Source organism: Cupressus sempervirens, chromosome 1 (genome assembly GCF_028749045.1).
Source record: "Cupressus sempervirens isolate cs-2001-9-10 chromosome 1, ASM2874904v1, whole genome shotgun sequence".
In the NCBI taxonomy this organism is placed as follows: Eukaryota; Viridiplantae; Streptophyta; class Pinopsida; order Cupressales; family Cupressaceae; genus Cupressus; species Cupressus sempervirens.
The window spans coordinates 814,892,865-814,964,953 of NC_143118.1; the positions used below are offsets into that span (position 1 = coordinate 814,892,865).

General features: G+C 34.3%; 1 protein-coding gene across 1 annotated transcript; it reads right to left on the reverse strand.

Annotated features, from left to right (window-relative positions):
- Positions 1 to 26,653: 26,653 nt before the first annotated feature.
- Positions 26,654 to 55,583, reverse strand: LOC149580365 (TCP-1/cpn60 chaperonin family protein). The gene is made up of 14 exons (XM_089790484.1): positions 55,444 to 55,583; positions 47,034 to 47,095; positions 45,151 to 45,223; positions 42,876 to 42,943; positions 42,671 to 42,740; positions 37,740 to 37,808; positions 37,477 to 37,548; positions 37,084 to 37,157; positions 35,060 to 35,337; positions 28,041 to 28,425; positions 27,814 to 27,939; positions 27,608 to 27,712; positions 27,385 to 27,459; positions 26,654 to 27,294 (listed from the first exon to the last, which is right to left on the reverse strand). Exons 1-14 carry the CDS (start codon positions 55,466 to 55,468, stop codon positions 27,106 to 27,108), a joined length of 1,671 nt encoding a protein of 556 aa, XP_089646610.1. The 5' UTR covers positions 55,469 to 55,583; the 3' UTR covers positions 26,654 to 27,105.
- Between the last annotated feature and the right edge of the window lie 16,506 nt (positions 55,584 to 72,089).

Sequence of the window (72,089 nt, forward strand, 5' to 3'; positions counted from 1 at the left end):
AATCTAAGTTGATGTTATAATCAATGTAGCCAAAATTAGCATTCTATCAAAATCCAAATAGACTAGTTGTTCTTTCTATATGTTAACAAATTCATCTCTCATCTTCCTATCCTAATGCAAACTCCATTATCTCTAACATCATCTTATTACATTATTAAACCTAGACCCCTTTGTGTAAGAGAGAAAATTATTTCCTTTCACATATAGTATAACTAATTTTAAAGCTAGTTTACTTTGTCCAAATCAAGCCACACCTAGATAAATGGTTTTACTAATGTCTTTGAAAGTGGCGCTAATCATATGAACTTCAAATTGTTACAAAATTTACTTAGTAAAAGGAAATTGCAATAGAGTTTACAATGAGTCCATGCTCACTTGGAATAATGATGGGTGGCACCATGCAAATCCATATGAAAGAAAGTTCAACATTAGTACAAAGGTGAGAATTGTGACATTATATTTTTCCTTATCATTTCATTTATTTCTTTTTCTTTTTTTGAAGGGTATTTGTATCTATTAGAGCTATTTCTGCACAACCTAAGCTCCTAAATGGTACATCAAAATTTTATGTACTTTTAATTTTCGTCATATGAAACTTAAAAGATAATAGATATTATTTTGGATTTTAGGTATTATGAAAAAAATGAGAGGATTTGTTATGTGTGAATAGTCAAAGTGTAGTCATTTCTAGGTGTTATTTGATACATATCCTCTATTGCTCAGTCAATTATTCACTTTGACCACCCAAAAAATTACAATTAATTCAATACTTATGCACAAATGGTCACACAACAATCCTTCATTACCATTCTCATTTGATCAATAGCTAGTTGGTTGAATATGTTAAGTGGATAAGAATTCCATCTAGCCCAAATTTTGGAAAATCCTCGTCAATTCAAATTCTTAGTTGTTAGTGAGTTAGGTAAACCCTAGAGTTGTCTTGCCTTTATAGCATTTCAAAGTATTGGAACAGTCACAATTTACCAATAATACAACCCTTGTTGTGTCATCCACTAGATAGTCAGTGACTTGAGGTAATAATCAAGCCTAATTATTTTAATCATAGGATAATTTCATGTCATATTTCAACTATCTTATTACATCTTGCTGCACATCTTTCAAAGAAAAATTTTTTTAAACTTGGGAAAGTATGACTCTTAAATAGAAAGCATAGTGAAGTAAATTTGTTGAATTTGTATGCTATGAAGTCAAAACACAAAGAATATGAAGTCAAAGTTAACCATTCACAAACTCAAAATTATAACAACAAATATGAGAAGACCTACAAATTGGAAACAAATGAAAATGAAGAATAAGTCAACGTTGCCCTCTAAAATGTCTCCAATCTATAGATGATTTATCTAAGATGGAATGTGTGCTCAATGGTTTCTTCAAGAGTCAAATGTGAATTAAATAATGAATGTATGGATGAAAAAATGATTATTGCAATTGTGCTTTGATAGTTTATAGCTCTGAAAACAACATAATAACTTTACTCAAATGGTAGATGATTTATGAAGGATATAGGGTTCAATTTATAGACCATGCATAAGGAAAATGGACAACCAAGATGTAAAGGAGGAAGAATGTGAGGGAGGGCTAGGATGAAAGGAAAAATGAGCACATGAATTGTGCTTTCACAAATCCATAACATTGAGATAAGTGTCACAAGTAGATTGAGTGTGAGGAGAAAGGATTTGTGAATGGATAGTTAATTGAAGGGGGTGTGACATGGATTTTAGTGTCTTTGGTGGGAGAGGGATATGTGACAAGAGAGTGGACACAGGCTTGAGTTAGGAAGTCTTAATTCATGCCTTGAATTGTGCAAGTGATCTGAGAGAGGTGATTAGACTTAGATAAAGGGGTGATGTGGCTGAGGTAAGAGGGTGGTGTGGTTTATAAAAATGGAAGGTGGTGAAATTAATTAAACATAATGAATTATTTAATTAAAAGGCTAATTATTGGTGAATGAGTTGGGTTAGGCTAACTGTTGGGTTGAGAGTTAGTTCATGTTCTGAGGAATTGAATTATTTGAATTAATTAAATTGATGCAAGTGGATTTGGAATTAAATTGAATAGCTTCTATAATCTATTTAATTTAATAGAGAAATAGGGATTTAACTAATAAATCAAACTATATTTTTCATTTAGTTATTAATTGGAATATTGTTAACTAATTAATTTAATTAATTAACTAGAGGATACTATTGATTAAATATAAAATATTTAATAAAAATACCTTAGAAGATGACTAAATGTGATCATGTATTTGTGTGATCAAATTTAGGTGTCTACATTTTTCCCCTCTTTGACATAGTGTTGGGACAACACTATTTTGAAGAAGTTTTTAAATATAGACGACGTGAAGAGGATTTTTAAAGCAACAATGTTGCCTCAGTCTCGAACAAGAAGGAGAGAGAGAGAGAGAGAGAGAGAGAGAGAGAGAGAGAGAGAGAGAGAGAGAGAGAGAGAGAGAGAGAGAGAGAGAGAGAGAGAGAGAGAGAGAGAGAGAGAGAGAATTGTGTAATGCCCTCTTGAGAAGGAAATGGGGAAAGAAAATGAGGCTCAACGACATCTCAAAAAGTTCAAAAATTGGGGGAGTAGGAGGATGTAGAAAGGTTGGTAAAGGGTTAGGTTTGCAATTAGGATGCAAAATATTAGTGAAAGGATGAAAAAGGGGCATCTTTTTAGTCCCAATTGCAAGCCAGTATACTGAGAGGGGGGTGAATCAGTAGACTCACTAGTTTTTACTTTTCACCACAGAACTTGTTTCCTTCTATCTACAAGTTAGTGTAGACAATAACTTAACTGATTAGGGTCAAGAAAAAATACATCACATGAAAATACTCACACATAACATAGTATTTATCTCGTGGAAACCTGTCTAGTGTAAAAACCACGATATGTGAGTCAATCCTCACAATTTTGCTCTCTTTTGAAGTATGCTTGGTCAAGAGCTTATCTATTTTAAAAGATTACATAGAAACTATAAGGTGTCACAATCCTATTAGGGGATTTTGATGAGATATGTTAGGATCTTGCTTTGTTAGGAGTAGTCTAGCTAGAGGACTTAGAAACATGATTCAATGTGTCACCTTGTGAAGGGATTTGTACAAAGAACCTTTTAATGTCCATCCTTGACGAGATCTACTTTTGCAAAGGTAAGTGAACTGTTGTTTAGTGTGGAGCCTGATCAGTCCCCAAGTGGGAGATTTTTAGATTGTGGTGACTGATCAGGAAAGTACTGTACATACTTCATAAGAAAAAAAAATTTGGGCAGTAGCCGACATATTATGGCCAACATATGGCCGACATGTTATAACCCTAAAGCAGTTTAATACTTGTATAAAAGGGCTTAGGGTTGGATATTTTTCATAATGTTGTGATACGAAATTGGTTCTTGCGGCGGTATTGATCTGTAAGGGATTACGGATTGTAATCAGGTTGTAATCACTGGATTGTAATAAGATCGGACTTGCTGTTTGGTGGACATAGCCCAGGGATTGGGTGAACCACGTTAAATCTTGGTGCCTTGTGTTCATTTCTGTGTGTTCTATTTTTCTGTTATTGGTTATATTTGCATGTAGTTTTTATTTATGTACGTGGTTTATCCTAACAAGTGGTATCAGAGCAAGGTTGTCTTTCAGTTATCCTCTGCAGGAAAGTCTCACGGTTAAGTGGGAGTCTCACAATTGAGTGGGAGCGATGGAAGATGAGGGTAAGTTGAGGGTTGACAGTTTTAATGGGCAGAACTTCCAGTTATGGAAGATGCAAATGGAAGACTATTTATATCAGAAGGATTTATGGAAGCCGTTGGAAGGAAAAGCCAAGAATCAGGGAACTATGTCAGAGGCTGAATGGGATCTTTTGGACAAAAAGGCACTTGGAAGCATTCGGTTATGCTTGGCACCATTGGTGGCATTTAATAATACAAAAGCAAAGGCGACAAAAGATTTGATGAAAACCCTAGCGACACTGTATGAAAAGCCCTCCGCTTCAAATAAAGTATTTCTCATGAAGCGTTTATTTAATATGAAAATGGCAGAAGGAGGATCTGTTGCAGATCATTTAAATGAGTTTAATACTATTACTAGTCAATTATCTTCTGTGGGTATCAATTTTGATGAAGAAATTAGGGCTCTCTTGATTTTGTGTTCTTTGCCTGAAAGTTGGAATGGCTTGGTAATGGCGGTGAGTAATTCTGTTCTTGGATCTAGTACCCTAAAATATGATGATGTGATCGGTGTTATTTTAAGTGAGGAAACTCATAAAAAATCCTCAAGTGGATCTACATCAGGAAATGCTTTAAATGCACAAAGCAGGGGCAGAACGACTGAAAGAGGAAGTAACTCTGGAAATCGTGGGAAATCAAGAGGAAAGTCAAAGGGGAGGAGGTCTCAATCGAGAGGACCAAATGATTGCTGGTACTGTGGGAAACCAAGGCACAAAAAGAAAGATTGTTGAAATCGAAAGAAAAATGAAGGAGATAAATCAGATGGAGACAAGGAGGCAAATGTGGTAAGTAACAAATCCGAAGAGGATGCTTTGCTTCTGTCTTTAGAGAGTGTTGATGATTCATGGATTTTAGATTCTGGTGCTTCATTTCATGCTACACCTCATAGAGGTTATTTCATTGATTATGCCCAAGGGGATTTTGGGCTTGTTTATTTGGGGGATAATGAACCCTGTCAGATTGTTGGAAAGGGAAAAATTAAGATTAAGTTGCAGAATGGGAATCATTGGCTACTACATGAGGTAAGACATGTTCCAAAACTAAGTAGAAATTTAATTTCAGCAGGGCAACTCGGTGATAAGGGTTGTGTAGTTACTTTTAATGATAAAAATTGGAAGGTTTCAAAAGGTTCCCTTGTAGTAGCAAAAGGTGTGAAAGTAGGCACCTTATATCTTTGTACAGGTCATATTGTTCCTTCTACTTTGATTGTTTCAGAGAAAAATGAATATTCAGGAACAATTACTGCAGTTGAGCAGGGAGAACAAATAGCTGTTGTAGATTCTGATACAGCGTTGTGGCACAATAGACTTGGGCACATGAGTGAGAAAGGTATGAAAGTACTTCATTCAAGGAAAGTTTTACCAGGTCTAAAATGTGTGAATATGGATTTTTGTGAAAGTTGTGTGTATGAAAAACAAAAGAGAGTGAGTTTTGTAAAGACAGGGAAGGAAAACAAAAAGGAGAAATTAGAGCTTGTGCATACAGATGTATGGGGACCAGCCCTGGTATCTTCCTTTGGTGGCTCTCATTATTATGTTACATTTATTGATGACGCAACTAGAAAAGTATGGGTTTATTTCCTTAGACAGAAATCTGATGTATTTCAAACTTTTAAGAAATGGAAATGCTTGGTTGAAAATGAGACTGGTAAGAAATTAAAATGTCTCAGATCTGATAATGGTGGTGAGTATTGCAGTCATGAATTTGAATATTATTGCTCCACTAACGGTATTCATAGACAAAAAAACTGTTCCAAGGACTCCACAAGAAAATGGAGTGGTTGAACGCATGAACAGGACTATAATGGAGCGCGCAAGGAGCATGAGGTTACATGTTGGGTTGCCCTTACACATGTGGGAGGAGGCTGTCAATACTGCAGTAGATTTGATTAATAGAGGTCCCTCTACTCCTTTGGGCTGTGGTATTCCAGAGGAAGCATGGACTGGTAAGAAGGTGAGTTATTCTTTTCTCAAGACCTTCGGTTGTGAAGCTTTTGCTCATATAGACTCTGAAAATAGAACCAAGCTAGAAGCTAAATCAAAGAAATGTGTCTTTTTTGGATATGGCATTAATGAATTTGGTTATAAGCTTTGGGATTTTGAAAATCTTAAAATTATTAGAAGTCGGGATGTCATATTCAATGAGAAAGTGTTGTACAAAGATCTGTTGCAGCAACATGAGAAGAAAGAAGATGATTATGTAGTGCTGGATGATACTCCAAAAGCTGATGTTCCAGCCATTCCTCATGATGTGCAACAACTGCAACAACAAATACCACACACACCAGTGAATGTTAGACGGTCAACAAAGCAAATTAGACCTCCACAAAGGTTTTCTCCCTCTTTGTATTCTATTTTACTTACTGATGCTGGTGAACCTGAAAGTTATGATGAAGTTGTGCAGGTGGATACTAAGATTCAGTGGGAGTCTGCAATGAAAGATGAAATGGACTCTTTGCTGAAAAATAAGACATGGGATTTGTGCAAGTTGCCTGCAGGTAAAAATGCTTTACAAAATAAATGGGTTTACAGGTTGAAAGAAGAGGAAGGAGGTAAGAAAATATTTAAGGCCAGGTTAGTTGTAAAAGGATTTGCACAGAAAAAGGGAATTGATTTTGATGAGATATTTTCTCCTGTTGTTAAAATGACTTCTATTCATACTGTTTTAAGTCTTGTGGCTACTGAAGATTTGCATTTAGAGCAGATGGATGTTAAAACAGCCTTTCTTCATGGTGATTTGGATGAAGAAATATATATGGCTCAACCACAGGGTTTTGAGGTCAAAGGTAAGGAGAACTTAGTGTGCAAATTGAAGAAAAGTTTATATGGCTTGAAGCAAGCACCTCGGCAATGGTATCTGAAATTTGACAGTTTTATGCATGAGCATGGATATAATAGGTGTCATTCATATTACTGTGTTTATTTTAAGAGGTTGGATGATGATAGCTACATTATTTTATGTTTATATGTTGATGATATGCTTGTAGCTGGGTCTAACATGGATCATATTAAGGGGCTGAAATGCCAATTAGCACATGCATTTGCTATGAAGGATTTGGGGGCAGCAAAATAAATCCTTGGTATGAAGATTTGCAGAGATAGGAAGAACAGAACATTGACGCTATCTCAAGTTGATTATGTTGAGAAGGTGTTGCAACGTTTCTCTATGGAGAATGCTAAAGCTGTCAACACACCTTTACCTGGTCATTTGAAATTGACTAAGGAGATGTGTCCCAAGACACAGGAAGAGGAGGATAAGATGTCCAAGGTACCCTATGCTTCAGCTGTAGGAAGTTTGATGTATGCTATGGTATGCACTAGGCCAGATATTGCACATGCAGTGGGAGTCGTTAGCAGGTATATGAGTCATCCAGGATTTGAGCATTGGAATGCTGTCAAGTGGATTCTCAGATATTTGAGAGGAACATCCAATAAGTGTTTACACTTTGGGGGCTCTACTATTGATTTACATGGCTATGTTGACTCAGATTTGGCTGGGGATATTGATACCAGGCAGAGTACTACAAGTTATGTCTTTACTGTTGGTGGGGCAGCCGTGAGCTGGGTTTCTAGGTTACAGAAGATTAATGCTCTCTCCACTACGGAGGCAGAGTATGTTGCTACTACAGAGGCAGCCAAAGAGATGATATGGCTTCAGTTATTCTTGGAAGAATTGGGACATCCTCAGAAGGATAATTATTTGTTCACAGATAGTCAGAGTGCCATTCATCTTGCTAAGAATTCAGCTCTGCATTCTAAGACCAAACACATACAGTTGCGGTACCATTTCATTCGGTCAGTTTTGGAGGATGGACAGTTAAAGCTGGAGAAGATACATACCAATGACAATCCAGCAGATATGTTGACAAAGGTTGTAACAAGGGAGAAGTTGAACTCCTCTTTAGCTTCGGTTGGTCTTTTAGACTGAACATGAATAAAAGAACAGTAGAGTCCAGGATAGTTTGATCCAGTGGGAGCCCCATGTGGTAGTGGTACTACTACAGGATCAGTCTCCAAGTGGGAGATTGTTGTTTAGTGTGGAGCCTGATCAGTCCCAAAGTGGGAGATTGTTAGATTGTGGTGACTGATCAGGAAAGTACTGTACATACTTCATAAGAAAAAAAAATTTGGGCAGTAGTCGACATGGTAGCCGACATATTATGGCCAACATGTTATAACCCTAAAGTGGTTTAATACTTGTATAAAAGGGCTTAGGGTTGGGTATTTTTCATAATGTTGTGATACAAAATTGGTTCTTGCGGCGGTATTGAGCTATAAGGAATTACGAATTGTAATCAGGTTGTAATCACTGGATTGTAATAAGATCGGACTTGCTGTTTGGTGGACGTAACCTAGGGATTGGGTGAACCACGTTAAATCTTGGTGCCTTGTGTTCATTTCTGTGTGTTCTATTATTTTCTGTTATTGGTTATATTTGCATGTAGTTTTTATTTCTGTCTGTGGTTTATCCTAACATGAACAACACTACAAATGATCTAGTAGTTTAGCTACTAAACTTAGCTTGGTATAGATCCCAGGTTGACTTTATTGACTAGTCTGCAATTGTGCTTTGCCTTCTTTGGGCTCTACAACTTAGGTATTTGATCACTTGTGTGCTTTCTCCACTTTGTCCAAACAATACTCTTTTGTGCTATTGAGGTTTACTCTCCTCTTCTCGATGCAACAGTTGATCTTTCCTTGATCACTCTTCCTTTCAGTGTGAGATTCCACTTTTAACTTGGCTCTCTTTGTCTCTTAGGCTAAGTTGCTTGGTAATATGACCTTCTTACTTTTAGTTCTATTTTATTTTATGTTTTTTATTCCTACTTTGCTTAGAATATTTTACCCTACAATTCAAAATTTGAATTCTCTCTATATTACCAACTCAATCCCCCATTGCAACAGTGAGCCACCTTTGCTAAGTTGTGGTGTGCCTGTACAAGGGTCACAAGTGTCATGTGTTTTTGGTGACTTGTATTTGTTGGAAAGAATTCAAATTTGAATTCTTTCAACTATTCCTTGATCCTTTCTCCCATCACCATTAAATGTGATATTGAGTGCACTCTTTGCCTTCTTCATGACCATGTAGTCATGGGTATCCAGCTTCATGTCCTTTATGTTGAGTCATCTTATTACTCTTTTTTCTATTGCTACAATGCATCTTCCTTCTTCTTGTGTGGATTTCCTTCTTCATTGTTTCCACTCGGGTTATCATTGTTCCTTCCTTCCCTTCTGAATTAGGGTTGTACATTAGTGTGCCTTTATTGGTTGTACTAATCTACTGGTTAAATCTCATTGCTTGTGTTTCCAGTAATGACAACACTACTGATGACTACTTCTATTAGTCTACTTACCAGTTAGTCTTTGATACTTTTAGGCCAAAACATCTAGGAGGAAAAATGGAGAAAAGGGGCTTAGAAGGGGTCCTGCGTAAGTTACTAGAAGAGATGAAATAGGTTATCTACCTTCATATTTCTTATAGAAATATATTTATCGAGTGCTCTGGATTTGACTAGTGAGATGGTTGTGCAGGGATGACCAGAGAACCAGACATATGTTGTGTGACATGTACAGGTACAGGGGACAAAAGATAGAGTGGTAAGTCTAAAACCTATCTTTTCATTTTGTCTTTCTATATTTTTTAGTGTTCTTGAATTTGTAAATTTATACTTTTGTTGGTTAGGGTCCAGTGGGATCACATGTAGGACTAGTGGGATTGCATTCCTGCAAAATAGCCAAGAGGGAATGGCTTTAAACAGTAAATTTTGTAATATTTTTCAAGAATGATAACTTGCATGATTATTTTGTGGGGTAACATTCTCATCTAAGATATTTTGCAAGAATGTGGTGCTACTTGCGAGAATGCACTCCCATAGGGCAAGGTGGTTAGAAGGTTTCTGGTCAACAAGAGATCAAAATTTGAGTTGAAAAGCTTGTGGGATGGTGGTAGAACATGTTCTCACCAAAAAATGTTCCATTTGGAATGCCAAAAGTATTGGTGTTAGCAGGATTGTTAAACAAGGGTTGCAAAAACATGGGTAGAGTGTTTCTTTTTTATATTTATGGGTTGGGTAATGGTGTCAAACTAGTTAGGTGGGCTTGGTTGGGGTTTTAGACTCTCAAGTTGATAGAATTGGGTTAACTTATTAGGTGATTCGATAGCATAAACAAGGATTGACACTAGTTATACTTGTGGATGTAGTGGTCCATAGACATGCTTGTTTCATGAGAGAGGCATGCGACTCTATTAAGAGTAGTAGAGCACTTTGGACTATTAGAATGGGCATGGATTGATGCTAATGGGTTGGTTTATTTGGAGTGGATGCCCCCATAGGTATACCTATATGGCCATGGTTACAACATTGTATAAGAGATGGCATACAAAGACTGACACGTTTATAAAGAAATTATTGACCAAGAAAAATTAAAATCTAAGTTCAATTTAAATAAATGGATACTAACTTAAAAATAATGTTTTGAATTTTTTCTATTACTAAAAGACCTTTATAGCTACAACTATAATAAATTTGTTCAAACATAACCTCATTATTTTGAGTTTGGAAAATACTAAAAAGAAAGAAATATTTAAAATGTATATAATAGATATTTATTATAATAGATCATTTGTAAGACTATATTGCTAGACATACCCTCTACATTTTCTTAAATATAGTCACCATCTAAACTACTATGAACAATGAAGAGAATAATATGGACTCAATTGATGGATTTTGAGGGCCTCCAATTTCAATGTTGTTGACACTTCTCTACTAGTCACCTAGTAACTAGATTTATTCTCTCCTACAATAGAATGACATTGTCACTTGGTGGACGAATGCTAATAATAAACATTCAATTGTTTGTTCTTATGAGTCTTCCTCTAACAATACATTGAGGAAGGATGACTCCCCTCAAGATGATGTTCTTGTTGCAAATGTGGATGAGGTTCATGCTACAAATATGGCCTCTACAACCCGTGTACCTTCTCTTGCTACTGGTGTAGTCCAACAAGTTGTGTAGACTCTTCTTTGTTTATTGCTCTTTCTCCAATCCAATCTTTGGATGATAATATGAAACCTTCTCATTATTGCACCCCTTATGTTGTCAATCTTTCTAATGTGGTTTTACTATTTCCCCCTTATGGTGAGGATCCTAGCAATACTACAACCTAGACGGTTAACTAATAACATAGATTAAATAATTATTTACCCTCACATTTTCTCCCCACATTATAGGTGATACATCTACCCCACCAAGGTTTCACTTAGTAAACCTAAATCATAGCATTTGCATTCACGGAATACTAAATAATTCCCCTATTTTCAAAAAATATTGCCCCAAACTTCTTTTTTGTCACCCCCTCCAAAACCCATTTAATAGACCCCACACTCATTTTCCTATATAAACTCACACCCCATGCCTTGAAAAAAGCTCACCCCCTATTTAGGCAATACATTGTGTCATTCATTAGCCCATTTTAAACACCCCAATATGAACATGCACCATATTATATTGCCTCTTCAGTGAAGACCTCATGGTCTTCCCACTCTTAAGGTGAGATTATTGGCCTATAATTATAACAACCAACATCTCTATTATTCTGTTGATATCTTTTGACATCATTGGGTTGTGGTTGTGTAAAGGAAAACACACTCGTTGCACTATTGAGTTTGATCAAAAATAATAAAGAGAATAGTTTCTATTATAGAATCATAAAACAATTAGAACAAGCAAGTTTGAGTAGCTTGGCCATGTTATCAATGGTTGACACGAGTTGGAGATGTGATAGCCTGTATTCCTACCAATATGATCTCCATGGAAAATATTGGTATTCCCCTTGCCCCATTTTCAATAGCAAAAGATATGATTAAATGTTTAAGACATTATTTTGGAGAAACCCCTATTGTTTAATTTTAAAAGTTGATATTTATTTTATTTTCTTGATAATTTTTTTGAATAAATTTTTGTATTATTTTTAATAATGATTAATTTAATTAGTTATAAGTATAATGATATTATGATATTGAAAAAGAATATGATGGCAAACTCTTATTTGTGATTGTTGGACTATATTTATGCAAAGTTTCCTCCTATGTCATTTTGTATTTGACACAAAATTTGAGATAAACATGTTCTTTCCTTAGGTTGAAGACTATATATATCTATAACGCATGTCCGTAGATGCACAACATAACTAGTTTTAATTTTTTTGTTCATATTATAACTAGCATTAATTTTATTAGTATTCATAGAGTTTAATCAAAAATATAGATATAAAAAATCTCGCCTATTCTATGTGAACAAGAATAGCATTAACTATGAAACTATTGATTGTGAAAATATCATATCATTAATTAGCATTAAGTTCCTCTTAAATAGTTATGCATATCCTTAGCTAATTGCTACTAGAATTTTTACTTAATAATACATTCAACTCCATTTTTTTCTCATGTGTGCTCATAGTCTTATATTATAAATACTAATGTTATTAGTTATATTCTTAGACCAATACTTCACCCTTCACTCTCACATGTCATTCTACAAGACATATAAGAGTGAGATATAGAGAATCCCTATCATTGTTAAGTTTATTTAAAAAGATGTCATTTTCTTTCCTTCACCTAGCATGCTTGGCCATTGGAGCAAGTCTTGTATCTAGGCATCTTGTGGGGGAGATATGTGTATGGCTTCCTATAAGGAAGGAATTCCCTCACTCTTTGCAGTGGCTCCTTCTGGTCCAACAATTTTATGCACTACAAAGAATTCAATAGCTTTGTGCATAACTAATGATGTCATTGTGACAGCAATTCCTAATGTTGTGATAATTTTTTATATTCCTAATAATGTTGGTATTAATGGGGTTTCTTCTATTGTCACTTCATGTTTCGTAGTTTTCTCTACACCTAGTTGTGGGTGATTTGAGGGTTGATAATTGTACTACGGAAAGGGTTTCACACACGCCCCTTTTAACATCATTTGTTGGTGCATGGATCTACACTCATAGGTGAGCTCTCAACCCATTGTTGTGCCAAGGCCTACCCTATGACACTGTGTGTGTGTGGTCGGAATGTTATATTTTATTATTTTATTTTATTATGTAATGTTGCACGTAGATGGATGTACAACATGTAAAGATTCCCATAGAATATTCTTGATGAGTTGTATTGTAACATTGTGATAATATTTCATGTAATTATTTAATATTGGAGAAAAAAATTAAATGCCCAATATTAAATGTGGGGTCAATGGGTTACGTAGCACATGGTTTATGTAATACCACTTAGTGGTTTTGTGGGACTTGCTACTATATAAGCAGCCATAAGGGTAGTTGTTGTAGAAAGTAAGAGTGAGAAAGGCAAGAGTCGAGTGGGACAAGGCTTGACAGGTTAAACAAGGGAGCATTTGTGAAGGTTGAAAGCATGGCATGTGATGTGTGGATTCATGCTTGTTCACATAGTTTGCTCGGTTGTGGCTATGGCCATGAAGGCTTCCATGGTTGTATGGCACTGATATTTTTGCTGAATAATACATGGTGATGGATGCTTTTGGAGGCTAGGTTTTTTTCCTAAATGAGGGTTTCCCAGGGTATATCTTGTGTCACATTTTGTGGGTATGTTGTCTATTCTCTTACATGTGGATTTTAATTCTGTGTTTATTTCAGATCTATTATGGGTTATGTGGAAACGGTTATTATTTTTTATTGCCAAGTTTCGTTACAAGTGGTATCAGAGTTATGGTTTTATTGTTTGTAACCCTAGATTGAGTCCATGGGAATGTGTGAGAGGATAAAAGAAAGGGCAAGATATATGAATGATTTATTGTAGATCTAAAGGCTTTGGGTTTGCTGTTATGATGGGATGTTAAAAGATTTGGACATGTGAAATTGTTGGACAAAAGGATTTTTCGGATGTTTCATTTAAACGAGGGTTTTAAGGGGAGTTTGCAGAAATGACCTCCTAGGTAAAAACAGACCTCGCCATTGGATCCGGGTCGACATTTCCATAAATTTTGATATATAATATGCCCTAGTTTGGCCATGTTAAGAGGAAATGAAAGATTCTTTTGATTTTAGCCCATGATGGCCGTCAAATTTAATCCCATCAAAAAATTTGTCACAAAAAAAAATGAAAAATCGCAGTGAAAATAGTAAAAAAACTATCCTAGTAAAACGGCCATAACTTTCTCTCAGAATATCAGATTTCAAAGTTCTTATAGGCGTTGGAAAGCTAATTCAGAGCACTACAAAATGGTATAGGTTTGGTTCTATGCTTTTGAGATTTTGTCAGGTTTTAAGAGCCCTAAAGTCAGATGTTATTTGTTTTGAGCACGGATTAGGGCATAACTTGGGCATACGGATTTAAATTTTGGACTTTGAGTAGTCAATGGAAAGCTCTTGGAGAGCTCTACAAATTGGTTCAGATTTGGTGTAGGTTTGGCATGGTTTATTTGGTGATATATTAATCTGAATAGTTTATAGGTATATTTTGACTATGGTAACATTGTGAGTTTATGGCATTGGAGATTTAAGATTTGATGTCATTGTATACTCAATTCATTATTCAGTTTGGTCTCATGATGATATAATTATCAGTGTTTGGTTTGGATATGTGTGATGACTTGTTGGATCTACAAGTTGTGCAGTGTTGTAAGCGGTCTATACTTATAAGTTGCATTTATGGCTTGGTTATGGGTTGTCTTTGCCCATTGATCTTTCATTATTGATGCATATTCATATTGGTGGCTTGGATTTGGGTTGTCTATGCCCTAAGTCACATGATTTGCTGATTTTTTTTTCATATAGAAGGGATGAGATGTTGTTACTAGGTACAGTCATGGTGGAGGATTGTGGTTAACTATTTTATGCTAATAGGTTGGACACATTAAGAGCCAGATGCTGGGTTCATGGATGTGATCATGGTGCCATGGATTTTGGCATGACATGATTGGATACACAGGTACATCCTTGATGTTCATTAGCTTGGATTTTTTATTCAATTATGGTGGTATATCTTCTTGGTTGAGGATCATGGTTATTTGGTTTCTTTTGAGGAGCTCATGATGTGCACTTTGAGTTCTTTGATAGTTTGATGCTTTGGTTGATTCTCATGGTTAGAGGATGGTTTTTTATCATGATGTCATGGATAGCTTAGATACACGGTTTAGTGGGAGCTTGTGACAGTGATGAGGTGATAGTGCAGGATTAGTTCTTGGTTTGGTTTAGATCTTCATGTAGGAGATGGATTTTATGATGCCATAGGTGACTTGGTACCACGGTTGAGTGGGAGTTGTTGGCATTGATATATTTGCAGATGTTGGAGGTTTGTCTTAGATCCTGTTGTTGCAGAAGCATCTTTGACATTTGCATGGTGCACTTGTTATCTTCATGGTGTGTGGAGATGGTTCTTCCTGGTATGTGGAGATGGTTTTCTTCATGGTGTGTGGAGATGGTTGCATCTTGAGGACTCATAGGATTCTTGGCAAAGGTGTGGTTTATGCTTTTATTTGGCATGTTATCTTTGGTGTGAGGATGGTTTCATTATTATGTCATGGTATACTCTTGATACACGTTTAGAGTTGTGACATGTTATGGTATGTTCATATGGAGCATGTTATCTCTTTGGATGAGATGGTTAGATCATGTTGTCATGTTTATGTTCTTGAGGCCATGGTTGGAACTTTGACATTGATCTTGGTTTAGTTTCTTGGTATTGAGTACACTGATCATAAGCTGGATACTTCATGATATTGCTATGTTGCATTTGGATTTGGCATGGATTGATTGGTTACAGGTGCTCATGAATACTTAGAGACGGTGGTGATGCTCATTTCTCTTGGATTAGAGAAGTATTTGTTGGGATAGTTGATGGTTTCAGTAGGAAGTCTGAGGGGCAGTCACCTAATATGGACTTGAGAGGAGATTGTTCTTAGATGAGTCTTGGTTGAAGATTTGGGTATCTTGATGAGCATTCTCATTCCCCATTCTTGGTCTACAAGGTGCTTTGCTACTTGAGAGGTATAGCCCATTGTTTCTCTCAGTTGCATTATATTTATGCTTGTCTTTCATGGATATGGATCTTGAGCTATGGTACATGAGTTAGTTCTGGAGGGTTCATTTGAGAGATGGTTTAGCATTGGATACTCCATGTGCATATGTTGTTATGCTGGTTGAGTTTGGGAGATGGTTTTATATTGGGCATTTTCCTTGGATTAGGAATGGTAATTCCTTGGTTTAGGAATAGTTTATGAGTTTGATCTTCTTGTGAGAGGCTTACATCCATGATTAGTTATATGGTAGGGTTTGGGTGTTGTTGAGGCTTCTTGTTGGGGTTTAATGGAGGAGATCATACTTGCACAGTTTACATCTAAAGGTGTGTGTAGAAGGACATGATACAGGTTATGATTTGTATGGTTTCTCCGATCTTGGTTATCTTCCTAGATGTTCGATTTTGCCTACATTGGATTTGAGATTGGTTAGAGATTGTGATCACAGGTTTATGTTCATGTATGTCATGTGAGAGATGACATGGTTATTCCTTTATCTCTTTCCTCTATTGGTTTATGTATTCCAGATGTCCTTGATACTACATGGATTCACTTCTTTGAGATGTGTTGAGTGGATTGGTTATAGATTTGACATTATCTTTTGCAGTGGGAGCTTCTTGGTATATATGTGGCAGGTATTGCTCTTGAGGCTTGTGATTGCAGATTATAGATTGGATATGTCGGTGATATGAGACTCACTTGTTATACCTTTGAGGTATGGATAATTGAATGGGTTTGGGCACTTGTTGTGGATGTTATTTCAGCTATGGATATTTTGACAACTACGGATACATGTGATTACCTCTGGATCAGGTTTTTTGTGCTTGGCATTTCAGTTGGTACAGGATTTTATGGTCTTCTAATGTGACAGGTTGGGTGGCTTTCTCTTTAGATGGCTTCTATGTAAGTCCAATGGTAGTGGCATAATAGGAGGTGAGATCATTCATGTTTGAGATGCTAGATGCTTTGATTTTGTTGCGAGTACCAGGATGGAGCACTTGCTGTATTTTGATCCATGATGGTGGATGTGCTAGGAGGGATTGTTCCCTTGTTCATTTATGTGGCTACGGATTGAACCTATGCAATGTATACAACAAGTGGGAGACTGTTGAGATAATGGGTGTTGCACATAATGCATAATATTGTTATATTTTATTATTTTATTTTATTATGTAATGTTGCACCTAGATGGATGTACAACATGTAAAGATTCTCATAGAATATTATTGATGAGTTGTATTGTAACATTGTGATAATATTTCATGTAATTATTTAATATTGGAGAAAAGAATTAAATGCCCAATATTAAATGTGGGGTCAGTGGGTTAGGTAGCACATGGTTTTAGCACATGGTTTATGTAATACCACTTAGTGGTTTTGTGGGGCTTGCTACTATATAAGAAGCCACAAGGGTAGTTGTTGTAGAAAGTAAGAGTGAGAAAGGAAAGAGTCGAGCGGGACAAGGCTTGACAGGTTAGCCAAGGGAGCATTTGTGAAGGTTGAAAGCATGACATGGGATGTGTGGATTCATGCTTGTTCACATAGTTTGCTCGATTGTGGCTATGGCCATGAAGGCTTCCATGGTTGTATGGCAATGGTATTTTTGTTGAATAATACATGGTGATGGATGCTTTTGGAGGCTGGGTTTTTTCCCTCAATGATTGTTTCCCAGGGTATATCTTATGTCACAATTTTGTGGGTATGTTGTCTATTCTCTTGCATGTGGATTTTAATTCTGTGTTTATTTCATATCTATTATGAGTTATGTGGAAATGGTTATATTCTTTGTTGCTAAGTTTCCTTACAAGTTGTGGGTGATTTGAGGGTTGATAATTTTACTAGGGAAAGGGTTTCACACACGCCCCTTTTAACATCATTTGTTGTTGGATGGATCTACACTCATAGGTGAGCTCTCAACCCATTGTTGTTCCATGGCCTACCCTATGGTAGTGTGTGTGTGGTTGAAATGTGGTGGATAATGTCGGTTTGTACCACCTTTGTGGATTGGTTTGTAGATTCATTGGTCTTTGGCCCTCTCTTCTAGATGTGCATCATTAGGTAACAATTTCTTGTCAACCCTTAGTCTTTGGTGACATTGAACTTTTCCCTTGTGGTGATGGTTTTTTGTTGCATGATCATGATTTTTTTTTGCAAAATTTTTGGATTTGGGGGAATTGCTCTCTTTCTACCAAGCCCTAGATAATCCCCTTGATGCAGGAGCATCTTGGGGTAGTCAGCAATCTTGTGTGTAGGAGCATTGGGCTTGGATTTGTGGACTTATGGTTTGCACGGTTGGGGATGTGTTCGAGGCATATTGGGGAGCCTTTTCCTAAGTGCGCATAATGTTTGGAATAATTGTGTTGGAGTTAGAGCCTTTTTGGTGGTTATAGGTTACGTGTTTGTATTTCCTAGGAAGACTATACAGATTGTTTTTGCAAGCTTCAATCTAATTGAGTTGGCTTGTGTGCTCTTAGATTTGGATCATTGTATAGCATGTACACCTATTCTTAATGGTGCATACTTTGATGTTTTGATATGAGTAAGTTATGCATTGTAAACTTGGGGCTTGTCCAAAGTTTTTAGTTATTTTCATGTAGTTAATGTATGTTGCCAAGCCGACTTGTGGCTTGAGGGTTTATTTAATGTAACTTGTTAAGCTGACTTGTGGCTTGGTTTAGTATAATAGAGGATCTTGTGATGTCTTAAGTCATTCGTGCATGATGGAGTTTAGCATGGAGTAGCTGAGAGGAGCGAAGTTTAGCAGAGCTAGTAGCTTAGTGTGGGCTTGGAAAACAAGAAGGTTACAAGATGGCTTGTAAGCACAACTTAGATTCTTCTTGGGGTTTCTAGTAGATTGTAGTCTGGGCTAGCTCAAGTTTGAATCTTGCAAGGTCTTGCAGAACTTCTACAATAACTGCTTTATATTTGGCCATAACCCCGAAGGCCTTATAGCTAGGCATGTTGGATGTAAATCGTATAATTATATTATAAGAATTGACATTGTCTTAGGTCTAAATCTTTGTGTTATTATTTATATTTCGTTGTGTGGTTATTTTTTGGGGGCTAGGTCATCTCCTTTGGGGATACACCTTCCTTGCACTACATCACTCCTTCACACCCCCCCCCCCCCCCCCCCCCACAAACTAAATTTTTCAATATGCACTCTAAAGGGGCTCGTCTGTCCAATCTCCCACTCTAGTTTTGAGATATTGATGTCATTGAAAACTCTATTGGTCATTCATTAAAGGTGGATGAGCGTAAAACTTTGGCAAGTCACTTTAATTTGCTTCCATTTGGGTTTACATTGATATCTCTACACCATTGTTGGAGGTTATGGTTCTTATGGTTGGGGATAAGCTTTAGGCTAAATTGTTGGATTATGAGTTCCTCCCTTTCTAGTGATGGTGATGTTTCTCCACTCACCATCTAGCTGAAATTGTTCTATTTTGTGTCATTGATGTGTTCTCACTTGATGGAAGGATGGAAATGATGATCATTTAACCATCTAAGCTTTTGATGCTATCTCTAATTATAGCTCTATGTTCCTATAGGCTAATAATATTGAGGATTTTTTTGCCTAAAATATGGGTTATGCTCATGTTATAAACTCGAGGTGTGCTCCTATTAAAATCTAGATGATGCTCATATTGTAAATAATGTAGATACTACTCCTAGTGTGGCCCCTTCTAGACATTTGGATCATTCTTCTCCTTCTACTCCTACTAGGGACAATTGACAACATATAATTTCTTAAGCACTTTGGCCTTGGTACATTAATGGCTCACACTTGTGGTGTGGATCTTAATGTTAGCACTAGTTGGGTAGTTGTCTGACAATGCACAACAACAGTTGTTTGAACTCCCACTCTTCTCCACATACAATGAGCCAATTGATAGAAGTCCAAATGTTGCTTCAATAGTGGCTTCCCCTTGTGGTGGAAATCCTAATGATATTATTTCCTGGATAGTTATATGACAATGTAGGAAAAATAGTTCTTCAAACCAACACTCTTCTCCACATGCAATGAGTGTGTGGCCCTCCACTCTTGAGAAGGGTTGCTAACCTTTTGTGCTAGGGTATTATTTATTTTACTTTGACAACATATGTTATGTTTGTGTGTTGTTAATAAGTCGATGATGGTCTGTAAAATCCAACACCCTTATTATAGTGATGTTTTTCTTTTTGACGCCTTTGGTCTTTTATTGTGTAAGGGTCATGCCCTTGTTAGGTTGTTATTATAATCAAAAATATTATTAAGTTTATTGGTAAGCCAATCTATTCACATAGAATGAATATTATCTAATGAATCAAATGACATGATTTTTATTTTATTCTATTAGGTTTTTTTTTTAACAACATGTAGTATTGTGCTTATAGATGGATTTTATTTATGTTGTTATAGTAAAATTTTCTATGAATAAAAAGAAAAATTGCAAGGACTCCAAATTTATCCTTAAGAAATCCAACATGAGAAAACTCCAAAAGAGTAAGGTTGTTCCTTTTCTTGCAACTTTATGGAATATATTATCTATTTAGGATATTTAAGAAAGCTAGTATTATATTTTCCACTTGCTTCAACACACTTCTACACAATTTTCAAACAATGACCAAAATAATTCCTTGAGGATGTATGTACACAAACTCAAAAAGATTAAACTAAACAATCAACCCAAACACAAAGCAATGTACTGAGACTGTTTCCTTGTTATGGCATAAATTACAAGTTGTGCAATTCTACGTCGCATGGCTCCTTGACTTTAGAAAAATAAAAGTCTCCACCTAAGCCTTTGTTTTGACTTGCCATCACTTTTGCCTTAAATTCTTACCATGTGAAAATTTTTGACTAAGGACAAATGTGTGTCATGAAGATGTCTATGCAATGTGCATTCATCTTATGAATCTACAATTTAAACATGGTTGTTGGGGCATCACTTTGTTGATTATGACAATGTGATTCCTCCTCTTGTAGGCCGCCAATGTTAGGACTCTTTTGAGTTGGTCATAAGCTTTCTAATGGCTTCATTTGGGTCTTATGGGCCACTTTATGTAATTTCTTAACATTTCTCACTACTCCTTGATCTCCCTCACAACTCCATATTGTTGGTTAATCATTTTCTTTGTATACCATTCACCAACTCGCTATTGTTGAAACTTTGTCACTCTAAAGAACTTGCTCTTGCCATATTTGTAGTGAGCTTTGACTTCTTGGGATTAAAAGGGGTTCATTTCCATCTTGCATGCATTTACTTTAATTGTCTTTGCAATAAAAATATTATTGTTTCTTTTAATAATTATAGATTATCAATAATTGAATATTGAGGTAGAAACACCAAAGAAAGTGTTTGACTTGGGCATGCCTCTAAACAACACCCCGACCATTTATCCTCGTCCACTTTGTTTGCAAGTTTCGAAGAAGAGAACAACATAGTGTGGTAGAGGTCTTTGTGAACAGTAGTTGGAAGAACTTCCTCTTCCTTCAATACCTTTAAAGCTTTTTATTTATAATTTTTATGTTTTACTGCTCCATAGAGACAGAATCAGTGATGGAGTCGAGCCATAACCCTTGCTCGTCTTAGGCCTTATCCCTCTGTGCAAGATTTCTTTGCACTAGGGAAAGATTTTTTATCCTTCTATCTCTCTTCCTATTGTTTCCCCTTCTCTTGCTTCTTGTTTGGTATTTTCTTCTCTTTTTTTCAGATGCTTTTTGGCGCTCCCATTGTTGTTGTCTTCTACTATTGTACCTTTCAGTCCCATAGACCCTTGTTGGTCTCTTGTTGGCCATTAATATCATTATCTTATCTATCTATGTCATTATTTTTAGTTATATATTGTTTGAGTAGCTTGGTCATCCTTGGACCTTTTAGGTACATACTATGTACTATGTTTGTATAGGACATTTGTTACATCCCAATTTTTTGGCTCAATTTAAAATTTGTTTATATTGTCACTGAGGTTTCCTACAAAGTCAATAGACATGTAAAATTAGTTATGATCATGTGAAAGGGTAAGATGGTTAATCGTTATAATTTCATATGAAGTTGGCATGTTAGTTGGTTGTTATGATGGTTTATGAATAATGACTAGTAATGGTAAATTGTTATTATATTGAAGAATATGATATAATTGTGGTGAATTTCCTTACAAAAGCACGTCGAAGTGGGGAAACATTGCCAAAAAAGAATTGGGCATGAGGGGCACCACCATTACTGAGCAAATAGGTACAAGCCTTCAACCACCATGGCTAAGGGTAAACGACTAGGCAAGCAAGAGTGTACGTTGAACAACCATTAGATAACCTATTAAATTACACATCATTTAATAGCAAAAGAAATCACTAAGCATGAATTCAAATTAGAGCAAATTTGTGCCTTTGTTCATGTCTTATCATATCGACATCATGATACCTACATATCTATACATGTATGTGGACATACATAAACTAACTTTATATATATAAGGACGTAGGACGTATACGCATACTTGATCTTTGGTGTATACGTAAGAAATATATGGTTGGGGTTTACACATGTACACGTAAATGCATACATACATATAGAGGTATCTATAGATACCATGATGTCATCTATTAAGATATTATTATTGTTCTTTCTTTCACCATGGTTATGGTTTAATATTATTTCATGTGAGGCCACCTTTCTTATTCCTATGTTATTTTCCATCAGGCCTTCTAAATTGAGATGGCCATTTTAAATATTTGTGTCGATGACTTCTTGTTTGCATTTGTAACTCTCACCACCACCACCACCTTGTAACTAAGATTATGTGCCAATGATTTGTTCTTTATTATTCTCCCTATTGCTTGGGAAGTGTTTCTCTTCCTCTTGTAATTGTTTGAGTTCATATTTGTTTGCAAGGCACAAACCCTAGGCAACATGGATTACCTTCTATTTTTGCATTGTTATTCCTCGGAACTATAGCCTGAGTTTGTGCATCCAGGTCATGTGTTCCTTTCATGTTTGAATCTTGATGTGAACTTTGAAATATGTACATCTAAGTTGAAGCTATTTCCTGGCTAGTGTGGTATAGGTAGTCACTCAATGAGTGAGAATCTAAGTGAATAAGGCCTCTTTTCTTAAAGCTCTGATATCGAATTAGAATGCCAATTCGATGGCAAACGTTGATTCATATATGGTTGATATCCACGGAAGGGTACATCCATTGATTTGAATAATGAATTACAACAAATTGTTGGTGATTTCTATTTAGTATTAATCTCGTAATGATATATGATTTTTCTTAATCAAATCTGTGAAATACACCTTATATAGGGGCATCCACTCATTAGTTTTTGAGATAAGGACAACAAGCATAAGAGGATGCAAGTAAAGTATACTACTACATTGAAAGGGAAGACGATTATTGTCAACCTTCAAGAAACATCCAATAGAGTTGTTTATGGCCTCATTATAGAAATCTTCCTACAATTTGAGAGAAATACAGCACACAATTTGTTTGGACCATATGTTACATAAAAGCATCCTCACTCAACTATTTTATGTGCATTCAAGATATGGTCTTTAATAAATTGAAATATCTTTATAAGTTTAGATGCTATAAATAAACATGGCTTTTTAATATATAATGAAATACAAATGTCAAAATTAACTAATTTTATCAAACTACTAGAAGGTAACACCTATTAAATTATTTCAAATTATATGTTGCACCCCCCTTAGAGCATCAATATATATAGGAGAAACACCACATTGATCAAACACAAACACACATCTAAAATACCAATGAAGCAAATTCCATCAATCTCCTTCCTTACAAAGAAATGGTATTGATTATGTTGAAGGATGTTATAACTACCCAATAATGCATTTGAATCAAGGGGAATCAACTTTGATGATTAGACCACCTTGCATGAATCAAGACATACTAGTCCATCCACATGGAGCAATACCAATTAATTGTAAATCAACACACCCAAATACCCACCACAACAATTATTGTTCTAAATCAAGCAATGTTCCTTTATCCATAGATATATATGCTCTAGATTTTTTGTTAGACAAAATTAACTACTTCGACATACAAAAGTTTCTTCTAGATAAAAACATAACTATTTACAAGAACTCCAATAATTCCAATTTTCAATCTTGTAAGAGTTTCATTAGTAAGTGAAACAAATCACAATTTCCAACTTGTATTGGTTTTGTTAGTAAGAATACAACAAATCACAATTTCCAATATTAAATAGATTTTATTAATATATATACAACATTATCAAAACTTGCAAGCATCTACCTAATAATGTTACTTTTACAATCACTTCCAAAACCTGCCATTGTGCTAAACATTACTTTTTATCTTGATTATCTTCAAATTAAAGAATTGTTACTATATTTATTTAAATTGAAAGGTTTTTGCAATATTTAAGGGTGCCTAAACATAACTTTTTATCTTGATTCATCTTCAAATTGAAGAATTGTTACTATATTTATTTAAATGTTGAGAGGTTTTTGCAATATTTAAAGGTGCCTAGTCCTATGAATTTTTTTAGTTTGTTTCAGTTTTAAAATTTTAGCCTCTAAATTTAAAGTAGACTAATCTAATCAATTTTTAGAATGAATATTTATCTCAAGAATTTAAATTTATGATGTTAGTGTTATCATAATCAAATTAAGAAGGCTAAAAAATAAGAACTCATTTTGTAAAAATAGATTCCAAATAAACCTTTAGCCCTCTAAAAAAAATATCACTGAGCTACCAGCTCTACAAAAGTAGAGCCCAAGCTGGTCTCATGATACCACTAACCCTAAAAGTCTCGAGAAAAACAATAAATTGAAGACATCTTAAATTTGCTTTGATATTTTGCAAGATGTATGTGTATAAAGTAATTTAAAACCAATAATCGATTTTGCTTTGTTTTGTATCTTCATAACTTCAGTATGCATTTCCTTGCAATTCCGACGACAAATACCCCACGTACCATTTATAACCAAAACAAATTGCTCCTTTTGTCTTGCCACATAAAAAGTATGCCCCTCAAATTAGAATACGATTTCTCAATCCCAATATCATGCGCCTTTAATAATCGTAACATCAGAAATGAATGAACCGTGTACCTGATTCGACATCTAAATGCGCCCTACAATCGCAGTCACTTCAAATCTGATGGGATTCCATTCTACGTCATCAAAATTCTACGCCTTTCAACGCATTTTCAAATCAAATAACCACCCATTTCAAACAAGAATATCCCCTAACAGCCACAGCGGGCTGAGATCCCCATCACCCTTTTGCCGTGCTGTGATATCAATTGTTTAAACATTTGTAGACTAAAAATTAACAATATCTGGTAGAAGTCAAAACTTGCCAGTTAATGATATCAGCTTTTTACAATTCTTAGCTCTGCTCAGTCCTGTTGCTGGGTTCTATATTGAATGGGAGTTTCTTGCATCACCGTTTTTAATCACTCCATGATTCATTGTCAGGATTTATTCTCCTCCAGCATTTTTCATCCTAGGATGAATCACAGATTATGATTTGAAATGTTGATACGAAAACGGCCGCGCAAGCTAACCCGAAAACAATATTGAGAAAGTCTTGCAAGGCTATTTTAATTGCCTGGCAGGGCTGTGCTCCCAAATAAAAATTATCACATGTCAAGGTCGTGACTAGCAGCCTTCTTGCATTTTGTGTCAACTTCCTAATATTATCTATCTACTGTGCCTTCAAATAAGAGTAAGATGCACGTAATTGAACTGTACGAGGCTAATTTTTCAGTTAATTTTCCACATACTCTACACCAGGTTCACCACATTATTCCATCACTCGACACCTTTCCAAATATACTGTGACCAATTTAATGCTGTAGTTAGTAACCTGTCTACAGTAGGAACTAATAATGCTAGCTATTCTTTAAGGATGCTCTGGCTGGCTTCCTTTTCTAAGAGTGAAATCTCCAATTCAGGAATTTATACAAGTTGCTTTATTGTACGCTTTAACATCTTTCATGCTTTAGACTTATATTGGCAATACCTTGGTTTAGAAAACAGGAATAATGCTTGCCTTGAAAAATTGACCATGTTCAAGGGAACTGAGTAAATTTGCATAAATTTTACCTTGGCACGTAAGACATGTATTTGAGCAGAACTACCAATCGTTCTAACTATCACAATGACATAATCGGCTATTTAAAAGAATTGCTATTTGTTGCTATGGCAAGTTTATACTGATGCTTATGATATTTGCACAAATATTACCAAGGCGCATAAATCTAACTTACATAAGCTAAAGACAATTGTCCAGAAAAATATTGATTTCTGAACAAAATTCCAATCTTGTATGACAATCACAATGAATCTTTAAAACACTTCAACCCCACATGACAACCAAAATCAATTAATAGTTATGATCATATCAGGAGTGAACGAGATTGATCTATACTTGTTGCTATCCATAATCCCTCTATATATTTGATAAAGATCATAACCTTTCATATCCTTTTCAACATCTAGTTGAATGTTCTTGTGTACATCTTTGAACATCTTTGTGGTGAAAGCATGCAATGCAAAAGCGTTGAGTTGACATCGGCTCTGACAGTTTCAAGTCTTTGGCTACCAAAAAATTAAAGTGAGGTTTCACATTCAGCTCCAAATTTAAATCAAAGTACCTCCAGATTTTTCTTTATCCTTGAAGTTTGATGTCCCCTCCATTTATTAATGCACCAATCTTCCTATAACGCAGTTACAGAACTATAGTGTTTGTAATGAAAAATGTTACAATACCTTTCATATGATCATCCAAACATTTCACAAAAATAGAAAAGCATAAAAAACATCGAACATATGCACAATTAGCACATCCATGTTCTTAACAAGGCACAATCAGGACCCAACTACCACCAATGTGAGAAAAAACTGTCATTCATTTAACTCAATTTTGAAACATGTTCGTCAAGTTATTATACATTTTCCAGTGATTCAGCTAGCACACCAAGTACATCAATAATGTTCATCCAAATGATAATAAAAATCAAATGAACTCAACCATCAAAAAGAAACTTACCCACAACTAGGTAAGACAAAAGAATACATGCTTACAGTCCAACTGCAAGTCAATACAGAGGGAGAAATCCCTCATAAAACAGGCAGAGTTTAATACTAACCCGCAAACAGTAGCCCTCTCATTCTCAACTTTGCTCATTATAAAATGATGTCTTTCAACAATTAAATGTGTTGTCTATTAATGCTATTCATCACAAATGAGTCATTGTTTGGAGTTAAGGTTAACAGCTCATTGTTCCAAGTTAAAGGTTAACAGCTGGTTTTGAACCTTGGATAATTGTAGCCATATACCCAATTACTCCGGAATCATCTGTTCACTGTCAACATTTTCACCATCCTCTACTTGAGGCTTTGATTTTGATGGACCACCTTGAGGTTGTTTCTTCTTTATGCCACTCACAATGTCATCAATCCTCAGAAGCATACAGGCTGCCTCAATGGCTGTTTTAAATGTCTGCGCCTTCACATTATAAGCATCCCATATCTGCAGAAGAAAAAGGTGTATCATGTCATATAATACTCCACCCAAAAAACATAAAAAAGATTGAAGAAAGCAGCTCTTGAACATGCATACCCCACGTTCTTTCATATCTGTGATTTCTCCAGTGTTACCATCAATCCCAATCCACACATTTTCTCCGTTGGCGTGCTACATGTACAAAAACAATTAAAAGGTAAAAGATGCGAACAAGCATCATGAAAAGCTATAGAAAATATGTGAATAGCCTCAAGTAAAAAATAATTAGGTTCAATTAAGATACAAAATTGAGCAGTGGTAATTCAGATAAGAAAAGCACCTTTGCTTGCAATGCTGTCATGGTTCTAACAACGTTCACACCACAATTCTGAGTCAATGTTCTTGGAATTGCCTCAAAAGCTTGTGCCACTGCTTCGTAAGGCCACTGTTACACATACAAATGAAGCTGTTGAGCTAAAAAAAAATTATCACTTCAAACAATAGAGGACCGAATTTCATGAAAATATTTGATGACCGCCAACATACCTTTTCTACACCCTCTACTGATGAGCTCTTTTGCTTCAATGTGGCCGATACAGTAAGCTCAGCTGCACCACCACCTGGAACAAGCTTAGGATTCTTTATCATGTTTCGGGCAACACACATTGCATCCTGTCACAGAAATGTACTGTAGTTAAGTTTATTGTGCCCAATGTCTCAAATGATTTGGTGTGTATAAGAAAATATTCATACAAATGATTAACAACAATTACCTGAAGATTTCGCTCGACCTCATTTAATAAATCTTTGCTTGCACCTCTTAGCAAAACTGTACATGCTTTTGGATCCTTGCAGTCAACAATAAAACTAAAATATTCATCACCAATTTTTTGAACCTCAAACAATCCTGCTCCAGTTCCCACATCACTTTCTTGCAATTCTTCTGGTCTATTTACAACTGTTGCTCCACATGCCTTGGCAATTCTGTTGTTATCTGTCTTCCTCAACCTTCGAATTGCACTCACTCCTGCTTTGCTCAAATAATGAGCTGCAAGATCACTCAGGCCCTTCTCAGTGATAACTAAATCTGGCTTGAAGGTTAATATTTGAGAGCATATCTTTTCAATGTATTCTTCTTCCATCTTCAGCAGGACGCCCCTACAATATTTTCAAACTTAATACCTAAGATATCTTGTATAAATAAAAACAATAAAAATGCATAGAAGTCTTACCAGTATTTGGCAAACCAAACAATAAGTAGGACAGTAAATAATTTAAAATAAATATTCGTATTGCAAAACATAAAAAATGAAAAAACATAAAACATAAAACAATGTGATGAGATTTGAAAGACATGTAGACATGCCATGCTCTCCTCCAAGAAAACTCCAAATCAGTAATCCCAAGGGTTTGGTCTAGTAAACTGCACCTGATAGCCAAAGAAATTCAGGAAACAAAACGTAACCTTACAATCATCAACCACAGTGGAGGAAACAATACTTCAATATTAACATACAACTTTATCAAAATAAAATCACCCCCTAGGGTAACATATCCTGTCTGTAAGCAGTTCTCATGCAGTTTATTTGAAAGGAAATCTCTGCTCCATCTTAAGTCAAATACTGTTGACTATTTCTTTGCAGAGCGCACAAATCCAAAACTCGAGGAATCGGCTCAACAATGCACATACTCTCACAAGATCAGCTAATGTGCAGCACGTTTAGAGGTAAATGGCTCTATAAGCAGCATTTGGTGAACTTAAAATGACACTTGGTTCTACCTTGATACACTGCAATAAGCATCTATACTCTAGACGAGAGGATACCATCAAGTACATGAGATTTCCTTTCTTTCCAAACAGCCTTATGCAGCCTGAAGAGGGAATGTCACTACTGTTGTGCAGTTTTATTCGGATCTTTTAGTACTGTAGCGGACTTCAAAAACATGCCAACTACAGACAACTTGACTATACATTTTAACTCTGACCATCTCTTAAATATAAGCCCTCCTTAATGACCGCTATCAGAGCAGCAGTAACAAAAAATATATATTATTGCACAATGTTTTTAAATATGAACCACAATGCTTTGTCTTGGACTTGAAAAAATCTAGTTAGCTAATTTTGACTCAAGGCACTGAAGAAAATGCAATTGAGACCACAGACTAGCTGAGCTGAACTGAATTTGGGTCTGTGATGCCTCGCGAAGTTTCACTTTTAGTGCGCCTGTCAATAAATGGAAACTAGACAATATTGAAGACATTTTTTCTGAGCATCATGAGAAAAATATCCATAAAATTAGAACTGGAGGAAGCTACCTTAAGATACATATAGTTTGGGAAACTACTGCTGTCTGACAGACTTCACGTAATCATCAGACAGACAATACTTGCTACTCTCTGTTGTCATGACTCACACTTAGCTAAGTTTTGACACTCACAACTTGCTTATTGAGGCTACAGACTTCCCGAACCTAATACAGATTGGGATCTACAATCTCCTTGCAAAGACTGAATTTCAAAACACTGATTCCTAGTCTATCACATTTGCAATTAGATGGAGACATTTAACTGTACAACAATATTGAAAACTTTTTCTTTCACAGCATCATGAGAACAACATTTCACTGAATTAGAACAGGAGGAAGCTAACCCAGAGATGAACACAAGCAAATAACTAGTCCGATTCATGCATTATGGCAGATTCACAAACTCCTTAGTGGAAAGACCTTGTAGAATCCTAGTTGCATCTTAATATCTATATGACAGTTTGGTTACACATAGGCATGTGTGGCAAGGAAAGGTAGGGTCACATTTTGAAGCATTATGTGTATTTTTTGAAGTTGGATCCAGCACTCTCTTCTAACAACTTCGGAACCTTAAGCTATCTCTGGCAACTTTGTAGCTTGCAAAAGCTCTTGATTTGTATTGGCTTCTCCTAACACATTCTTCTTCAAACTCTCGTCTCCTTGTCTTTACAAGCTTCTTGGGTGATATTGTCCTTTTATTCTTATTTTCACTGTCTTCTCAATGTCATCATGATTATTGAAGCCCTTTTGTTGCTGTGCCCCTAACCACCAACGGATCCTCACTTCCATCACTTGGTATAGGAGGACCATCACACAAATATTTTTATTTTTCTCTCATCATTTGTCATTTAGTACTTAGTACTAATTATACTTAAACAAGAGGGGACATAGCAAGGCAAACACTATGCCAAAAGCCCAAACTGATGGTGAATTGTACCCACCGGCCTGAAGAGTGGGGTTTCCGTCCCACCATAGTAATAGAACAACCCAACATGATGCACACATGGCTACCCAATCATGGGTGAGCCCCAAAACTAGGTACATGCCCATCGGAAAGCTGCACCACCACAACATTTAGGCTGGGACGTCAAAACCCATCACACTCCACAAGGCTCAACTTCAAGACCTTTGTTCTAATACCAAGTAAGACAACCACAACACCAAAAACCCAGACTGATCGTGAATGGCACACAACCTCGTTTAGAGGGTGGTTTTTGTCTCAACAAGGTGCTAGCACAGGCCAGCCCCCTTGTCGACATGTGGCTGCCCAATAGTGGGTGGGTCCCGAAACTGGGTATACATCCAGTGAAAATCTGCACTACATTTAGGCTGGGATGTCATAACCCACCACATTCCGCAACACTCAACCTCAAGACTTTGTCTCTGATACCAAGCAAGACAACCATTGTGCCAAAGCCCAGAGTGCCTATTAAGAGGGGGGCTTAGTCCAACCAGAGTGCTAGCACAGGCAAGCCCCCTCATGGACACATGGCTGCCCAATTGTGGGTGAGTCCCGAAATTCGGTGCACGCCCGGCAAAAGTCCCCACCATAGCAACATTTAGGGTGGGACATCACAAAAGACAGATGATGAATCTTAACATTAGTGAGCAGCCATCCATTCATAGAATGGACTCCCAGATAAGGAAGATCGGAGAAGAAAGAATATGTAATAAATCAAGATACAAGATTTACTAGCACAAGTAAAGTAGTCTTAAAGTACCAGGAAATTTACAGGTTTCATGCAGTGACAAGCAAATAAATGGGAGTTTACACCTAAACAAAAACTTTTCCTCCAATTGGATTGTGATGATCAGAGAACCACTAGGCAAGCTAGGTAAAGCACTTAGTGCAGGTTTAGAGCTACTGCAGTTACTACTGAAATTTGTACAGTACCTTTTATTTTCTACAATTAATGGCCTGAACTCTATATTTTATTTGCTCTAAATATATTTATGCTATCAAAATGCCCTTAAATTTGTTTTTTATAATTGTTTTTCTACAATAAAAAAACCTTTCTTTTTTGTAAACTCAATTTTTTCCAAGAAACTCAAAAAATTCTACACTTATGATTTATTAATTTATTCCCCAAACATTAATGCTTATATGATATATCCTATATTACAAACTCAATATAGGCACCTGGACTGATATTTTTCTGCAAGGTTGCACAGGAGCAGGGGTACTTGGGTACTTCGGGCACAGCTATGTGTTGAAGATCAGCTTCCGGAGGCTTATATATCCAATTCACAATGGTCTCAAATAATACAAAGTATTATTCAAGACATTAACTAATTAATAATTATTATTATAATATAACAATAGTGATTATATTTATTGTTATAATATAATTATGATATTAATAAATTTGAATATTATAATTATATTACAATAGAACTGCGATATAATTATATATAAGATAGTAATATAAGATAATCTAATTAATAAAATTGAGCCAAGAAAGTGGCCCTTGGTGAAGAGGCACCACCAATGTATAAAAAGGGAGAACAAATCTTCCACTTGAAGATAATGAAGAACATACATACACATAATCTGCAAATAATCAAAATTTCAACATGGTATCAGCATGGGTCAACAATTTTCAAAAATATCAATTGCTTTGTGTTGGGAGCTCTAGAGGAATATCACTAAGTTAAAATTTCAGCATTGCCAATACACGTGTATTGCAGGTATTGAGTGGCCAACTCTAGATGCCATGCTCTCTGAGAAATAGGCATGCAATGATGTGGCTGCAGACTCCAAGTGATGTGATATTGCTGTAATAAAAACATCAAAAGATTTATGGATATGTGATCATATTAAATTTGCAAGTGATTCATTAAGACATTATAATAACACTTTCATGGAAGGACATTAATTGATAAACACCCAATATATGATATATAGGAGAATGATGATTGGCTATACGAGTATGACCTTATACAGCTGTAAGTAAAGACTGAAGTTGGAAGATAAAATAGAGTATCAAAGGAAAGTTCCAAACACAAATTGGAGTGATCTTAACAATGTGCAAGCTACATATATGAAAGTATCGGGATCAGACCACCTTTTATCACGTTACGAAAATTTCTAGAATAGTAAACTTTCAACGAAGACGGTATCTTTGAGTTTGATGGCACGAATATATTGATACAATGATATAATGCATATACTCATTTGTACAATTCCATAACAGAGCAGGCAGAGCACATTGGACTAACAAGGGTCAATAGTGATAGGAATCTTCTAACAGTGCAAGTGTAGTTGTCAGCATTCAAACTCGAGACCTACAAGTTGCCTTTCGTCAAAGAGGGCATTGTTGTGGATGAGCAAGAGTTTATAGTACAAAGCATCAATGTAAACAAGGAATGCTTCTTATCGGTGTATGTGCATTAACATTATAGACATCTAATGTTCAATATCACATAGTGATATCTGAAGATCATGACATAATGATATATAGCTAGTGATATCTGAAGATCATGTCATAATGATATATAGCGTTCAATATCACTTGAGGTAGTATCCGAAGAACTTAACATAATGGCATCTATCTTAATGTTCAATATCACATAAAGTGGTATCCAAAGAACAAAACAGATACTTAATGTTCACTATCACACAAGGCAGCATATGAAGAACATGCCATGATGATAGATATAAAATGTTCAATATCACAAAATGTGATATCTGAGGAGCATATCATAATGATAGACATCTTATGTTCAATTTCATGAGGTGATATCTGAGAACATATTGTTCAACATCACGACGTGATATCCAAAGAACATACCATCATAATAGATATCTAATGTTCAATATCACATAGTGATGTCCAAAGAACATGTCATTATGATATCTAATTCGGATCTAATAAATATTATTATAGAATTCCGATATAATTATATTATATAATAATATAAGATACTTCTAATTAATTAAATTGAGCCAAGAGTAGTGACCCTTGGTGAAGGGGAACCAAGTTTCAAATAATAATACTAATTAATTTAATTTTATTATTATTATTAGATTATAATAATTATATTTATTGTTGTAATATAATTATTATATTAATTGATTTGAATATTATATCACTTTTTTTAGGATAATTGGGTACATCAATTTTTTAGTATAATTTGATATTTTATAGAAGTCTGAATAAATAAGTCATGACAATAAGAACGGTCATAAAGTTTGCAAATGTAATGTACTGTTTTCATTTTCAGATTTGCAATATGTCTGTAATAATGATATATGTTAAATGTTTAAATGCATAACTGATAAGCCAAACTTTAAACATGAACAAGATCATAAATCATATAACAATGACATATTGCAAATGATAAACTGTTCATGTATTGAATTATGCTTGATAAAAACTAAACTGATATGTAAACAAACAAAAAAAATCAAAAATCTTAATCAAGGTCCTTATAGCTATCATGCTCTCTACTGAGTGCCCAGTACTTGGGTACATGTACTAGTACCCAGTATGCATCCCAAGGCTACCCGTATGAGTACCCATGCATCTATGTTTTTCTGGCATCTTTTTAATTGAACATGTTTGAAATATCTGTGTTTAGTTTATCTTTTAATTCAAGATCTATTTTATTTTTCCGTATGAATATTATGATTTGATATTTAAACTACTTCCGTACACAACCTTGGACCAAAAAAAGGTTAAGTAGATGGATTAGAAAAGACAAATACAGAAATACAAATTTTTATCTTAGATCAGAACTATATTATTTCTTGCATAAATAGGACACATAAATTTCATCTTAAGGGATATTTTATAATAGAAACAAATCAACTAAGCACATTTTATTTGCTATATACACATGTACACATAAAGTGTAACTTTCATTTAAGAGTTATCTTATTTCATCTGCATTATTTAACTTATTTGTTTTATTCTTCTCACAAAACTCAAAAACCAAATGAAAAAAAAAACTATTTTCTGCATATCCTAAGTATATAACAATTTCTTTAGCTTTACTTCCTATTTTTAACTACAGCTAATAGCTATTTGTATCTTTTCCTGATTACTACTGTTCTATTTTTGTTTTGAAAAGAATCACAAATTTTCCTAGAAGCCACAAGTCATAATTTCGTTTTTCCATCAGTAAAACCTGTGTATGGGTATAAAGGTATATATATGTGTATATCTAAATAAAGGTATATATATAAAGGTATATGTGTGTATATACACACACACATGCATTCATACATATATGCTTGCTTTGTTTTATCGTGTGTGATAGTTTAAATGTGATAAAACAGACTATTAATAATTGGCATCTGATCTGTACTCTGCTCTCCAACACACATCTTGTTTGTATTTAGATAATACCTTGGAATTTTTTACTTCATCGAAAACCCTCTAGGCAATAAATGGATGGTGAAAGCGTAATACTAAATTGCTAAGAGATGCAAATTGAAAACTAATCTTCAAATAGAGTTGCAAGTTTAACAACTGTGCACATACCAGTCCTCTTCTTTGATCAACTCTGCATTTGTTTGGTTTTCTCCTTTTTTGTACTCTAGTGGACAATCCAAAAGAATGATTCTTGGGTTTAAAATTTTTCTCCTCATTTTTCCAGGTGCTAGAACATCCTTGTTAAACATAACACCCTTGAGAACCTTGGAATCTTCCAATTGGCCCCCAGGAACCTTCTCAACTTTAACATATTTCTTGATATCAACTTCATGCATACCATTCCCAATATCAACACTCACAGTTGTAGTTGCATCAATGGCTAAATCCTGAAAAGTATACATTCATATTAGAAAGGTTCAATAAATATAAACCCACATATACACATGCACGCACGCGCACGCACACACAGGTCCAATAAAATTTGATTTCACATATCAAACTCAAATGTTACAATTTACTTTAAAAACTTGATAAGACTGATATTGATATTTTATCTTTTGTTGAAAAAACAGGAAAGAAATCCCTCCAAATTATACTCTTACCACCTTTCCTATGTATTATTGTAAAGGTTAGGAAAGGAATGCAAGCGAACAAGTGTCTACCATGAAGTATTGAAGTGCACAAATGATAGTACAATGACAATCCAAAGAAGAAGAAAAGGACTAACAACAATAGCACTTAACAAGATGGCATGTGATGAAATTTAGTGCTCTGTAATCCCAATTGAGTCGAAAGTACATGAAGTATTATTATGTTAAGATCACCTATCCTTGGATCGTTTTGAAAGTCAATATGTATCAATGCTCCCCCAAATGTTTGAGGCAAGGATGGCAGGTGATGGCAGGATATGTCTCTGGTACAAAGTTTATCATTTCCTCCTAAACAGAACTGTAAATGTTGGAAAAAAGATAGTTCATGGAACTTGATAATTTCTACAATTCTCACTACCATTGGGCAAAACTTGTATCACTGACTTTTGAAGGCTGGTTTGACTTAGCTTCCAAGGATACATATGCAGTCTATTATCACAGCAGAGAATTCCATCCATAAGCATGTAAGGACCTGTTTAGATATAAACAACTTGGAAATTCAGAGTACCAAGTAAATTAAAACTTCTTATTGGACCATTTTCACAAGGAGCAACTAGATTCTGCAACATACCAAGGTGAGGAAATCATTTAAGGTAAAAGAATTAAGTGAATGTGAAAATGTGGGCATCTGCTCTTTTCTAAATATATGAAAATGGAAAGGAGTGTGAAAATCGACAAGTTTGGAGGATGGCGGGGCAAGACATTAATTTTGGGGACGGCAAAGGACCAGTTGAGCAGGGTTGCAGGGCCACACAACAGTGGAGCATATAAAATATGTATAGAATAAGTATAAGAAATACAAATGAAAATTTTGGTATACTATGAAAAGTTTATATTACTAAACATAAAAAATATTGGATGATTGCTTGAACACTAGCAATGATGTGCAGACTTGTGGGGGGAAATCCCCAGTAGGCCCAAAGGGCAATGCTCCTCATAGGGATTTGGGGGCACAGCCCTTTGCCCCTTGCCCCTTGTGACAGTCAAAAAAAAAAATTTGACTTCTTTTAAATATTAATTTTTTATTTACCTACACTGGGGGACACTTGGAAGCCCTATTATTGGGAGACTAGTTGGAGATCTTTGGACATCTTGTGGACTTCCCAAAGCCCCCAAACATACCTGAGTCTTGAGTGGCAATGATGTGTCCTCGTGGAACATTGTCAAAAGCTATATACTCATTCTTTCAAGTTAATAAGGTGCTAAAAGTTCAAACATAAGTCTTTACTTTGTAAATCATTAACTGCATATCAATTCACACCACAAAATAATAAGAAAATCTACCAATATAGTGTATTAGCTGTAATCAAGTTCTCATGCATTACTTCCAGATGAGGGTTTTCTTCTCTATTCGAATAAATTGAACAAACAAATTTTAAAAACTTCAAGAATATCAAAAACATATAATGCTACAGTCTTGGAACAGATTATAGCCACAAAACAAGACAATAACCAGAACACAAGAAATGAGATTTTCAATACCGCAATTAGATTTCCAAACTGGCCAGTAAATTTTGTGCCAATACAGCTTCTAACCATTTTCAACAAAGTTGGCCCTAACAATAAGATACACATAAAAATCAGTAGAAAAATGTTAGTACAAGTTTAATTTTTCAATAAGAAAGAACGAGGATTCAAAAAACGCATAAAATAGATGAACCATAATAAATATGTTATGCTGAATAACCTTTAAGCACTAAGAGAGTCAAAATCATTTGATCTAGAAAAGCAAACAATGAGAAATGCATACAGCAGCCTTCCCTCATAGAGATATGAAGGTTTGTTAAACCCCCTCAAAGACAACCACAGATCTTGTGCGGTTTCAGAACATACAGTAAAAAATTTACTTTTTAAAAGTCAAGGCAGATAACTTACGGTCATTCACATCAATAGGAATGGAAATCTTGTCAAGCACAGCAATAGCATCCTCGAGAGCTTTACTGTAAGCTGCAGTTAAAATAGACTAAAAGTTTAAATAAACAACAAAAGGAATCAAGTTATACTAACAATTAGAGAATTGCATAAACAGTACTTCATTTGATCAAAGACAATATACAGAATTAGAGGCTAATTATTTATATGAATTTGCACAGAGATCACTTCATTTGACAAAGCAAAAAAGAGGAGTTGGAGGTTACCTCTGCAAATTACTGTGGGGTGGAATTGCTTCTCAATGAAAGCTTCCGCAACATGCAACATTTCACCAGCTACAAAAAGCATTGAGGACTCCAGATAAATATTCAGAATATTTGATAACTAAGATAGTCAAAATATACACAAACACCAACAGTCTAACCTGCCTGTCATAGAATATCTTCACAGTTTTACCAAAAAGCTTTACAAATTTACTCCCTATAATATTTTCCAGCATCTATAATATTTTGAGTACACTTATTCTACATCAAAATAAAAATGGGAATATTTCATAGAACAAACAATTAGAAAAATATAATTTGCATGTTATATGTATTCACTAAAGCATATATCCAGTATTTTGAGCCTCTGAAAAAGCTATGAAGAAGACAATAAGCAAGGACACTATATCCACAAAATATTCCCCTACAATCCAAACAACAACATTAACAACTCTCATGTCTATAACAAATAATCTCAAGCACAGAAACTACACAGGTAACACTTAAAGGGAACAAAGGTTCGCCCAAAATAAGCTTTCTAATAATCGCCTAGTGGTAAATATGGATAAGTTTTCAACTCCTGGTCTTTGTCTGACGAACCCTGAAGTGATAATCAAAAAGATGGAGATGGTGCAGAAAATGCTCTGGTTTTAGAGTGCCGAACAGTAAACATCTGTGGGAACTGTGGCCAAGAGAAACAGGCACCTGCGGCCCCTGCTACACCTTGTAAACATGACCTTGTATGTTAGAAAATTAGTAATCAAGAGGAATCTATCTAAATGTATCAGATGGGCCTTTATTTTCAAAAGAAAGAATAATCTGGTGGATCTGGAGATTATCAGTGCTAAGGTCTCAAATGCATCAATTATATATTAATTTATTAAAACATCTATAAGTGAAAATCTTGTCCTTTCACTAGGTAAGAAAGTCCTTTACGGGGAAGAAAGGTTCTCCAGGAAAGGTTTGATCCACAGATTCAATATTAATTCTGCTAGCCTTGCTGAATATATACATGGATTTCAACGTATTGGTCTGCAAAGACTAAAGACATGAAAGAGATATATTCTAGCACGCAAGGTTTTCTTCTGCTATTGTGCCAATGTATAGCAGAAAGAACCTTATTTTAAAGTATATGCAATGGTTCTCAGATAAAAATATATTAGTGGTCAAAACATGGTCTCCTGCTTTTGATCCGATGATGAAATCCATTTCAATTATGCCTATATGGATTAGGCTTACTGGTGAAGTTGATAGCAGTGATAAAGATCATCATATCGTTTGACTCCATGATGTGTATTCAGTTATCGTGTTTTTGTTCACTGAAATATATTGTGACTTGGCATCATTCTCATATATCTTGGCATCTTTAGCCGATAGGCTATTTATGTGGGGATTGCCCACTTGAATCACTGGCGAAAGAAAAAATAGTGACAAAAAAAGATGAAAGAGTTGGCGACATCAATTGATGAGAAAATGTGTGTAGCACACCATAAAGCAAATAATGGTTGAAATCTGATCTTTTCTGCTTTAAATTTGTAGTTATATCCCACAGCGAAAGGCTCTGGTCATTCCTACTTTGTACGAAAGATCAGACCAATCTCACCAGCTCTTTATAAAGAAATGTGTACACATGGACTGCTATGGTCCCAAGCAACAACAAACTCTACCTAAGGTGCAAGCCACTTTGATGCTCTGCCCAAGGACATTACAACAGAAGAAGAGAGTGCCTTAGATATGAGTTTGAATCGCCATTTGTTCATTGAAAAAAGTGTACTTTCCTTTCAAAGAAGCAATATTGAATCAATACCACATTTAAAATGAGGTAGAAAAGGGGGTCGCTAGGCCAAATGTTGGATAATGCTTACAAACGGCTGACATGGATGGCTAATAAAGCTTCAGACAGAATGCCCAGAAGAAATGTGGCCGGGTGAACTGCAATGATCACCAACAATGACTTACATTTTATACTTTTGTAGAAGTGCTTTAGATCTATTTTGTATAGGATTTAGTACAATATAACTTACCATATCAAGGTGTATGGTACTGGTTGTAGATTCATCATTAGATATATTATAATAATGCATATATCTAAATAATCTCATCCAGTATATTATTTATTTAACTATATCTTTTTATGATTTTAAGCTTCTGGATTCAATTGTCTTTCTTCTTTGCATCACTATTTAGGTTCATACTCTATGGTCCATCATCACAATTAGGATAAAGAAGTGCAACCAGAAAAAATGAGAAAATGGTAAGATGTGAGTAGTGTGAGGAGATGTAACCTCGAGCATGAATTTCAAGACCAAAGTTGACAAAAGAAGTAATAAGAGAAACAGTTGAAAAAAGAAATAAAAAGGGAAACAACTACACAAGTGAACAAACACAAACAAAAACAAAATAAATTATACCAAGACATAATTTGAAAACAAGGAAATAAACAAACAAACAAAAAAACATTAAAAATTAAAAGATAAAGATATATATTATAACTATATCTTACTATCGGAATAATCATTGCAACTTCTTTTGGTGTGCATTAGTTATTATGAATCACTGTATAGTCCTGACTTAGGCCTTCTGTGTGCATGACTATCCTTGCTGGCAGACTCATTTACGTATGACCATTTGCTTTGAAGACTTCAGTTATTCCTTGGAGGCGTCAATTCACCTTCAGTTCATCTTCCGTGTGTGGCTCTTTACTAACAATCTTTGATATACAGGTGGTTCATTCAATATGATGATTTTTTCGGTGTATGAGTTTGTGTGAAGAAGCTTGGGTTTCTTTCCTTGTGTATTAGCATTTGACGGCGGTTGTTTCTTACTACTATTTTCGCTATACTATGCATGACCAGCATTCAATCATATGTAATAGCTTGTCTATGTGTGTGGAAGTGCATCACATTCTGTAGACAGTTATATTCTGCTGTTATTTCTATTTCAATAAGAGTATTCTGCTGTTATTTCTATTTCAATTAAAATGTGATCGCTGAGCAGTATTACTGTGATTTATCTTGTTGTTATCAATTGGGAACTAGTTGTAACAGTTAATATTGAAAGGTCATTCACTGTCACGCTGTTGACATCAATTATGAGCAAGGATTTTGTAATGGCTTTGAAATTCTGAATAAAGGCATTATCATTGTGGGCTGAATTGTTTCCCTCAGTGAGGATGGTTTTCCCAGGTTAAATCCTCGTCTCCTTTTCTTAAGTTTTCTTGTTAAAGACTGATTATTGTATTGATTATACTCTGGTTTTTTAATGTAACACTTGCATATCCCCTTATCAACTGAGGGGAAATGCAAGCGATTATTGGCCATCAATCCACAAACAGATAGTTCATCTCCTTTTCTTAAGTTTTCTTGTTAAAGACTCTGATTATTACATTGATTATACTCTGGTTTTTAAATGTAACACTTGCATATACCCTTATCAATTGTAGGGGAATGCAAGCAATTTTTGGCCATCAATCCACAAACAGATAGTTTCAAATTTGATCCACTAAGTATTGGGAAGAACCCCCATAGAATTTGATATCCTAAAAGGATTACCTAATGAGGTATGGTTCAAAGTGGAAGATAGAATTTGGAAGCAATATTAGACTATGAAACAATTTCAATTCCACACCAAAGGTGCTTTCAGGTAGGGTATATAGCAACTGAATGTACATCAGAAGAATAAAACCCCAAAAAAAGCGAGATGGTGACAAGATACCCAGTTCTCTCACTCTTCAACAAATCACGGGGTGCCAATATCCCTTCTGGTTTTACATTCCTTGTCTAATGCCTTTTTAACAGTCATGAACTTGGTAAATCCAAAAAACAATCAGGTCACAAAAGTAAAGCTACACTGATTCTTCCCCCAATATACTCAAAAATTGCTAAGTCTTCTCTTGCTAAGGAAAGGAATCAATCAAAAAAGGTGCAAAAAAAAACATGTGGCATGTTGTAAATTGCAAGGTTACAAAATATCAAGAGTGTTGCTCAACCAAAGCAGGATTCTCCCAAATTATTGAGACAAAAGCTGCCTAGTCACTCCCCCTTCAGATTTTCCAATGATGCTTGGTCTTCTGATTAATCTTGGGTTGGAAAATTTGTGATGGGAACTAATATCCCCAACTCTTCATTAGAAATGATAGAATTAATGTCTTTCTCCTTTGCATGTTTCACCAGTGTACGAGGACGAAGAGGAAACTAGAAGTTGGACAGCTTTTTAAAAAAGGGAAGGCCACTGCAAGAAAACAAACATTTTGGCATTTGGTTCTGATGTTGCATGGGAAAAAAGGTGAGGCATAGGTATTAGTAATCAATTACTATACCTGGATAGTCTTATTATAGAAAATTTTTTCTCAGTATTTTAGCTTTCTCATTCTGAAATGTTGGAAATGTTGTTGGGAAGGATCGAGTTAAATTGAACCTCAATAAAAAGAAAAAAAATTGATTGAATATTGAAAAAACAAACTACAGGCAACTGGAAACCGTATTATTTGATAATTTAATACAACAAATTGTTGCATAGGTTCAATATTGTACCCAGTAGCTTTCTAAGAGATAAAATTGGTCATCAAACATGATTTGACAAAAAGCATCAAACCAAAACCAGGTACCATGAGAACAAGTTTATTTCTGTCTCTTCCTCTAAATCCCTAGCAGATGTCCACCAAGAGTGATTCATTCATGGCAACTTTTAACTCAATATCCAATTTGGTAAGCAAACACAACCAATTTTACAACATGAATTTTATGGGAGAAAACAATAAATATGCATTTCATTTTCATGACTATTTGTTTTCACATTTAATTCACCACATTATATCCATATAGTTTTATATAAAGCAAAACAGCACAAGTTAAGAGAAAATCTACATAAAGGACAGAGACATACAAAATAAAATGTCCTTTTAGTCTGTGGAACCAAACAAATATATAACCTACCTAATACTATAACAGAGGTGGTTCCATCACCTACTTCCTCATCTTGAGTGCGACTTAGCTCGATCATAGACTGACCAATAAATAACAAATTATTGGTATGTTACCTAAATGTTCTAAAATTTACATGAAAAATACAAAAGCAAATTCTACTGATTTCTAACACCTAAGAATAAGGATGGCTTAAGATAATAATACACTAACAGACCTTGGCAGCTGGATGTGCCACATCCAACTCTCGCAAAATAGAATTGCCATCATTTGTAACCACAATACCTGTTTAAAACAACAATTGTCAGAGCCATAAACAAAAGCAATATTTTGAATGATACCAAGGATCTCCAAATAGTTTCACAACAAAAGCCTAAGATTGAGCAAAGACAAGTGAATCCTGAAGAAAATGAGCGTAGATTAAGCTAATAAAGAAGTGAAAAATTCTAAACTGGAATGAATAAAGTGTAAATTAAAAGAATCAATTTTGAATGACTCATTCATGTCATTCAAGGTATCTTAAATAACAAATTATTGCTAAGAAATATAAATATTAAGTTACACAGCTTACCATCACTTTGCCATCACTTTGTATACAACAAAGTGTACCACAAATACAATAAAATGTTCAAAGATATGAGATATCATTGACAAAAACAGAAAATAGTCACTCTTTCATGTGACATATATGCATTTAATTGATCAGATTTGTAATGAAAAATGATGCTACTAAAGCGTGACAGAAAAGCTGTGTGGGCTAGGGCTCAATGGCCCTATATGTATAGACTTGCTACATGGGGTGGTCTTTGGCGGCTATTTTCCCTGTGCAAGGGGTTTGATGCTAGGTGTTGCTTGTGGAGAGGCGTTTCAGCTGTTTTGGCAGACCTGTATGGAGTTTGGCAGCATTGGGGTTTCTTCTGTACTGCGTAGGGAGGGCTTAAAGGCATTTTTGTGGGTTTTGGCAACTTGTGGCTGCTGATTTGAGTGTGGGGTGTTTCTTTTTTGGTACAACTAGTGGTAGGGACTTCCCAGTGTTTTTTGTTGCACCAACAGGGAGGCTTGAGGTTTTCCAAGCATATCATTTTGAGAGGTACTAGAAAGTGATGGATAGAAAGATTGAGGAAATATATAATGCACTAGTAGTATTTGAAACATTCAATTCTCATTTCCAAGAAAGTGACATTGCTGCAGCAGCAGTCTGCTAGAAGACAAAACGCTGAAAATGTGAACCTAATAATCTTGGGGAAACAAAACCATGGGAGAAGCACAAGGTACAATGTGCAGCAAATTTGTACAGAGGGCTGTCAGGATCATCAACAAATTCAGAATCGCACACTGCAAAGTGCTCAGGGTTATCAAAGGCAGTCAGTTCTGTAAGCTGGGTGTGCCAAGTCTATTGAATTAGCAATGTGTGTTTGTTTTTTATGCATATAACTGCAAAGAACCAGAAATAGTCTATAAAGAGTCATTTTGATTAAATTAGTTTTGGGTATGTTATTCTTACGATTTCAGCTAAAGCTTATTTCACAAAATTCTATAATGTATTTAGTAAATTGCACTATTAACATACTATATGTGCATGTTACGTGGTTTCTGAAAATAATTCTGGTTTTAGGCTAATATATGTCTATACTTATGGTTTATATACATTTTCTATAAGGATTTGTCCAAATTTTACTGAATCCCGAAAGAAAAATATTGAACCAGCACACTTCAATCCTCATAACCAAACCAAAGCCAGTAACTTTATCTAACCATTAGGCCTAGGAGAAGAGCCCTCATCTGATGAGCCCAATTTTTTTTATTAACATGTCATTGTATTTTCACCTAAAAGTAAAGAACTTAAATAAAGCATCACAAAGAGAAAGAATTACATATCTCAATGCAAATGAGCTGTTTATCTGTAACAGTTGATAAATAAAAGCATTTCTTGAACTGTAAATGTGGGAAGCACCATAAGAATCAAAAAGTCAACTTTCTAACCGCAGCAGAATCGATAGAATATGATATTGATCATTAATCTAAGCCACAGAAGCAAATATATTTCACTGGAATTTCTCAGTGAACCAAAGATGATATTTTCAATTTATCAAGATAAAATTGGGAAAAGCTAGAAAAGTATAGGGTGAGATTCAGGTTAGGGTTAAGATTAGGGAAACACAAAATTCACTAAAAAAATCAGGATAAAAATTAAAAACCCTAAAGACATTTTTAACCAGCAAATTATAGTTTAAAGCACCAGACGGTGCAATTACCACCCAAGAAAACTTTTTTTCAAATCACATTTTATAGATGGTAAGTGAAAAACCAGTGAAAACTGCAGAAGCAAGATGTTCTGTAAAATTCAATTTCTCTGAACTTTTTCACAATTTATCAGCAAGGCAGCAATTAAAAATTATCAGAAGAGATAACAAAAAATTACAGATAAATAATATCTGATGTGTCAACAAAAACACTACACCTGATACTAAAAAGTGAACAAATAAGAATACCTCCTCCAGCATCAAGGAGCATTTTCAACATGGATCGGGGACCCAGTGTAGTTCGAATAATATCTGCAACAGCCTGTAAAATTGTAACAAATTCAACCAACAGCCAGTGTAAATAATATTAGGATAAGCAAAAAAAATCTGACCAACTGATAAGTTTGAATTCTAGGAGTAATATTTTGCATTTTCCAAGAAATAGATTAAAAGATATAACCAAGACATTTTAGCCAATATAAGCTAAAAATAATGATACAATAATGGTTCCATTATTTGATATAAATTTTCCAGGTAGGTTGTGAAATAGTTTTTTTGATGAAAACAACTATTACACAATCTACCCGGAAAATTTAAATCAACATTATCTATGGATTGTGGAAATCTGTCCTCTTTAAGGTTACTTTATTGCAGACTTTTTGAAACTACAATTGTTTTTGGGAATCAGATAAGAAAATGATCATTTCCATTTTAAGAGGAAAGAAAATATAGCCCAAATATAAGTTCAACTGTTACTATAATAGCATCTTCGTGTCTCTGGTGGACTGTGGCAGTCTCTCCTCAGTTTTGCTTTAGGTGCTTTACTGTATCATATATTTGCTTGCCTAGTTGAAGTTTCTAGGAAAGTTTATGTTAATACTTGTTGAATTTTCAAAGGTGGTATACTGTGTTTCACAATAACCGGTTCATAGAGTATACTGTGGTATACTGTGGTTCACAATAACCGGTTCAAAGTTGCTTGAAAGTTAAATCTTTCTACATGTCATAGCTATAGCTGTACAACTTGGTTTATAAATGATGTTATTTTTATAGCTGGGTTGGGGCCCTGAATATAGAACCACGATATAATTAAAAATAAGGAAAGTGAGAAGTCCACATCCAACAGATTATTCAAACAATTGTTTTTGTCAAACAGTTGGATGTTTTAGAGCAATGCTTGTACATATTTGAAAATCCTGTCACAAGTTAATATAACTATTGCTTTTGCCAAGTTGCTGGATATTTTTTTTCATTGAATTAAATCAGGTATAATTTTTGGATTACAATTTTACAAAAGTTGTCACTAGCACTCAAAATCAGGATACATAATATCTCCAATCAATGTAAGCTTGCACAACCACATCAAAAGTGGCAACCGTTTACATGCACACAAAGTGACCGTATATGTTTTATGCATAACTTTCACCAACAATAGCGCCAATTACTGAGATGTAAACACGCACAATTTTAAATTCCACATACATTTATCATGGAAACTGTCATAAAAGATCCTGGCTTCTTTTCTTCCTCCCTACCTTTCGAACTATTTTTCATTTATTTCACTTTCATCATTATTACTAATTAATATTCTGTCACTTTACCAAAGGACCAAATATAGAGACAATTTTAAGAGCTTCACAGAACGTTCATAAGAGTCATGTTTTTAACAGAGAAAATTAGACTTTGTTCTACTGGATTGATTCAGAAACATTAATAAGTAAACCATCAAGCGTTTGTTCTAACATTTGAAGTTACTTCAACTCACAAACTGTCACAGTTCCATTTGGAAAATTGTGTGGCAAACATCTATATAAAGGCTGTTCCACAAAGATATGGAACATATATTGATGAACTCAGCATGCTTTCGATTAAGAAAATTTTGACTCTACACCAAAGTTATCATCTTACCTATTGTTACTCTGCTAGCAAAAGTAGATTATACTGCCAAAAGATTATGCCATATCTCACCCACATCTAATCTCATACAGCCAAAATGTAACAAAGCACAAATATAATGAAAATGGTGGGGACAAAAAGAATAAGATTAAAAATATTTATAAATTTACAAGTATCATACGAACATCTAAAAGTAAATGGTTACACCAGTACTACTAAAATGCATCCCATTTCACCTTTGATGCTTGAATATTGGCATAATGGACCTTATTCCCTGTCTCCCGCTTTATGCTTTCATCTGTTTGAAAAACATTTGCAACAAAATGATTTTCTTTGAATAGAACTAAAACATGCCTACCATACATGTATTAATTATTTTCTTCAATTTATCCTACCTCTTCAAATTGAACATCATGCACAGGAAAGGACAACAATTGATGTGGTAATTGCAGTAATATATGCTGATATTTAATTTAGAAAGGTCATTTTTGAAGAGACGACCAGAATACATCAATCAAACTAAAAAATACAACAATTTAAATAGCATTATCAATATTAAAGAAGATCCAAAGAAAGAGGAAATGAAATGATACAATTCCAGCCAGGTCCATCCAACCAGTATATCAAGGCCATTGATTCAAGAATCCAAACCATCAAAGGACAGGTTAAATAACTGTATGACTTGAGCAGAAGGAGCAAGGAAAAACAGATTCAATAAAAGAGTACAGACTTTTGCTATACTAAGACAAATTCAAAGCTGACTGAACAGACAACAAATAACTGTGAACTTAGTCATATCAGAACCCTCATCGTAAAGAATGACAACAAACACTACAGCATGAGCAGAATAACCATCATTAGTGACTGATAACATGGGAAGACATTGAGTGTAGATGCCCTAGCAAATGGAAGTATTCATCGACGACAAAATTGATACAAACAAAGGCCCAGAGGTCCAAATGTCTAAATAGAATTCAATTGTAACAATTTAAACCGATTCGAAGACATTCTGTCAATAAATGCCAGGGCCATTAGAGTAACATAAAATTTTGTATGCAAGCCCAGGCATTTTAGGTGCAATGGTAATAGGGGCTACTTGTACCAGTGTGACCCGACTTCTGTTAGCGTAGTTTCAGTCGGATAACACTCACTAATGATATATGTATGTATGTATGCATGATATTTCTATATATACAACTATATACATATCTATATGTGTGTACATATCTATATGTGTGTACATATCTATATGTGTGTGTTAAATAACAAACTATTATATTAAATGTTAACGAAAAGACATGTCCCGAAGGGATGGGACATTATCTATCCATATTTCATCTAAATTAACAGAGATGGCTGCCATTTGGAAAGTACATACCAAAGATAATGGCAGTACTATTCACAGCGATCCTCAGAAAAAAAACATGGTATCAGAGCCAAACTGTAAATGTAAGATACAATGTCACTCACAACCACAAACCATGGATCATTTAATTGTCATCTTGAGAAGGAATTTTAGGACTAGAGATGCACAAAAGCAAAGACTGAAAAATAACATAAGAAGGAATTTGGAGTGTATCTTCCGTCGTTGACAGCATCGCATATGGAAAGTTTTATAAAGATTCAGATACATATCGAATCTCTGTAGAGACTGTTATATTATCAGTGGCAGATGATTATATAACAAACTCAATAAGAAGGCGGTGACTCATACCCAATGGAGTAGACGTGAATGACTAACAAATGGGCATAGTCAGCACAAAGTAGATATAATAAACCAGTAAATCAGCAAAGTCAGCACAAGTGTATGTCGTGTGCAGATAAGAATGTCAAAGGCAGTGGATAGCGAAACATTGAAGGAGGTCTTCTCTACTCGACTGCAAACATGAAAGTGTAAAGGGTATTGATATAAAAAAAACATATAAAGAGCTATTAAAAGTGGGCATCAAAGCCATGATTTATCCAATCAACAACACACATAAGGAGTGATAAGGAAGGAAAATAGAAGGGCAGATATTTGGAAAAAGAAGGCAAAGAATATTAAAAGATTAAAAACATAAACATAACCTGTGAGAGGGAAGATAAGGATAAGGCAGCGACCAATGTGTTAGGATTTAAGGGCACCAAGTGGAGGAATTAAGTATATCTCTAGATTATATGAGGAGAATGTGATTTGGCACAAGCGCTAAAAGGAATCAATATATTAGGAGAAACAATTGTCGCCTAATTCCATATAAAAAGTTCACGTGGAAGAATATAAGCGGTAAGGTTATGAATTTATTTCATTTTACATGAATTTATGGTAGTTTATAGAGACTTGTTTATGTTATATTCGTTTATATGTAGAGATGTAAATTTTCGCATATAATTTCAAAAGGAATAATGTATATGGTGATTATATATATTCTCTAAACAAATATTTATGAATATAAGAGTGAATATAGATTGAAAAATTGGGTTTAATAGGAAAATTATATCTTTATAATATATATATAGATAAGTAGGAGATAATTTCCACAGCAAGTCAAATTGTGATATTGCTATCAGGATTTAATTGTGTGATTTTGAGTCAAACTCATTGACCCATGTTTCATGAGTAGTGATTCAACATGAATCCATCTCTCATGAGAATAAATGGAACACTTAGCACTCATTGGATCTAGAGAATAACATATATATATATATATATATATATATATATATATATATATATATATATATATATATATATATATATATATATATATATATATATATATATATACGGAAAATTGAATATATGCATATATGTTCAAAAGCATATATTTAAAATATATTTTATTGGAATGATATTATCATTATGTAAAATTATTTTTGTATTTTAATACGTACTATAAAAGCTATATGCCTTGATCTTTTCCTCCGAGAATATTATTGCAGGAAAAGGCAGATTGATTTCAGCCTCAGGGGGAGTTTGACACCTCTTCAAAGGTACCATCGAATGAGCAATACGTACTATAAGAACTATATGCCTTGATCTTTTCCTCCAAGAATATTATTGCAAGAAAAGGGAGATTGATCTCAAACTAAGAGGGAATTTGAAACCTCTTCAAAGTTAACATTGGATGAGCAGTTATGAAGATTGATATTCAGAGGGAATCTGAAAGTCCATGTGTGTGACTACATGGTTTTAATGGGCTTGTTTCCCTGTGCACATCATGAGGAAGTGATGACTTCTAAATGATTATTACTTGTATTTGCAAAAATTATTGAAAGGTGACAATCTTACAATTACTTAATTTTCTATTATGATGGATATTTTACGATGCCTATGCAGATCATGCTAGATTATACTTTGCATGGTGGATGTTCATATGGTAAGCGTTATGAGAATGAGTTTGTACATAACATATGAACATTTTGAGTACATGGTGAATGTTATGCAAATTGATGTTTAAGAGGCCATTACACAAAGTACTTGGTGAATATCAAATAAGTTGACATTCAGGAGACCATTACTCCCAATATCTTTATATCACCTTGAGGTAATATATGAGCATGTGTTTATGCTCCCTAACTAAGAGGGAGTGTTAATGTTAGTGTAGTTTGTCATATAAAACTCAATATATATAATATAATATATATATATATGTAATTTATCTCACACACACACACACACATTATATATGTAATTTATCTCATATATATATATACTGGAGGTTTTCTTCTCTGTTCTTTCCTACCAGTGCCCGTTTCAATGGAGACATTGTTTTTCAAATTAATATAATTTACATGACTTAGGCCTTTTACCGATCTAAATATATAAATATATATAGATATATAGATATAAATACATGCATAAATACATACATTCATTTCTATATGTCTGTGTTAGATAACAAACTATTATATTAAATTTTAATGAATAGAAATGTCCCGTGAAGGGACATGTCTATCCATATTCCATCTAATATAAGAGAGATGGCTGCCATTTGGAAAGTACATACCAAACCTAATGGCAGTACTATTACATTTGCAGTGATCCTCAGAAAAACAAAAAGTTCACATCCCTCTTGCCATAGTAAAGGTGGCCTAAACTCCTCAATAAACTAAATTTTAGTATGGGCTAGGATCAGAGAATCACAAACATAACAAATTAATTATGTGGTCTAAACTTTCCCAATGTCAAAATTAAGATGAACCATACCCTCATACGGATTTACCTACCAAAAAAAATGCCTGAACTCAAAGTAAAGATGAATAAGTCAATTGCAATAATTTAAAGAACTGGAAATACAGTATAAATTTGGGGAAAGCAAGGAAATGCTCTAGATATGAGGTAATAAGAACATTTCTTCCTCCATGAAAACTTCACCTATTGAATTTTGGTTTGGATTTTTTTTTTATGGGCTCTCGTTATGTTTGATTTCTTTGTGCTGGCATTGAGAATTGTGCAGATCAGCCTTGAGTAACTTTTCTAATTTTAATGTGTTTTATGGTAATGTGGACATGTTAAGTAAGTGGTTTTAACTATTTCAAGCAGACCACTTAGAGTCTAAATCTTAAAGTTATTTTTATGACCAAGTTGGGGAGGCAAGTGGGAAAAGAAACCACAGTAACAAAAAAGAGTAGATGGAACTTGGGAGAGCACTATGTACAAAAAAACATGGTGCTAAAATGCATCCAGTTAGAAATGATGTCTGCTTACCTCTTGCAATGAGGTGGAAGGAAACAAATCCATTAAGAAAACCTTCACAAAGGCCCTGCAGGGTTAGTACCTGGACAAGGAGTTGAGTTTCATGGGAGAGATGAAGATGATGAAGTTGAGGTCCAAGCAAATGGCGATAAAGCTTAGAGACGACCTGAAAATTTGTATTTTACTTAACCTTCTATTTATTCCATATGATAAGGAAGTGATGAAACTATGAAAGGTCAGTCAGTTGCTTGAATAATTATATTTGAAAACTATGTTTTCTAAGGGCTTGAATTCTTGGTAAATTTTATCTAGAAAAGCATTCATAGTTGGATGCTTAATATTTTGGGCAAAATGCTGAGATATTTGTTCATTTCTTTAGATTGATTTAGAAAAGGGTGTTTGTGCTTTTTTAGAGAGTCCTAGCATGGCCAAAACGGTATTTGATAATCTTCTAGAATGTGAGAATTTCTTTGGCCAAGAGCTGGAAGGATAGTGCTCACCTTCCATGCTCTTTTGGCTTGATGGAGGAGGATGGCCCACTTTACATGATGTCAGCAATATTGAGAATGACCCCACTTAAAATTGCTATTTCAAGTATTTCTAAGAAATTCACAATGTAATTGGCTATGAGGAATATGTGATACTGAGGACACTAATGATGTTATAATCTCTTGATTTCATGGTTACCGGTTCCACCCCTGGACCCTAAAACCAGGTCCGTGTGCACGTGGTAGTTTGGGCTGGGTTTAAGCAAGGTCCATGCCCAGGCCTGTGGGTCTGCCCAAGTTCATGAGTCCACAGACCCGGGCAAACCCATAGGGTTGGGTGCTGACCCAGCCTGAACAACACGGACCAAGCAGGGACCCGTGAGAACCCACAGCATCTAGCTTATAAAGTGAGCCCCAAGGTCCACGGACCCAAGTGAACCCACAGGGCTGAGTGCAGACCCTGCCTGAACCAAGGCAGGACGAGGAGCAGCCTGCATGGACCCATGAGAACCACGGCATCCAGCCTACACAGTGGGCCCCAAAACATTTTTTATTTTTTTAAATTATGTTTTTTTTGTTCTAACCCTGAAACACCCCATTATGAAACAAACACACTTTTGTTTTATATTTGCTCTCTCGTTTTGCTCTAATTATTCTAATGATGAGGAGGATCTACTTGCAGCTGGTGAAAATGCCATAGGCAATGATTATTTGGATAATCCACATGGTGATTATGAACACTTCGATTATTGATGAGGATTAAACATTGAATCATGTTTCAACTTTCATGAACTAGATTTTCATTTTGTAATTCAGTAATTCAATACAATGATTTTCATTAAAATTGTGTTTTAATGTTTGTCTTCAGCATTTGGCATTGATCAATGATCAAGCATCATACTATGAAATGATTTAGCTTTACAATTTTGTATATTTCTCTTATTTTATATATAGGTATATACATAAATATAATAATAATGCATTATCATTGAATCATGTTGCAACTTCCAAACTTTCAGGAACTACATTCTATTTTGTAATTCAGTAATTCAATATCATGATGTTCATTAGAATTGTGTTTAAATGTTTGTCTACGGCATTTGGTGTTGATCAATGATCAAGCAACACACTATGAAATGATTTAGTTTTACAATTTTGTATATTTCTCTTATTTTTTTTATATATAATGCACATACATACAAACTCATGCATACCATAGTGGAAAAAAATGCCCCATACCCACGTACCAGGTTCTCGTATCCGAAGCCATTCCCAAGCCCAGACCAGTAACTTAGCTTGATTTGAATACTAATGATGCTTGGATATATGTGTGTATTATCATGGCTTCTTGATACTTGATATTTCTGATATGAGTTCTCAGTGATTAAACATTGTTTTGCAACTTTGCAGGCCTAAAAACGGGATTATTCCAAAAAGGAAAATTACAAAGGCTTGGACAGGCAGTCAAGACTTAAAGATTTATCAAAAGACATCTACAAAGAAGAATCACAAGCCTGCCAACACTCCCAAGTCTCACCTATCAACCTAAGTCATGTTGGCAAAAAAATTGAAAATCAACTAAAAATTTTCATTAAAACAATGAGAATATTTTTTAAATTTTAATATATTATAAGTTACAATTTTTCACCAAGTCTGAGTAAGAATTTAAAAACAGCTTGCCAAATTTCTGCCCCTTCCGAGTCTCATAAATTTCGATCTACCCCTCATGGTTTTAAATATAAAAAGTTTATTTAAATTTTTCGCTGAGACAACATTAACATTTTCACTTCATAAATTACCACCAAACCACAGATTAACCTGATACTTCTTGTGGAATAAATTACCACTGACCTCGGAACAAACTGATCCACAAGGAACTTTAATGAACCATAGCATACAATTTATTAAGTAGTTGAGGTTTTAACAATACAATTTTACATTCCGAGCATTTAGACTTAGCCATGGCATGCTAGTCATCAAGTAGTTCAGCCTTTCATGATAGGTACTTGTGCATCGACCTGCTTCTGGGATGGTAGTTATTTCTAAAACACTGACCCAAAATAATCCCACAGAATATGTTCTCAAAATTAAACTCCTCGAGACAACCAGTTCCAATACCAACATAGTACTTATTTCTTAAATTTTAGCCTGGTTTCAATAAACTGACCTGTGATTGAAACATGGTTATAAATCTCAGGTTTTTCATTTAAAATTTGATATGATAAATTACTGTAAACTCCTGAGAAAACTTTGCTTTAGACCTAACATGATACTCAGCTTTTAAAATTTGACACGATAAATTACCACTGAGCCTCAAAATTCCCTAGCACACCTGATTATAACCCTAAATTCTTATTCTTTTTAAATATTTATTTTGCAAATTACCACAGAGATTCACAAAAGCATAATATTGCTCAAAGATTATTTTTATGTACTATTTAATAAGCATCACATGTGATAGTTGTTTATAACTTTATATGCCTCATCTGACAAAGCCCTGCATCTGACTTTATGTATATTGTCTTGAAAAGCCCTACTTGGTTTCAACCTAGGCTTTCACACCTGAATTGGCGAAATGGTGGACAACTTGTAGGCTTGAAAGAGGGGTAACAAGTTCGAATCCATCAGGGAATGAAGTGTGTACCTCATTCATTGCACAGTTAGGTGCCTCTTGCATAGACTACAGGGCAATCCCGTATATTGTAAGCCATCTGTGGACCCAAAAATAGGTCGCCTGATATCATGGCCTATAAAAGGATTGATTCCACTTGCATCCAAGTTTCAACACATGTTGTTAGGGTTGTACAAGTGTCATTTGGATCTTAGCTCATGTACGGTTGTACCTATGATATTATTCATGAAATACCTCTCCTGTGGTCTTGCAGTTCCTACTAGGAATCGCATTTGATATTTTCTCATTCCCCAAAAAGAGGATAGACCAGTTTGCAACTTTTTGATCTTTCGAAAATCATTATATGCTTAAAACTTGGCCAGATAAAGTGATATTGCGTCTGATACCAACATAGCATTCGTTATAACGTTCTGCTAGCATTGCTAAAATACTTACTGAATATCCTGACACGGTAGAATGCCGATGACCCTTACATTAACCTAAGAGACTCGGAGTCGTCCATCGAAACTGAAATGTTAATTATTTTCACACATTTTGATTCAATAATTACTCCTAACCCTCGAAATAACCCAGAGCTCCTGAGAACAAGCCTCTAACCCTAACAAACCAGCTATACACCAAAGCTTAACCTAAAAAATACCACTATGACTCACATTACCCTAAAACCCCTTGCAGCCACTGGATTTCAAGGTTAACACACGAATAGAAAAAAAGTGAATGCCTTCCCTCCACACAAAATAAACGCCGTTATAATTTTCAAGCCCGAAAGAGTAGATAGTTTTAAAAACCTAACTAAAATGTTCATATAGAAAGTGAAGCATAGCTGATCCAACATAAGAAAATGCACTTACTGAGAACTAGGACTGGAGCATGCATCGTTGCAGACTCTGTTCAACAAAGGGAAAAACACTGCTACAGAACAACTATCGCCAAATTCGAAATAATATCCCTCCAGATGATCAGAAACAGCGAACTCCAAAACTTAGCGGACGCCTCTGAAAGTCTGAGCTTCGGGGTTTAAGTAAAAAAAATCTCCCGAATTCTTTTAGAATGAACGAGTACCTTTTTTTTACACTATGTATGTTGTTATTAATTAATTAGATTTGTATGGAATATGTTTGATAACATTGGACAACTTTTTGATCAAATAGGGAGCTTAACAAGAGTCGCACTTCATTCTTTGGGTAAAAGAGGACTAGAAAATTGTTAAATAGGGAAAAAAATATATTGATCAAGTGATATGAGACAACTTAAACTTTTGAAATTGCATGGTGCATCAAGAAAGTTTATCTTTGTTACAAGGTTAAAAAGAAAATAAAGGTTGCAAGAAGTCAAAGACTATTCATGAGTACACCAACCACTAGTTATGGGTTGGTAATGTGTATAGGCATTATGATGCCTACCACATTAATAATCTTTAGGAGGGGATCAGTCCCTATTTTGGCAAGTGAACATGGGCATGAACATAATGGCCAATAAACATGGCTAGATGGACCACTCTAGGTGTAACTTTTTATTGTATGTGTATTTGCATTAACACATTTGAACCAATTATAGATTTAGAATATATAGAGAAAATACTATCACTAGTACATTTAGAAAATAGGGCATAGTGTGTATCTTTCCAAATGTTAAATGTATTTTCACTCTAAAGCTATATTGCATCTAAGTAAACTTGGTAAGAATTCTAGGTCATTCTCTTAGAAGGGTCATTTTTATTTCTAATTTTTTTGCTAAGTATAAGGAATCACATGCCTTAATTGAGAAGAAATTAAACTATGAGATAAAAGTGTTAAGTTCTAATAATGGGGGTGAATGTCGTTCCAAGAAATTTGATGAATTCTGTAAGTGTGCAAGGTTTGTTCGAGAGAATACCCATTGTACTCCCAAAAAAATGGGGTGGTAAAATTTTTTTTTAAATGAATCAAACCTTAATGGAAATGACTAGGGACATGCTAAGTGGATTTAAGACTAATAAATATGTTTGGGTAAAAGTTTTAGTATTGCTTGTTATTTAACTAATAGATCACCTTGTTTAGCTCTTGTTGAAAAAACCCCCTAAGAATTATGGACATGCAAAATCCTTTGGTTTCACAGTGTAAGATCTTCAATTCTAAGGTTTTATGATGTAGCACACACATATGCATTCAAACTATTTCATTTGTTGTTAAACAAGAACAACCAAACAACAATGTAGATTCAAAACTTCAATAATTTTCCATTCACCAGCCTCCTTCTACAATGTTCAACAAATCCTTAAATAACATTTTTTTTAAAATCCTAAAATTACCCTTTTGGGGAAATTTTCATAATTCTCAATTTTTGGTATTTTCTGAAATAAGTCCCTAAAAATCTGGATTTTTGCCTGAAGTTTCCTCAGACTAAGATTTAAAAAAATTAAAAAGAATTTACAAATAATATTTGAAATTAGAAGCATAATTTCAAATATTTTCAAAGTTATTACAAGAAACAAGACTCTAAAAATCTAGGAAAAAATAATTAAAGCTAAATTTAGGGGTCTAAATAGATTGTTTGCTCCCAAAAAGATGTTGAAATGGTCTTTGATAGACTAGGGTAGAGTTGGTAATCCATACAACTCCTTCTGATGAAGCCACCTATAAAATTTCAAGAAAAACCCACATTTGAGTCAAAAGTTATGACCCTTGGAAGTCCCTACATCATTCTCCCCTTGTTGAAAAAAATGTAGCTCCTACAAGTTATTATACGTGGATTCTTACAACTTTGTGAAATCCAACTTCATCACTTCCCACTTGGATATCTATGCATTATTTGTTGTTGGTAACCCATCCCATTGTATAAAATACTTGTTGTATTAATCGTGTCATGTGAATGTAGTTTATTCACTACTACATCTAGGTTAAAATTGCGATGGCAGGCCATCGCAATTTTGACAGACACTTGTCACCCAAGCAACAGTACCACGAATTGGCTCTTGTCAAACAATCGTCCAACTTTTGTTGTCGCAAATTATGACAACAAGTGGGTATGTCGCAATTGTGATAGAAAAAAGTTGTCGTAGCTTGGAAGATAGGAAGGGCAAGGGTTCATCTTCACGTCATCATAATTGCGATAGTAGACTGTCACAAATACAATGGTTATCCATTGGAGCAGGTTGTTGAAAGAGCAATGGGTATGCCACAACAGTGTTGTGGGTGTGACAACTATTTGTCGAAACAGGTCATCAATGTTGACATTGTAGTTAAGTTTGTTATTAGTGACACATACTTATTCAAATTGCAAGTATCTACCGAGTGTATTATACAGTTAACAATGTTAACCGAGCATTTCAGACTCTATTGAGTTCTATAGTTGCTACCGAGTTTAAGGAACAATATTCAATTTACGCCAAGTAGTTTCTACCATGATGGTGATCAGCAGTGTAAACGAAGTCTCTTAGTGTTTATCGAGTTTCTCAGTGCAAACCAAGTTATGCAATGCTTACCGAGTTCATAATTATAGGGATGTGAATCCAATGTTGACCGAGCCACTTAGTGTTAACCAAGTGATTCAGCTTATACCGAGCTCATAGTAATAACACTAAATGAGCTATACAATGTGAATCAAGTGATTTAGTTTAGATGCCAAGTTTTGCAATAATCACCGAGTCACCAATGCAAACCGAGTTCAAACTACTTGGAAGTGATCAATATGGACCGAGCTTCTATGTCTACCAAATGCATGACAATGTTGGGCACTAACAATGGATGCCAAGTATCAGAACCTCATCGAGCTAGTCATTAGAACTCGAGTTCCTATAGTTGGGTCAACTTTGTGTATTTTGTGTAAAACTTGTATTGTGGCCGACTTTGTTGATTTGTAAATTAGATTGCTATATATGTAATGTATTGTATCACATCCAATAAGATGTATTTTTTAATACAACAAGCATAAAAGAGTACAAGTGCGAAATACAAAGGCTGCAACAGTATAAGGAGCAACAAAGATTTATCTATCATAGGAAGGTGATCATTACACTAAAAGGAATCTCATTTAGCAAACCAAGTTGCAGATCAAAGATCAACCACTGTTTCATCCTAACAGGTAGATCAATTAAATCCTTTCACAAGGTAGACTTAATAGTCTTATGTAAATCTCTTTACCAAGTACATACTTCATTGTATGTTTGTAAATCCTTTTACAAGGTGGACCTAGCAGTCCTTATTGTTCCTAACAGGGCAGATCATCAAAAGTGATCATTGTAAGGCTTAACAGGCCAAATTTATATTGCAGTACTAAAGCTTGTGGGTATCATCCCGACCCCAATTTTACTTTCTATTTGGAAGGTTTTTGGGTCATCATATTGTTTGTCAAAGTGTTATGAATGTTTTATTGCTTTCAATTTCTTATGCATGATCATAATTCAGATGAAGGATTAATTGGTAAATAAAGATTAAGTTTTATAAGTTACTGATTCACCCCTCCCCTCTCTGTAACTTAGTCTATCATATATATTTCCAATAGTTGCAATTGTGACGACTTGTTGAATTATTAAAAAAAAATGGTGGCAAACATTGAATAAGTATTCCCAAATTCCCCATGAGCACATCATAAAGAACAGGTGAAGTCAATGCCTTCTTGTATGGATTTATTAGTCATGGCATGGTTTTGCCTTTGGTCTTGAGATATTCCTCCTGAATAGGTGAAGTCAATGCCTTCTTTTTATGGATTTAATAATCATGGATACGGCACCTAGCTTCTCTAGTTATATGAGCCCTAAAATATTTCTTATGTTTACTTTGATAATTTAGAACTAATACGAGTTTGAGGAATAACAATAGATTCACATAGTTGTCATGCAATCATAGGTTAATGTTGAGCTTCACTTGGTTTCAAGAATAGTTTAATATTCTCTACTAATCAGGGCCAACTACATGAAGGCGGAAGCTCGTTTGGCACCCACCCCCCCCCCCCCCCCCCCCCCATCCAACATATAAATTCCTCGTTAACATCTAAAAATAATTATTTCATTAATAAAATTCATTCATTCCATTAATAAATTTCCTGTTAACATCATATCATTGATTTGATAAACTTGTGAATGCCACTCTGAATCAAGAATGCACGTGCAACTGTGCTCTTTATGCATGGACAATAGGGGGAGCTGAAAAAACCCACCACATTTACATTTAATTAATAGTTCTATGAAAACCTCTAACAAAAATGCAAGCCTGTTGGATTTTTTTAGCTCCACCTAATGTTGTATGCATGTGAATTCAGATTGCATATTGAATTATGGTGTTCTTGTGCATCACCTGAAACCAAGAGATTCACACAGTTAGTTGTCATGCAATAATAGGTTAATGTTGAACTTCACTTGGTTTTGAGAATAGTTTGACATTCTCTACTAGTCAAGGCCAACCACGTGAAGGTGGAAGCTCATTTGGCCACACCCCACCCCTAACATCTAGATTCCCTGTTAACAACTAAATTCTTTAAAAAGGGATCAATCTTTAAAGTATCTAGAATGTCCTCATCGCCTCCTACTACTCTTAGGAAAAGTCCATCTTCAATGCTCATGAGAAACTCATTACAATTCTTTAGTGATTCTTGTACATCTAACACAGATACATCTAGGAATGTCCTCATCATGTCCTGCATAAAATGAATCCAATATTACAAATGCCCCCTAAGAAATATTAGTTCAAGTGAAATAAACATGCGAAAAATAAGAGAGAGAAAGAGAAATCTACTTACTAATAGGCATTGTCATTGCATATGTGGCCATGCTACGTGTTGAGTGAGTTTTATTGTTTTTCTGTTGTGCCAAGATCTCTCTGTTTATATACATATATACATACATGGACACACACATATGTGTGTATGCATATATACATATATACATGTACATACGTATGTGTGTGTGTGTGTGTATGTATGTAAATATATGTATGTATGTATGTATGTATGTGTATATATGTATGTATGTATAGATACATACATACATATATATATGTACATATATATGTACATATACATGTATATGTATATACATATATGTATATGTATATATATATGTATATGTATATGTATATATATATGTATATGTATATGTATATACATATATACATATACATATACATGTATACATATATATATACATATACATGTATACCTATATATATATGTATATACGTATATACATATATATGTATATACATACATATGTACATATACAGAGATCACAAGGGCACAACAATGAAATCTTAGATCTCCACTATCCACAAAATTTCCATGTATATATACTTACATACATACATAGACACACACATATATATACACATGTATGTATACATAGACACACATATATACACCAATGCATAACTCTAACAAAAATGCAAACCTGTTGAGTTTTTTCAACTCCACCTAATGTTGTATGCATATGAATTGAGATTGGATATTAAACTATGGTATCCTTCTGCATTGCCTAAAACCAAGAGATTCACACAATTATTTGTCATGCAATCATAGGTTAATGTTGAACTTCACTTGGTTTTAAGAATAGTTTAACATTCTCTACTAATCAAGGCCAACCACATGAAAGTGGAAGCTCATTTGGCCCCATACCTAACATCTGGATTTCACATTAACATCTAAAATGTTTAAGAAAGGATCAACCTTTAAAGTACCTAGAATGTCCTCATTGCCTTCTGCTACTCTCAAGAAAAGTCCATCTTCATTGCTCACGAGAAATTAATCACAATTCTTTAGTGATTCTCGTACATCTAACATGGGTACATCCAAGAATGTCCTCATCACGTCCTGAATAAAATAAATCTAATATTACAAAATGCCCCCTAAGAAATATTAGTTCAAGTGAAATAAACACATGAAAAATAAGAGAGAGAGAGAGAGAGAGAGAGAGAGAGAGAGAGAGAGAGAGAGAGAGAGAGAGAGAGAGAGGAATCTACTTACTAATAGGCATTATCATTGCATATGTGGCCATGCTATGTGTTGAGTGAGTTTTTTGGTTGTGCCAAGATCTCTCTATTTATATACATACATACATGAACACACACATATTTGTGTGTCTATATATATACACATATATATACATGTACATATGTATGTATATGTATAAATACATACATACATATACAGAGAACATAAGGGCACGACAACGAGATGTAGAGATCACAGGGGCACGGCAACGAAATGCAGCTATCACAAGGGCACGACAATGAAATCCCAAATCTCCACTGATCTCCACAATTCGCAAGATCTCTCCGTATATATACATACATAGACACACACACACAATCCCAAATCTCCACTGATCTCCACAATTCGCAAGATCTCTCCGTATACACACACACACACACACACACACACACACACACACACACACACACACACACACACACACACACACACACACACACACACACACACACACACACACACACACACACACACACACACACACACACACACACACACATATACATACATACACACACACATACATACATACATATACACATACATATACACACATATATACATACATACATACATATATACATACACACATACATACATATACATATATACATACATACATACATCTACATATGCAATTTTATCACCTTGGAAAACTGTATTTGATCTCGCTAGCTAGGAACAACTAATTATTCCTGCTATGATATGTTTTTGTAAAATTTCTTGCAAATTCTGCCCATTTTTCCTAGTCTGCATTATTTTTGTGCAGGATCTTGAGGTAAGTCACTTAGCACGGGTTGAATGAGTTTTATAATTTTATTATTTGGATTTTGGAATATGTATGTAGCTAGATCAATTTTTCTATTGTACCAAGATCTCTCTCTCTCTCTCTCTCTCTCTCTCTCTATATATATATATATATATATATATATATATATATGTATATATATATATATATGTATATATATATATATATATATGTGTGTGTGTATATATATATATATATATACATAGGTTAGTTCAAGTGAAATAAACACATAAAAAATGAGAGAGAGAAAGAGGAATCTACTTACCAATAGGTGTTGTCATTGCATCTATGGCCATGGTACATGTTGAGTGAGTTTTTTTTTGCTTTATTGTCGTGCCAAGATCTCCCTATTTATATACATACATAAATATATGGACACACACACACACATATGTGTGTGTGTATATATACATGTACATATGTACATATATGTATATAAATACATACATACATATAAAAAGATCATAAGAGCACGACAACGAGATGCAAAGATCACAAGGGCATGGCAACGAAATCCTAGATCTCCACTGATCTCCACAATCCACAAGATCTCTTTGTATGTATACATACATATATGCATAGACACACACACACATGTGTATACATACACATACACACACATATATACATATATACATACATATATATATATATATATATATATATATATACATATACACATACATACATACATACATATATATACATATATATATACATACATCTACATATGCAATTTTATCACCTTGGAAAACTGTATTTGATCCTGCTAGCTGGGAATAGTTGAATATTCCTACTATGATATGTTCTTGTAAAATTTATTGCAAACTCTACCCATTTTTTCTAGTCTACAGTATTGTTGTGCAGGATCTTGAGGTAAGTCACTTAGCACGGGTTGAGTGAGTTTTATTGTCTTATTATTTGGATTTTGGAATATGTATGTAGCTAGATTAATTTTTCCATTGTGCCAAGAATTCTCTCTATATATGTACATACATAGGCACACACACATGTGTGCGTGTATATACACATATATGTATATATATGTATATACATATGTGTATATATATATATGCACATATGTATATATATGTGTGTGTGTGTGTGTGTGTGTGTGTGTGTGTGTACATACATATGTATATTATTTATGTATATGTATGTATGTATATACATATATATACATGTGTGTGTGTGTATACACACACACACATGTATATATATGTATGTACATACGCACATACATATACATAAATAATAGTAATACATGCATTACATCTACATTTGTTTTGTTATTACTTATAAGAGTGTTTCAAGGTTGGGAACCACTTCAACATCCTTTGCATGGTTTAGAGGTAATGTCATTGTGGCGATGAGAATAACTTCAGTGAAGAGTTGAGTGTAAGGAGTTACTACCCTGAATCTATCCTAAAAATTCCTCGGAGCCAAGGGACCCTAAACTTATGCTATTCTTTTTGGAGACATGGGAGAAGTTACTACCAGCTTCAGTACTCCATAACATTATGGATCATATAGTGATGCCCAAATCAACAACAGTAGTAGATGCTTGGGATCCTCATAGGGAGACTGTGTCAATACATGCATGGTTACATCCTTGGCTTCCATTGCCAGGCCAATGCACGGAGCCTTTATATCCAACCATTCCTTATAAATTAGGGAATGTGCTTCATGCCTGACATGCAAGTGATGCATCTGCATATGCAATTTTATCACCTTGGAAAACTGTATTTGATCCTGCTAGCTAGGAACAACTGATTATTTCTGCTATGATATGTTTTTGTAAAATTTCTTGCAAATTCTGCCCATTTTTCCTAATCTACATTATTTTTGTGCAGGATCTTGAGGTAAGTCGCTTAGCACGGGTTAAATGAGTTTTATTGTTTTATTATTTGGATTTTGGAATATGTATGTAGCTAGATCAATTTTTCTATTGTACCAAGATGTCTCTATATATATACATACATAGGTTAGTTCAAGTGAAATAAACACATGAAAAATGAATGTGTGTGTGTGTGTGTGTGTGTGTGTGTGTGTGTGTGTGAGTGTGTGTGTGTGTGTGTGAGAGAGAGAGAGAGAGAGAGAGAGAGAGAGAGAGAGAGAGAGAGAGAGAGAGAGAGAGGAATCTACTTACCAATAGACGTTGTCATTGCATCTATGGCCATGGTACATGTTGAGTGAGTTTTTTTTTTTTTTTTTTTTTTTGTGCCAAGATCTCCCTATTTATATACATACATAAATACATGGACACACACATATGTGTGTGTATGTACACACACACACACACACACACACACACACACACATATACATGTACATATGTATATATATGTATATAAATATATACATGCATATACAAAGATCATAAGAGCACGACAATGAGATGTAAAGATCACAAGGGCATGGCAACAAAATCCTAGATCTCCACTTATCTCCACAATCCACAAGATCTCTCTGTATGTATACATACATATATGCATATATATGTGTGTATGTATATATCATATATGCATATATAGACACACACACACACATATGTGTGTGTATGTATATATACACATATATATATACATGTACATATGTATATAAATACATACATACATATACAAAGATCATAAGAGCACGACAACGAGATGCAAAGATCACAAGGGCATGGCAACGAAATCCTAGATCTCCACAATCCACAAGATCTCTCTGTATGTATACATATATATATGCATAGACACACACACACATATATGTATACATACACATACACACACATATATACATATATATACATACATACATATATGCATACATACATACATACATACATATATACATACATACATCTACATATGCAATTTTATTACCTTGGAAAACTATATTTGATCCTACTGGCTCGAAATAGCTGAATATTCCTACTATGATATGTTCTTGTAAAATTTCTTGCAAACTCTACCCATTTTTCCTAGTCTACAGTATTGTTGTGCAGGATCTTGAGGTAAGTCACTTAGCACGGGTTGAGTGAGTTTTATTGTTTTATTATTTGAATTTTGGAATATGTATGTAGCTAGATTAATTTTTTTATTGTGCCAAGATCTCTCTCTCTCTCTATATATACATACATAGGCACGCACACACATGTGTGTGTGTATATACACACATATGTATATATATGTATATACATATGTGTATATTATTTATGTATATGTATGTATGTATGTATATACATATATATACATGTATGTGTGTATATACACACACACATGTATATATATGTATATACATACGTACACACATATACATAAATAATAGTAATACATGCATTACATCTACATTTGTTTTGTCATTGCTTATAAGAGTGTTTCAAGGTTGGGAACCACTTCAACATCCTTTGCATGGTTTAGAGGTAATGTCATTGTGGCGATGAGAATAACTTTAGTGAAGAGTTGAGTGTAAGGAGTTACTACCCTGAATTTATCCTACAAATTCCTTGGAGCCAAGGGACCCTAAACCTATGCTATGTTTTTTGGAGACATGGGAGAAGTTACTACTAGATTCAATACTCCATAACATTATGGATCGTATAGTGATGCCCAAATTAACAACGGTACTAGATAGTTGGGATCCTCGCAGGGAGACTGTGCCAATACATGCATGGTTACATCCTTGGCTTCCATTGTTGGGCCAACTTATGGAGCCTTTGTATCCAACCATTCCTTATAAATTAGGGAGTGTGCTTCATGCCTAACATGCAAGTGATGCATCTACATATGCAATTTTATCACCTTGGAAAATTGTATGTGATCCTGCTAGCTGGGAATAATTGATTGTCCATTTTATCATACCTAATCTGATGACAATTCTATAGGAATTTGTAATCAACCCAACTAATCAAAAACTAGATTAATTTAATTGGGTTATGGCTCAAGCATGTGCTATTCCCATTTATCATATGGCTGCAATGTTGTAGGCAACATTTTTTCCAAAGTGGCAGCAGGTTTTGTATCATTGGCTTTGCTAAAGTCCTGATTTTAATGAAGTAACAAAGTAGTTTTTAGTGTGGAAAGGACTATTTTCCTTGAGCTTCTTGCTAATGAGAGGATCAAAAGTCGGCTAAATGTAGCCCTTGAAATGATAAATCAATTTGTAGAGGATACGACTATGTTATAACCTAAGGCTAGAGAGAATGCAAGTTATCTTAGGGTGATCGAGCAATGCCAATTTGAGGCACTTCAGTAGCAACAACATATGCTTAACAACAAGCCTTAACTTCTATGGGTAGTGAGATTCACCTAAATAATTTCATGGGTGCACCTTAGTTGAGTTTGAAGGAAGTGATTGAAATATATGGACACAAACATAAAATCCAATTTTTCCCTAAAGTGGGACACACACAAGGGGGTCTTCGAGTTTATGGCTTTGGAACTCTCAATATCTATCTAAATTTTATAAAACAACAAGTGCTTTCATAATCTAGAGATATATGGGTGATTGCATCATTGGAGCAGCTAGTTGAGATGCATTGTAATCAAACTGGAGGAAATCATTGATAGACCAAACATATAATGAAGAGGAAACTTGAAAACTTGAATTCTGAAATGTTGAAATGAAAGTTATCAAGGATCAAACACCTATACCAGAGTTACAACACAATGTGAATTTGATTTTAGATATAAACAAAAAAATGACATAAATCATTCCTTGTTTGTTTTGATTGTGGAGTGTTGCAAGTGAAAGAGGGTGGAGAGATTTGAATGTTGGTGCAAAGCTTTGAGCTCTGAATGCTAGTAGAGATTTCATTTTTGTGCCCTTGTGTTTGTTGCATTTCATTTCATGCTCTTATGATCTTTTTATTTCATTGGCGTGCCCTTGGTGGAGATCAGTGGAGATCTAGGATTTCATTATCATGCCCTTGTGATCGCTGCATTTCATTACCGTGCCCTTGTGATATTCGTACCCTTACTCTGTGATTTTATTGTCGTGTTGTGTCCTTGTGATCTTTGTACCCTTACTCTACAATTTTCTTCAAGGGGAGAAGAGGTACCTATGCAAATGTTCTTTTCTTTTCCTTATAAACATGCATCTCTTTATATTCCCCTAGCAAGTGATTAGAGAAGCTTCTCTTTATGTATATGTATGTGTATATATATACATACACGCGCGCGCGCGTGTATATAGAGAAGCTTCTCTTTATGTATGTGTACACATATATACATACATACATACATTCACATATGCAATTTTATCACCTTGGATACACAATTATGAAGGTTGTTTGTTCGAATAAAAAGCTTTTACTTTCCTTTAGGATTAGATGATAAGGTTTTTTCACTCTAAAAGATTACTTTGTTTTAGTCTATAAACATTGACACTTTAATCTTGCATAGAAAGCTTACCTTTGTACATTTTATGCCACGTTTGAAGGGCAACAACTTTTCTACACAAATTTTTCCTTGAATTGAGTCTTTCCTCTTTACTAATTTTTCAAAGTGGAGGGTGACTGCCACATAATAGTAATGTACATATCAAATTCATAATAATGGTGTACAAATTTGATTTATACTTCAAAGAATTTGCTTAAGTATGCAGATTGCATTGTCTACTCATGCAAACTAAGTTTGATGTTAGGGACCAATATACCAATAAATTCTCAAAGTAGGCCCTTACTAGACATCTGTGGAGAGTTTATATGATGTTCACAATGTCAATATAAGCTAAGACCAACACTCATATTCAGAATTTGTAATAACTCTTTCTGTACCAAAGATTGGCATGATATTTCTATTCTTTCTTCCAATAGTCCATGCTAAAAAAAATACACTAAAGAGGTTGCATAACATTTTAAAAGATTTTCATTCTACTAAAGGGCTAGCTATGAACATGTAAGTATAGTTTTGTGCATACTTAGTTTGGTATGAATAGTTTCCATTGAATTCGTTTAAGAAGAGTGAGTTTACTCATGATGATAATGACTCTATGTATTGGATCTTTGGAGGAGAGAGACTTACAAAAGATTAGATGTTGTTTATAGCTCAAATGTTCCCAATTTTATGTTCACAACTCAAATGCTCTCCCATGGCTTGAGCTAAAACCCTCATTATTGCATCCAAAATTAAGGAATAAAATACGTTTATGTCCCCAATGGAGAATTGAAATACAATTTTTTTTTATTACACATAGCATTGTTTCGATAAATTCAATAAATTATACTACCATGCAAATTAACTTACACTGATTTCAAAGATTAGGCCCTAACAATAGTGAAAAGGTAAATTGTTGTCAAAGAATGTGCTAAAAACAATAAAGAGTACATATTTAGAATGAACATTGATATTGGAAACAATGAAGAAACATATGATCCTCTTATACATAATCAGAATTATATCAGAAATGAACTCAAGAATTTGAGCAATTGAGTAATCCAAATCTGACCTTTCAATTACCACACTTTGTCCATGCAATGCCCCACTAGGGAACCCAAAAGAAATTAACCTAAAGTTTCACTAAGTTTGTCAAACATTTTTTTTTAAAGATAACAATCAAACAACAACAGATAAAATATAGTGGAAGCAATAACTCACATAAATACAACCATCAAAATAGATGACATCTCTTAAGGGTCCCATGACATTGAATCACATTATATTAAATCTAACACATAACCAAAATGCACATCATGGAATAATCATAAGTACGAATCAAATTAAATAATATATAATTACATAAGATGCCACTTGGCATAACTAGAATGCATAATCATCCACTATACAAGTTATAGGGTATGAAAAGCTCAGAGAATATACATCATCCCATAAAATCTTTGATAGTCAAATATAGTATAACAGAATATAACCATCCAACATAAATACAAGATCAAAAAGAAAGGAACAACTACATAGGTACATCCAACAATGACATCCAACTGTCAGATCTCAATGGTATAAGAAAAATGCACTAGCACCTGACCTCGTGGAACCTAAATGGCCTAGTCCCACCGTGTTGAGGAGATAGTCTTAAGTCCCATATGAAAATCAATCCATAATTCGTAACCAACATCTAGGTCAAGGAAATCATGATAGCAATCTATCTTAAAGGTACCGAGACACAAGTAACATCTAATCCCAGAGGAAACAAGGACACATAGGAAATATACTATGCAAGTGGGCAAGTGTCATTGCATGAGCCAACTCTAAGGTTACCCTAGTAGCCTTTGTGGACTTCAGCCCCATAGTGTATCTATACAACACCAATATCCTTTCGTACAGATAAGGCATACTAACAAAGCAAGGTCGCAACCAAGCATCCTCTCTACTCTCATCCTAGCCTATACTAGCACTCAAGGCATGGGCAAGGAAAAACAATGACTCTTATTAATTCATTTTGCTCTCATTTAATGAAATGTTATCACTTATTAAAACAACTTACAATGGGTTAATCAAGCAACCACTTAGGGCTCCAACATCCATTACAAGCCACTTCCCAACATACACGTAGATTACCTACCCTAGGCTCATAGAAAGTACAACTCATAAAATCACAAATTTCACCTTAGTTCTTTACAAGCAACTAGAAAGCACCTAAATACCAATCACAATAATCACCTCAGTCCTAAACAAGAAATTGGAAAGCACCAAAAGATAACCAATCAAAAACTCAAAGATTAGACCAAGAAAATCATACCCTTCACCTCAATTCTATACAAACAACTGGAAAACACTAACAAGCATTGATCTTGTCTCATCATAGAAAACATGTACATACACCACCATGGTCAAGTAGAAAAGATCGCGAGAAAGATATAACCATAACACCATCGCAAAACAAAATCCCCAAGCCTCTAGTAAACATCATAATTGGTAAACGCACTAAGTCAAACCCAAATTCCAACATGAAATATATATACATCTCATCAGAATATTAATAATTGTTTTCATAGTTTGTTAGGTTTTCAAGACACAAAGATTTGATATACAAGGAGGGTTTCAGTTTTCATTACCAAAGTATCAAAATTACTAAGGTTTTTGAATTATCAAAAGATGTAATAAATTTTTCCTAATAATAGAAATCATTTTCATATAAAATTGAACCGTTGAGTAAAACTCAAGTTTACTAAAATAATCATTTTCCCAATTACAATTCTCAAATTTACTTCCCAAATCTATTTTATTAACTAACAATCTTCCATTTAAATATTATCAAAATTTAATAATAACAAATTAATTTATTAATGATCATAATTATTTACTTGTTAATAATTTATATTAAATCATCAATAAAATAATTACATATCTATTAATAATAAAAAATAAATATTATTAATATTTAATAAAAATACTTTAAATTAAATACTTAACAAACCTCACAATAGGGTAGCCGCTACACGGCCCTAGGCCTACGTGCAACTGACTGCTTTGGTAGCCTTGGTTGTCACGACAATCAAGGACTGCAAGGACTGCACGACAACTTTGGCTACCATCGCAATTATGCGATGGAAAATGGAGAAGGGGAGTGGATGGGTGGTGATACCCGCCCACCCAATTTTATATATATATATATATATATATATATATGTGTATATATACATATATATATATATACATATATATATACATATATATGTACATATATATATACATATATATGTATATATATATATATACATATATATGTATATATATATATACATATATATGTATATATATATGTATATATATATATATGTATATATACACATATATATATATATACATACATATATATATAGATATATATATATATATATATATGTATACATATATATGTATATATATATATATATGTATATATATACATACATATATATATATAGATATATATATATGTATATATATGTATGTATATATATATACATATATATGTATATATATACATATATATATATATATATACACATACATATATATATATACATATACATACATCTACATACATACATATATGTATGTATATATATGTATATATATATATGTATATATATATATATATATATATATATATATATATATGTATATGTATGTATACATACATATGTATGTATACATACATATGTATGTATACATACATATGTATGTATATATACATATCTATATATATATAATATATATATATACATATATATACATATATGTATACATACATATGTATATATACATATGTATATATATGTATGTATATATATGTATGTATATATATGTATGTATATATATGTATGTATATATATGTATATATATGTATGTATATATATGTATGTATATATATATATATATATATATATATATATATATGAGAGATAGAGCCACAAAATTTAAACAATTAAATTTAGTAATTAAAAATGGTTCTCTTTTCAGAACCCCTATCTCAATCCAATCAATCAAACAAGGGTTTCAAAAATCTAAATTCATTTATAGGTGTTTTCAAGAAATGAAGATCAGTAAATTTCAACACGAGGATTTCAACTTGAATATATTTTGAAAACAAATCCACAACAGACACAAAGAAGACAAATATTTCAAAGAAATAAACTATTGTGCAAAATCCATAAGATCCTACTTGGATCTGATGCTAAACAAATGGATGCATGGAGCTTGCAAGCAAATTCATTTTCTCTCAAAAACCCTCTTCTCAGACATTGTCTCCTTCAAATCTCTATGTGGAGAAATGAGCTCTAATTTCCTAATAAAGAGCTTT

Excerpts from the sequence above, each read along its gene's own strand:
- LOC149580365 (XM_089790484.1), bottom strand. The coding sequence starts at position 55,468 with ATGCATGCTCCAGTCCTAGTTCTCA. Across the intron at positions 37,158-37,476 it reads TCCTATTGATGTGAATGACC|GGCCAACTTTGTTGAAAATG; the intron begins GTAAGTTATCTG and ends TCTTATTGTTAG. Across the intron at positions 28,426-35,059 it reads TTGATCAAAGAAGAGGACTG|GGGCGTCCTGCTGAAGATGG; the intron begins GTATGTGCACAG and ends AAAATATTGTAG.